This window comes from Mytilus californianus, unplaced genomic scaffold (assembly GCF_021869535.1).
Source record: "Mytilus californianus isolate M0D057914Y unplaced genomic scaffold, xbMytCali1.0.p SCAF_10, whole genome shotgun sequence".
NCBI classification, from domain to species: domain Eukaryota; kingdom Metazoa; phylum Mollusca; class Bivalvia; order Mytilida; family Mytilidae; genus Mytilus; species Mytilus californianus.
The window spans coordinates 10243796-10315884 of record NW_026262582.1 but is presented as its reverse complement, the minus strand read 5'-3'; the positions used below and the strand labels follow the sequence as shown (position 1 = coordinate 10315884).

Below are 72089 nucleotides of genomic sequence, written 5' to 3'. Positions count from 1 at the left end.
CTGAACCCGATGAACATTTTAACTTATGTCAAATTACTCTAAATGCTTTAGTTTCAGAGATATTAGCCAAAAACTGTATTTTACCCCCTATGTTCTATTTGTAGCCATGGCGGCCATGTTGGTTGGCAAGCGGGGTCGTCGGACACATTTTTCAAACTAGATACCCCTCTAATGATTGTGGCAAAGTTTGGTTAAATTTGGCCGAGTAGTTTCAGAGGAGAAGATTTTTGTAAAAGTTAACGGACGACGGACGACTACGACGGACGACGGACGACTACGACGGACGACGGACGCCAAGTGATGAGGAAAGCTCACTTGGCCCATTAGGCCAGGTGAGCTAAAAAGAGGAAAAATAAAAACACAAACTACAATCTGCAATCTTCAACACAACACACACCTCTTAAGATTGTCAAAAAAAATGAGGAATAAAACAAGAGTTAGATGATTACTTAAACTTGTTTCCAAAAAGTAAAATCACAAAAATACTGAATTCCGAGGAAAATTCAATCGGAAAGTCCCTAATCACATGGCAAAATCAAATGACAAAACACATCAAACGAATGGACAACAACTGTCATATTCCTGACTTGGTACAGGCATTTTCAAATGTAGAAAATGGTGGATTGAACCTGGTTTTATAGCGCTAAACCTCTCACTTGTACGACAGTCTTATCAAATTCCGTTATATTTACAACGATGCGTGAACAAAACAGACATTATAAATAAAATAGTCAAAATATGGGTACAGCAGTCATCACTGTGTTACAATATCAAAACAAACAATTATTGGTGTAAAAATTGAGGAAAGAGGGAATGAATGTGACTACTAGGAAGGAACATATCTGTTGTACATTGTGTCCTAGATATTTCATATCGATTAACAAAATCATAATAACGTCTTCATACAATGATCAACTTTAGAAAAAAAAGAAAGGGGAAAACCATACATTAGATGTATTGGTTGTTAATAACTTTGTCCTGACAAAAATGACTGTCAGACGAACTGCTGTATAACAGTTTGTAAAACAGTTCTCTTGAAACCTTTATAATAGTTTTTGAAAGAAGCGACTAAACAAAAGCAGTTTTGGACAGTTCTGATCTGAACATATTATGAAATTTCTACCCTAGCACAGTTTTGGACGGTTCTAACTTACAACTGTTTTTAACTGATCTACTCTAGAATAGATTTTAAAATTTCTACTCTAGAATTGATCTTGACACTTCCACTTAGACTGACAGTTCTATCTTTAGTTAATTTATGTTATTTATGTAATTAATCTTATTAATTTTTATCTATTTATTTTCCGATTTTCTCTTTTTCTTTCGTGCTTTATTTATTCATTTTCTCTATGTTTGCCTGTTCAATTTATTTATTTATTTCTGTTTTATCTGTATTTCTTCGAAAAAAAATCTTTTGAGGAATATATGTATTAAGTTTTTGCTCTTTTTTAAATTGTTATTTTATTCTTCTATTTTTATGAATTGTTAATATTAGCGAAAGCCAAAATGTTAATGATTATATTAACCCACAGTACTATCATTACATAATTTGGTATACTGTCAGGTAAACTCGGTTATAAAACAAACCCCGACAAAATAATATGGTCACTTTGTTATCCAATAACATTATCGCTACCATTTTTTTCTACACCAGATGCGCATTTCTACATTTAATGTCTCTACAGTGATGCTCGAAAAATATCTGAAAACCCAAAAACTTATTATAAACAATGAAGAGCTTAAAAACCAAAAAGGACACGCAGCACAACCAAAGCCAGGTAAGATCTCACAGCAAGCATTTTGATCTATGATAGAAAGAAGCCAATATATTTCCAAAGATAAGTGTCCTCGGTTTATATGATTGTCTTTCTAAAGAGAACTTATTACTTGTATTTGTGATCATAATTATTGAAATATTGAAATGTGTTTTTTAACTGCTTTTAAAGCAGTGTTTTATACCAATACAACATATCTTAGATTAAGAGTAAATCTTAGATGATGAGAAAAAACACTATTTAATCATTTTGTTTTCTAAAATATGATTTACAGGAAAATTTAGCTCACCGCCCCTGTTTAAAGTCACAGTTAGAGAACTGCTCTAATATAGGTTATTTAAAACCTAGAACGGATTCTGAAAGTTGTAGCCTGGAACAGATTTGGACAGTTCTACCCTAAAACTGATTTTGACTGTTGTTCTACCCTAGAACTGATTCTGACGGTTCTAACCTAGAACTGATTCTGACGGTTCTAACCTAGAACTGATTCTGACGGTTCTAACCTAGAACTGATTCTGACGGTTCTAACATATAACTGATTCTGACAGTTCTAACACAGAACTGCTTCTACCCTTGAACATTAAAAAATGTACTAGAAATATTTTGATCAGTTCTTTGACAAATTATTCTGACAGTTCTATAGAGAGGTTAAAACGTATCCGAAGAGTATGTTAACTGATTATGTCAAAACATTTCCAGTGAAAATATCAACAAATGACTCCAGTATATTTGTTTTTAAGTATTTTATTCTTCAAATAGGCTTTCCTCGATCTACAGTGTATTCTATAGTTTTGCACATTAAAAAGCTTATATATTTCACGCGACAAACGAATGATTTCTGAACCACAGCTCGTTTCAGATAGTATAATGACAATCGATAAACGTATACCGTTGGATAACGTTTAATTCATAGTAACACATGGTGGCTATCCCTTAAACATTCTTTGTTTGTTAAATTTAGTTTTACGAGGTGCAATCGCGATACGTAGGAGTTATTCTTCACTAAGTGAAAGTGCTGGGTCAAGCCATTTGAATACAGTACATGTGTTTGGCTCTGAGTGTTGAAGGATGTTACGGCACGCATACAAAATGTAAACCGAAAAATTTACAAACAATTACACTTACTCAATTTACCTAGCGATCAATCTCCGTTGATTAATGTAGAAATTGAAAAGGTTCCAACTTTGAATCGTATGTGTATAAAAAGGGCTTTATTCTATATTTTGGAATAAAAGCTTTTTAAGGGCATGTTCAATTTTTATAACTCAAAATAATTTATGGTTCATTATATCTGTCTTTCACAAAACCAACGTATCTTATAGATCTATTTCAAGCTTCGGTTTCATGTGTTACCAGAAAAGAAGTATGTTGGACTTTTTGTTACATTTTATATATTATTCACGCGAATAAAACGTGGTCACACTCGAAAGAACGAAATTATTTCACACGAAAAAAGCACAATCCCAACCGGACAATGAACCTACCGTATATTATAGCATAGCAATTCATATTATTGTCATACAATAAGCAGTGATTTGTTATTGATGAATAACAGAAAAATGTTACTTAAGCATTTAAGATTTCATTCCTAACCCATAAAACTTCCTCAGAAAGTGTAACTGCATCTGCAACGTTATGAAAAATACTTACATCTAAACCAGCAGCCATCCTTCGCCGAGGTTGGTTGGCACAAAGTGACAAAGAAAAGGCGGGAATGAGAGTTTTGAATTTTGAAATATGAATGATCCTTCTCGGCTTTCGTCCATAAGCTATTATATCTTAGATCGAGAATAAATAAGCGCTGGCGAATTATTTATCCGACACTAATACCCATTGGAAATGTAAATGATATGAAAAATGATCCCAGTAAATTTGGCAGGGATATCTTTTTATCTGGGTTTGAAATGAATTTCCTTTAGTTATTTGATAATTTTTTACATATCATTTTCTATTAATCTCTGTGACAGTCTTGTACAACTTATAGTAATTTCAAACTTTCACTTTCGGTCAGGTTAAAGGTAGAATGATTGCTAGTTGTTTTCCCCTTATGTCCAGTTGCAAAAAATCCGATGCATATATTCAGGACGAATACAAATTAACAACTAATACATTAGGTACAATGAAGGTTTTGGAAGGTGGGACAGCCATGGTGAAGGGCGCACAATTTGACTGCCACTGGAAAAAGAACACTGAATAATGATATTAGTTTTTCTTTGCAACAAGCCACCTACGTACTCCTACAATAGCTGTTAAAAGGGTTCCTCTAATTACAGAGATCGTGGCACTCGTAACACAAGACATCGTATTCAACATCCCCATTCCGACCGCACTTGCCTGCGAATGTATGCATCCTTAAAAGCTATTAAACGAACGATGACTATAAAATTGCTCAGGTCTTAATGTTGGATTCAAGATACTAGTATTTACCAATCCAATTTAATGATAACTTTTTAAATTTTACAGGATTTAAACAACGGGTCTCAAGGGGAACAGGACTGAGAATGAGTGTTTGGTTGGTTCATACTAACCAATCTTTATATAATACATTGATAAAGCAAACCACAACTCCGAGTAATTCATTCAAACATATACTTTTATCTTAAGGATGTTCTTAGGTGAAATTAAAAAAAATCTAGAATTTAAAATTGATACTATAAGTCAGCATTAGTTAAGGAACAAAATAAGCTAAAAATATTGATAGGCTATGGAGCTCCTTTTCGAGATATATTTATTTTTTTTTAAACGGCGGGAAAAGGCTGACTCGGACTTTAACCTTATATTTGTATTGGTATTATTTTGGTCTCAAATCGAAAGAAAAGAAATCTAGAATTCTACTTGAATTTTGGTAAATGACCTTTTATGAGCTTATGAAGTCTTATATGAAGAAAAATGGGTGTTATGGGGCAAAATATGTTACCCTGTATCGTAGGAAAAAAACCAAGAAGTCCGAACATTTGACAACAATTCCTAAACCTCACCTAAGTACATCCTTAAATCAAATATATTTTCTTTCATTAATCAATTATAATTTTGAGTACCTCTGTATTCACAGCCTCAATATTTCACGGTAGTACATCTGTACAGTTTATGGGATAATACTCTTCCGTGTACTAGATCGGTACTTTTAGTCGGATTTTTAACATGTTCACAAGGTATTCACGCAGGCCGACATTCTACACAGAAACACTATTCTGACTCCGAGTCTACCGGTATTTGATTTTTGTATCCAAATGCCGAATGCTTAACGAATAAATGCAAATTAAAATCTACGGACGAGCTACCACGAACTCACTGAGACGGTAAATTGGCGATCGATATGTAAAGACAAACATAAAAAATGCAAAACTACACTATATTAGACAATTCTTCTGACTGCATCAATTGTTTTTTTTTTTTCGTATTTTGATAATAGTCTACGGCTAAAAAAGAACCGTTACATACATGTTTAGGTTAAAGTTAAGGGTAAAGTTACACAGATTTGGACCGCCAAGTTATTTCGATCAAATACTATTAACAACATCTTGTTTAACTCGCATAGCTGCAACTAAACATCAATCAAAGTGTGGATTTTTTGGTAAAGAAAAGATTTGAGCGATCTGGAAATATAAAATATCATATGCAACTTGGAGTTTCAACCTCATTTTTTTTTATTAATTCATAATCCACCAGCAGCGCTATCGACCTAGTGCCAAAATAATAAAATAACAGAATAATGAAAAAAAATAATAAAGCTTTCCAAATATATATATATTTTATGTGCATTAACATAATTAGACCTAGAACTTTTCCTTAAATAATTCAGTACAAATGACACTAGAACAGACTTAATTCCAGTGGCATAAAAGTTTCGAAAGATTAAATAATACAGATACAATAATGATAAGAAAAATCCCGTGTTGAACATTTCAGCTCCATTCTATTTTTATGATATTTGTTTGTCATGAGTTGATACTGTGTGGACTTTTGTGTGTGTCTTTTCCTCTTTGTTTTCTCTTTTGGTCATGGTGTTATTCGTCTTTCTTCTACGTATTGCTTTAAAATGTTCATTTTGAACCTCTTTTTTTCTTTTAAACAAGACTCAAATATTTTTGTTATTTTGGAATTTGAAATCGGTACCAGATTTATTGTTGGTGGATAGTTGTCTCCTTAGCAATGACACCACATATACTAAACGCACAGAACATAAAAAACAAATAACAAAATATTTATTTCATTTAGCACACATTTGATATTCAACGCTCTTAAATGATTTCGCAATTGGGATATAATTTTAATTTGATTCGAGTTTTATAAATTCCCTTGTAACGTCAGCACTAGAGCTTGAATCGTCCTCTCATTTTTTTGTATGGCTCTTTGTCTCTTTCTACAAGTACAATTAAATAATAATAATAATAATAATAATAATAATAATAATAATAATAATAATAATAATAATGACTTCATGCAAAGGATATAATCCGGTAACAGACCAAAAATGCTGGACAGGTCTGAGGCCGCAGACCTGTTCAATATTAAGACCTGTTCAATATTTTACAGAAAGAACTGTTAGAGGTTTATATCTTAAAACACACAAACTCTTGTTAAGATTTATTTTCATCAAGTGTGTAAATTGTTTTGGATAAACCTTATTCATATTATCCTACATGTTGGCCCTTTAAACAGTAACTCAACCTAAACAATAGAAAAAAAATAAAATAAAGAACTGCATTTATAGCTACATGTAAATGAAGGCACAGTGCATGTGTATCATGCTTTTTGCGTGTTCTAGGACTTCCGTGAATATCTTCACATGCATTTGGTGTCACAAAATGAATAAATACGATGAACGTATATTCTTAAAGCAAAATTCTTTCCGACAAGAAAATAGCAATGTGGAATATAGTGATTGTGTTGTTTCAAACTTGGATTAAAATCAATCAAAAATGTGATCAGACATATCCGAATTTAGTGCAGACAACGAGGAGGATTTAGTTATAGCAGCTAATAATGGCAAGTTTTATGTATATATATACATGTATATCCACCGCAGTCGATTTCATTTCAAATGCAACACTTAAATATTTCAAATTATTGTGTTGTTCGTCGGAATTTCCCCCCTCTCTAACATTATTTCAATGAATTATAAGAGAAGTATGATCCAAATATTACATCTTGTATTTGAAAAATGAATTAATATAGTTATAAAATCTAAATTCATTGCCATGAAATATCTGGCGATCAACCTATAATAAATTATACGTGAACAAAAAAATGTATTCACTATATTCCCGTATGACGAAGGCCCCATCATTCCTTCCTCGTTCATCGAAATTGACCTCGACTAGGCGGTTGTCTTGCAAGAGACAGTTATTACTTACCCAAACCGGATCATCTGAATACAACCAATCCCCCCCCCCCCTTTTCCGGTTTTTGTGGAAGGTTATTGTCGCTTTTTTTTAAGTTTATTTGCTTATTGCTGTCCTTTGTGTGTGTTTTATTATTTTTTATATTACCGAAATAGACTTTTGTCCCTCAATATCCCTTTGCAAATAACGCTTTCTTTTTTTTCTTTCAAAACAAAGCATTGTAGTGTACATATCCTTGTCTCTGTGCTTAATGTATAATTATTGTATTCAATCACTTTTGATACCTAATCTAAAGTAAAGTGTTTGTAATTGTTCATAAATACATTGGAAATTCGAAAGAAACAAATGTAATCCTTATTTTGACTATATAATTATATATAGTAAAAATACCATTATTAATTATAACTCCCCTTTTTCAATCAATTAAATGCTCGAATGGATTTTATGTTCAAATTTATATAACACAATTACAAACTGTCTAAAAACCTATTTAATAAACAAATAATTAATCTAGCACCTACGTTTAGTTAGTTTCATGAGACTTCATCGGTTTCTGAAAAAAAAATACCACAACAAACAAAGTGCGAATCGGACACACGATTGATTTCTTTAACCTGTGGTTACATGTTCCTTTTTCTGTTTCTTATATTTATCGTCGTTGATAAGCGAAGTTTGCATTATATTTCTATACAGACAATGATATCATTTTTTTAAATAAAAATCTTGCAAATCAACGCCAACACCTGAAAATTATAAAAACTTTTGTAGCCCCCTAATTCATGAAGTAAGTTCTCGATTTGCACTATGTACACTGAGTGAGCTTTAATAAAAAAAGAAAAAAATAGGATATGGGGTATCCATCCATAACACAAAATCAGTTTATGCACAGCGAAAAAAACAAAAAGCAAAGGAGCAGCGCTTTTCATCTCAAAGTCACAGAGAGGCCTTCAACACAAAGCAAAAAAACTCTCAATATTAGGTTATTAATCAACTTCTTAATTAGCTATGTTGTCCAAGGAACAATTTGTGGCTTGCAAATCAACATTTGGTAAAACATCTACTTCAGATGAACGGGTTTTCTACTAATTATGATAATAAAGTTATTTTACTTGTGGTCCTTGTATTGCGGCATGATCTATCAAGCATTAGAAGCATTATTTTATTATTTTTATTTTCATTGTAGCTGAAAATGATGTAAGGAAAAATGAGAAAAACGCAGAGACCGATTAGTATATCCAAAGACGACGAGGAAATCAAAGAGCTTGTGCAAAAAGAAAAATCTAAAAGCACCAAAAACAAAACTTACAACGAGCATTGTCAAAAAAATTGGTGCTTAAGGAGACAACCCAAAACATGAGAAAAATGGCCGTGGAATAAGTATTGACGCTGGTTGCGTTTAAATCAGTTAAATAGAAATCGTCTTGATGAGTAACGATATTATGGTATTGGAAGGTGACGTTAACAAAAAATGTTTTTTCTGTAATTGTCATTTGTTCTTTCGTTGTAAATGTTTTCAAAACGCTGAAACAAATTGTGTGAATTGATGGATTTTTTTTTTTCATCATTTACATGTAATAATCTATTATACTACTTTAGGCTGTCCAATAATTTTAAGAAAGAGGAAGGTTATTCTTTAAAATATTGTACAGTTAAAGGTAACATAATGGTTTCTTACAGGTAATGACTGAAATAACGAACGGTACAACATTAGAATGACGTCACAACAATATTTTGATTAAACTAATAATAATAAATACTTTATTTCCGTAAGCATATACAGCTTAAGGGATTTACACAATATAGATATCCAATAGACAATATGCATAATATAACATTTATACAGAAGGTGACTCAATTAGCATTCACTAATCTAAATTGGGGCCCTCATTAAAAAACATACAGAACAAGTATACAAGTATCACATTTTTTTTATCACATAAGTATTCAACTTTCACGCTAAATGATTGTCTGTAGTTCGAGAAAAACAACATTATACATTAAACACAAACATTAAAAAGACATGATAGAGCTAGAGAGTATGGCATGGTATTGGTTGCAAAAATTTGATATTTTTCATTTAAATGCAATATTTCTTATTTAATTGGTATATTTCTTCATTTAAATGCAATATTTTTTATTCAAATGGTATAATTTTTCATTCAAATGGTATAATTTTTCATTCAAATGGTATAATTTTTCATTCAAATGGTATCATTTTCATTCAAACGCAATAGTTTTTATTCAATTGGTATAAAATGTCATTTGAATGCAATATTTTTTATTCAATTGGTATAGCAGTTTTTTTTATTTATATGCAATAATTGCATTATTGGAAATTCTTTGACGTCATAAGGTCAAATTTGCAACAACGTTTGTGATTGGTCGGAAATTGTTTGGATTTCTCCCCTTTCTTTCTAAACATGGGTGACCAAGAATTAAAAAAACGCGTCAGAATATCGCCCCTCTAACTAAATCTAACGTTCGTGCGAGTCCTGCACTGGCTGTTAAAATCTTGTGGTCATAACTAGTATTTCTATTGCAAAATTTCGATGGTCAAAACGTTCGGTCCACTTTTCAAAAACCGTTTCATTGTATATGGATTTATATGCAAGTATATCGTTTTTTTTTATATAGATTAGACACCGTTGGTTTTCCCGTTTGAATGGTTTTACATATCTAATTTTTTGGGGGCCCTTTATAGCTTGCTGTTCGGTTTGAGCCAAGGCTCCGTGTTGAAGACCGTACGTTGACCTTTAATGGTTTACATTTACAAATTATGACTTGGATGGAGAGTTGTCTCATCGGCACTCATACCACATCTTCTTATATCTATATACAACGTAAACCAGACGTTTCTCAGACTGTTTTCTTTTTTTAATAAATCCTTTGCCCCGCGTTGTGTACTGATTGATAATTCAGTCTGGGAAAACAAGATTTATTTCAGTACCAGTTGTAATTAGGTTTGAGCAAACTTCCAGTAATTGCAAATACTCTTATGTCAGTGCTTTGTGTCTTTTGTCTTAATGTTAGTTTTTTTGTGTGTCTCGTACCGATCTTTTGAGTTAATTTGCTGTTAACATGTTGTTGTACTGTTACACCGCTGTCCCAGATTAGGGGGAGGATTGGGATCCCGCTAACATGTTTAACCCCGCCACATTCTGTATGTATGTGCTTGTCCCAAGTCAGGAGCCTGTAATTCAGTGGTTGCCGTTTGTTGCTTTGTTATACATATTTGTGTTTCGTTCATTTTTTTGTACATTAATTCGGCCGTTAGTTTTCTCGTTTGAATTGTTTTACATTTTTGATTTTGGGGCCCTTTATAGCTGACTATGCTGTGTAGGCTTTGCTTATTGTCGAAGGCCGTGCGGTGACTTATAGCTGTTGATTTCTGTGTCATTTGATCTCTTGTGGAGAGTTGTCTCATTTGCAATCATACCACATCTTCGTTTTTATATCTACCCTGCCATATTCTTTATTTGCCTGTCCCAGGGATGGAGCCTGTAGTTTAGTGGTTGTCGTTGGTTCCTGTCTCGACTCATATTTGATATTTTGTAAATTGTTTTGTTATGTATAATTAGGCTGTTAGTTTTTTCGTTTGAATTGTTCACACTTTTCATGTCGGGCCTTTTATAGACGACTTTACAGTATCAGGTTTTTGTCATTGTTGAAGGCCTTACGATTGTCTACAAAAAGCATTTGTCTACATGACGGCAAAAAGCTCTACAGAGCTTATGTTTGTAGTATTTCATGTAACCCGACTTAAAATAAAGTTTTCTTATCTTATCTTATCTTATCTATAATTGCTTACATCCACTTCATATTTGAACTCCGGTGGATAGTGGCCTTATTAGCAATCATATTCCATCTCTTCATTTTTATATTATATACGTGACTTCTAAACTCGTGATTTCCTGAACAAGCATGAAATAATTTTCACTGGGCGTTAAAATTAGCAACAAACAATCAATCAATTTAAACTTGTGTTAAATAAGAGGAAAACCATTTGATATTTATTTATTTGTTGCGGTGGGGGACAGAATGATTTCATATATGAATATGGTTGCCTGGTAAGAGCTGAAAAAAGGCATGATTAGCGACAGATTGAAATGAATAATAATGCCCTCTCTTCCCTTCCACATCCTTCATCTATACATTTAAACTGACCACCACGGAATAGCCCAATAGTGTTGAAAGTAGCGTTAAACACCAATCAATCAAAATCCCTTCCCTAGAATATCAAATAATCGTCCCTTAACTGTTATTGTCCGTGTAGTTCTTATATTTATCCAGCTTATCGTCCTACAGGGATGTCCTACGTGTACTAAGGCTGTCATACCATAAAAACGTTTATAAAACAGCTCACATTCTAATATATCTGCATTCATAAATTTATTAATTTCATTTAGACTAAACGACGCCATGTTTGTTATGTGCCTCTGCCGTCAACCTATCAAAAAAGAAGAGGTGGAAGAGAGCCAGAATATCTTCCCAATGCAAAAATAAGACAGAAATGGACTTCTTCTGGCTCACTTCCGAAGAACAAAAAAAAAAAAAAAACTCGCCCCATTGATATGTTTTAAAAACGCCTTGCCCCTACCCTTTTTTCCAAAAAAATGGCATTATTAAATATATAAACATATATATAATCATCAAAATTAAAATGCTATTGTATTTTTATAAGACCTACTTTATTACATGACCTGGGACTAATGACATCTATCTATAAGTCCTAGCATACATTAACTATTATAATATGACTTTGTTTCTTGTTTTAATAACCACATATGATGCTATGCATGAGTCACCATTTATCAGGACATGAATTTGGTTTACATAGAGAGGATGAGGGACGGCATCAGAAAAATCAATGAAGAATAAAAAACTTAATTCAAATAGTTTTTTTTTTTTTTTTTTTTGGGGGGGGGGTCAAGATTGCTGCAAGTTTTGTTTAATTAACATCGATTTTATATATATCCTTATTGGTAAATCTATTTTTCCCAAATTAAGTTAAGAATAGGGGGGGGGGGGGTGTAGGGGTCAGTGAAAAAAACTATATGAATTAAGTTTTTTTTATCCTACATTGAACTTTTGATGTCGTCCCTTATGTGCAAAAAAAATAGATAAGGGGCGGGACCAAACCTATAGATAACATAATACAGAAATGATGAAATATACACAATACGCTGATTGACTTTTGGTTGCCTTATGTCCAGTGGCAAATATGTCACGCATGTTTAGGACAAATATAATAGAGATCAAAGGATAAAGAATAGAGTGAAATGGTAAAAACTAAAAGATATAGAATTATAGAAACGATCTTTGATCTGAAACCCCTACCCTCACACACACACGATAACCATTACTGCCAATACTCGCATATATACATCTCTATACAAATATCTAAATTTGAACCTACTCCCCCCCTCCCCCCCCCCCCCCCCTCTAGACACCGAGGTTTTAGCTAAACGTACAATCATATAATTTGTTGGATACCTAGTTATATTATATTATATAATGTGTCACAAAATAAACTTGTATACCCCCCTTCCCAATGCAGTACTGAAAAGTAAATCATTTAAAAGTCCTGAAGATAAAATATGTTTTGAAATATGCCCTGTATACTTATTTATGCAAAGACATAAAGTAATTATTGAACTAATGTGGGACTTGAAAAAAAAACCCTATTTAAGGGATTTGGAGACGAGAACAGTAAAAAAATGCTCAGCAACGAATCCTAAATGTAAAATGATTTGCAGCATAAGACATGAGAGTACATATTATAGATAGTATTAAATATGAAGTTCACGCCTCATATAGTGAAGTCCTATGTCATAGGACTATTGTTGTAACATGGGTTAGTAACTGGTTCCAATTTATCCTGAATTGTCTTTATTAAAGAATTAGTTCCGGAGTATAACAGCTTATGTCTCTACTTGCGGGTTTCTGGTTCTGCTGTCGTAATTAGGTGATTTTTTTTCTACATGTAGTAAAAAAGAGGGGCTTAGTCCAAATAATTGTAACGTCCTGGATGCTTTTTATTCTATTTTCATGTGTGCCTTCCTGCAACGTCTCTGAGGATCAAGAAAAGTAAAAAATGATATAGCACTAAAGAACGTCATGATTACATGTATCTGGACTTAGAAGGGGAGGGGGGCTAGCTATGTATTTTTTTTTATTTCAATGTGTAGACTGTAGGAGAGTTTCTTCAGAAAAGGTTTTCATTGGAGGTGTTTTTGCCATGCACGCAGGCATCTGTAACTATCCATGAACAAGTTGTGTGTCAAATTAATTATTATTACTTGTCACTCGCATTTTTTGCTCCTCCTGGCCATTATTGGCATTAACAGCCACTGCACGAACTCGCACGAACGCCAAATTTAGTAAGAGGGGCGATATTCTGACGCGTTTTTAATTCTTGGTCACTCAAGTTTAGAAAGAAAGTGGAGAAATCCAAACAATTACCGACCAATCACAAACGTTGTTGCAAATTTGACCTTATGACGTCAAAGAATTTCCCATAGTGCAATTATTGCATATAAATAAAAAAACTACTATACCAATTGAATAAAAAATATTGCATTTGAATGAAAAATTATACCATTTGAATGAAAAATTATACCATCTGAATAAAAAATATTGCATTTAAATGAAAAAATATACAATTCAAATAAAAAATATTGCATTAAAATGAAGAAATATACCAATTAAATAAGAAATATTGCATTTAAATGAAAAAAAATCAAATTTTTGCAACCAATACCATGCCATAAGAGAGATGTTACATATCATTTATATTCTAAAAATCTACACATTTTCCATTAAAAGTTACCAAGATTTTCACATAGTTTTATTTCATTTGGTAGTTTATTCCAAAGTATTGAGAAGCTATATGTGAATGTTTTTTCATCGAATTTGTATAAGGCCTCACTACAGCTAGATTATTGTTTGCAGAAGATCTCAAATTTCTGCTGTGTAGGTTTATAATTGGACAAAATATCTCTTTAAAGTAACGAGGTGCTTTGTTATTGAGAATCTTATGAACAAGAATCAATTTATGATAAGAAATCCTAGATTTGAAATTTAACCATTCTAGCTCTTTAAATAAATTTACAGTAGGTTTAAGTATTGGTGCATCCAGTATGATTCAAGCAATCTTTGAATTCCATCTGCATCACAATTTACCTATATTAAGCAACAAAAATCAAATATAGGCAGAATATAAGCGTTATAAAAAAATCTATATTTTTCCAAATTCTGATAATAGTACAATACGATAACTTATGCTTTTACATACATGATCAATTAGAAATTTCCAGTCTAAATTTTTGTCAATATATATACTAGTACCTAGAAGCTTTTGTGTTTCAGCTGATGTAATTGGGATATCTTGTAATGATAAACTAAGTTTATGACCTACCAAAGCTCGTTTTTGATTCGTTCCAAGCAGCATAGAAGTTGTTTTTAAAGGATATGTTATCACTTTGCTGTTTAAACACCAATTATGTATAGTGTTGGCATCATGGTTTAGTTTTCTCTCTATTTCTTCCTTATCTATACCATGGGCAAGAAGAGTTGTATCATCATCATACATGTCAATGACTGAATTTGATGCCTCTTAAGTCTAAAGTCATATCATTTATGAATAAAACGAACAGAAGGGGACCTAAAATGGATCCCTGAGGAACCCCATATTTAATATAATTATAATCTGAATCTATAAGCACGCTTTTTGTGGTCTATTAGAGAGATACGACTTGAACCATTTCACTGAATGATCCGAGACTTTGTAAAAATGTAATTTATAGCAAAGAACGAGAAGATTAAGATGATCAAATGCTTTTTTCAGATATAAAAAGACTGTTTCTACAACATTGTCGTCGTCCATATATTTAACCATATATCTATCAACTTGGTAAGGGCTGTTTGGCGTATGTGATTTGATCAAAATCCAGATTGTGCCTCATGTAATACATGTAGTTTATATTTTGTCAGATAAAGATAAAAATGTTTTGCAACATGCAATAACCAAAAGGTGGAACACAAATAACTTATTTATATTACCTGAGTACTGAGGGGGAGATCTTTTTTGAAAACCAACAAAATCAAAAACAAATGTGTTTTCGTTTTTGATATCATAATACAGAAAAAAATTGCGACATTTTGAATTTAAGTTTTCTGTCAATTCTGAAGAAGTTGTCAATGTCTTATCTAGTTTCGTTGCCATCGAAAGAAAAATTTGTCAGCAAAGTTTGGTTTTTTTCATTTGATAAAATTTTATTTATATAATCGATATATATTTACAATGAAAAGTGAAAGGGACAAACCCCGCATTTACTCAAATTAAATTTTGTTCATATCCATTATTTGTTTATAGAATAGTAAAATATATTATCAGTAATTCTGTTCAAATATAACATGTGTTCCTGACACACACCAGAATTGAAAATCTAGAGTTACCTCTCTTATTATCACAATACAATGAGCATCGGCATGTGGTTAAAGTTTCTATTTCCTCTCAAAAGCAATATTTTCCTTTGGGATCCATTACCTTGAAAAATAGGATTTCTAATTTCTCAAAAAGATGGAAGCTGTTTTTCCTGGTATAATGAAAAGCGCATATTACGTGTACTTTTGTAATGTATATTTAAAAAAGCCTTATGGAATGAACACGACTTCAGCATCTACTTGTTTAGCTTTGTATGTTGATAGTCTTGCCTCACATGACATACAGTATACCAATAGAAAGGTTGATGATATGTATTCTTATTTAGTAAAGAGTCAATTTAATATTATATTAACTACTACTAGAGGGTGTATGAGAATCTCGCACGGTCGCAGAGTTTGTTAACGCCGGGATGAAGTGTCAAGATATGGTGATTTTCAAATTATTTTATTTCCACAAATAATAAGGAATAATATTGTTAAATTTTAGTAATAAAGGAATAATAAATTCAAAGTATTCAACTAAACATATTAAAACGAAATTGGTTGAATCGTGTATATTTTATTACACGAACGATTGCTACTGATAAGAACACTATTGGATCAGTTATCAGATCAATACTAATAGAATCAAAGGTAAATGGAATCCTATAATCTTTACGAAATAGGTATAAGATTTTGGTATGGTGGAATTCTAAGATTATAAAGATTGACGACTAAAGCACAGAAGCCAATGGTACCCCCATATTCAGAACGATAAAACAGATTGTTCTATAGATGAATTACACATTTACTCCGCAAGTTGACACTTAAAGTCGGAGTTATTCAGACTATCTTATGAGGAAAATAAAGCGATGTGGTTTGATTGCCAACGAGACAACTTATTTCACTAGAGACTTATTGACGTGAATTAAAGCAACTAAAGGTCATCGTACAATCTTCAACAATGAGCAAAAGCCATAACGTACTTTAAGCTTTAAAAAAACCCGACAAAAATATGTATCTACTCTCATCCCTCCTTAAAAAAAAACCACCAAAACACCCCCAAAACGGTTATGTAACGACACTTCATTTCCTACTAAAAATTTGTTTACACTTGTAAGCACGTGAAAAGATGGCAAAAAGAACATTTTTTTTTTATCGGAATAATTAATCTTGAAGGTTTAAAACATTAAAACATTGAAAATACAGACAATATTCATGCCTTTACTACAATGTTGATAAACTAAATTCATAATGGAATGGTCATTGAATAGTTGCATGAGTGAGTAGGTGAGTAGTCCGTTTGTTTGATTGTTCTTTCGTTCGTCAGTTCATGCATTTTTCGTTCGTTATGTATCGGTAACTGCTCCTAAACCAATTGACAGAATTTTATGAAGCTTCCTTTCATCTTACACATGTACTCGTACACCTCATTTTTTATTTATTCATATCATAGTTTAAGCCATTTTGCACCTCTTAAATTGTTTTTGATCCCAAGTAAGTTTGGGATCTCACTTACCATGGACTGTGCCGTTGTTTTATTTTTTTTTCTGCAACTCCTTCTTAACCCCTTTTTTAAACATACAATCTTAACCATATATTATAACTATTTTGTTTTTTAATCAATATAATTGTTGGGTTCGATTACTAAAAAAAAATGGTCTTTGCTATTGCTTGCTTCATGTTATGGGAGAGGGAGAGGGGGAGGATGAAGGTGCCCATTTTGTTTCAGCAGCTCGTACTAGACTTCGTATTGCAATTTTATGTAACTTGCTCACTACCTTGGCGAGAGGTATATATATATATATATTAAGCTTATGTGCAGTACCTCTAGTTTGTATTTTTACTTTTTTTTAATGATTCTGTCCTCTCAATTTTCCAGAGATAATTTTACCAAACCTTATGAAACTGCAGAAATGTGCAAACTCTGCTAGGAATTTCCACAAGAGTGACTGGGAATAGAAATATGGTCATTTTGGTTTCTTACATATGGAATAAAAGTGCGTGCTACCTAAAAAAAAAGTATTCTTTTTAAAAAAATATTGAAACACCCGTACACTAGGCTTTAACATAAAACTTCCTTCTTTGTGTCGGATTTTTCATTAACATGTTGTCATTCGAATAATGTTGTCATTCGAATAAGGTTGTTATTGAGTAATTCAACTAGTAGTAAAACAATTACTAAAATAATTTTTATTTACTTACATGTATAAAATTCAGCTGCAACATCTGTTAGTTTCTACCATAATACATGTGCAATAACCATACTTAGAAAAACCATGGCATATACTACAGTGGTAACCACTGCAATGTCCTTGCTAGACGGCTCTAAAGCGAACAAGAAATATATACTTATTCAGCTAGACCTGTATAGACCTTTTGAGATCGAATACATGGTCGATGCCATTATTGTATTCTGATTGTGCTAGAAAACTGCCTTTAGGGTTTTATTGTAATTTATCGTTAATTAGAAGAGTAATTGATGTTGATAATTCCATGTTACAGAGTATTGTATATGTGATACCGCATAATCTACATAGACCTCATGAATGGCGACAGATAATTTATACTTATTGACTGGGTATGAGTGGAATAGTAAGTTTATTGTCCCCGAGGTGCAACTATTGCCCTGAGGCGTAGCAGAGGGCAATAGTTGTATCCGAGGGGACAATTAACTTACTATTTCACAAATATCCAGTCAGTAAGTGTTTTATTATACCGAAAGAGACAACAGACAATAAATGTCGGGGCTAAATCAACTATCGTAATATAAAAAAACAGAAACACAACCATACTGTTTAACGTTTACTTGATATATGTATTGAATGCTAAGGCTATGTCCTGTACAGACGTCAACCCTATATACAATAGTTAAAACGTGACGTCGCAAATTCCACGGTATTCTCAACATCCTCCAATCCCGTAGCTGCATTTGAAATTCCGCGAAAATTAATGACGCTTGCGGTCAAATAGTTTCATCGAGGTCCAATAGTTTGAAACTATTGACCGGTCAAATAGTTCAACGCTTGCAATTTGAAAAATAGTCAAAATATTGTGTACTTATCTTATAAAGAAAATGATAACTGAGGTATAATAAACATTATTATCTTACCTCCTATACATTTCTAGGAATATGATTGGTTAAAACCGACCGCGTGGAGACCGTGTATATTTCATATGGGGTAAGCGCGGTTTATTTTAATACACGGTTAGTGTGGTCTTACGTCCCTTTATAAAAACAACACGGCGTTGAGGAATAATCAGAAATGTTTCGCTCAGACAACAGATGAAGAAATTGATGATGAACGATTGAAATAAATGCAGAAAACACATTAAAAGCTAACAAGTTGTTATTGTTGGCATTTGTTTTTGTATAGACCAATGGAAGTAGTTTCTTTAGTATATTGAAAACTTGATCACTTTGATAGGCCACAATCTAAATGCCACATGTAAAGATAGTCGGTAAGATAAATTCAAACCGGGTATCCCATCCAAATTTTGATCGTGATGTTGTTTATAGAGCCCGTTAATTTAGATACAACCCGTGCAAACTAATCGATCCTTGAATAAACTTACCCTTAACAATTGTCAAAAGAACACCGTAATATGATCTTTGAATATTGGTTTTAACGATAATAACATTGCTTTTACTATTATCAAATCAAAACAATTGTCAAAAGAACACCGTAATATGATCTTTGAATATTGGTTTTAACGATAATAACATTGCTTTTACTATTATCAAATCAAAACATAACTAAATTTGTAATTCTATTCAAATATGAATACTTATTATTTTATAGTGTGTCTTTCTATGTTGTGATGTTACACTATTGTTTCAGGTTCGGTTGAAGGTTGGCACCTATTAAAGCGTTTAAACCCGCTGCATTTGTTTGCACCTGTCCTAAGTCAGGAACCTGATGTTCAGTGGTTGTCGTTTGTTGAAGTGTCCTCAGTCAGGAACCTGATGTTCAGTGGTTGTCGTTTGTTGATGTGGTTCATAAGTGTTTCTCGTTTCACGTTTTTTATATAGATTAGACCGTTGTATTTCCTGTTTGAATGGTTTTACACTAGTCATTTTTTGGGCCCTTTATAGCTTGCTGTTCGGTGTGAGCCAAGGCTCCGTGTTGAAGGCCGTACTTTGACCTATATAATGGTTTACTTTTACAAATTGTGACTTGGATAGGAGTTGTCTCATTGGCACTTATACCACATCTTCTTATATCTATCTACTAACTGTCCTACATTCTTGTTGATACTTTTAATTTCGTATAGCGAAAGGTCAGGTTTTCCTCAGACTTTTTATGACGTCTTCACCTTAAATCTATATATTCTGGGAAACATGATTGATGCATTAGACGTAATTGCACCCCCCCCCCCCCCCCAACCCCCTACCCCCGCGTAGACTATTTGGTTTGATCATGTGTCGTCATATTTTCTTTACCATGTTATATGGTTAGTTTCATTTAAACATTTTTCAGGATTTATTGAACTTATATTTATTTATTGCATTTTAGTATTTTTACAATGACACCATCTGAATTTAACTCATTCATATGTAGTTGAGCATATTGTCCCGAAATTTTGATTCGACCTTTTAAATGGCGTTGTGGTACTTTTACTTTTTATTATTTTGACAATACCACCTTGTGAACCACTTTTGTGAACATTTAACAATTAAAAATTCTCATACTTGGTACTATTGTTTTGTCATAATTTTGAGTAACCTATTTAACTGCCAATTTGAAAAGACAATGTTTACGGTGAGTTGTGAGTATTATAATAATAGCAACTTGTGAATGCAACTTCTCTGACACCGTTTACAAAAACCAGTCATATTTGTTGGTTTTGTTTCCCTCATGATTTATTGTATATATTATACTGTCCATTTTAATGAGAATTATGGGACTTTTCCCTTTTTTGGGGTTTATTGTAATGTTTCAGGGTTAGGCAATTTCACATGACCGATGGATTAGAATTTGGTAATGTCTCAGGGTTAGATAAGAGTCTATTACTAATCCGCTATTGCGTGATGTGTGATCACTTGATATAACTTATTAACGTATTTTATAAGAGTAACACGACGGGTGTCACACGTGGAGCAGGATCTGATTACCCTTCCGGAGCACCTGAGTTCACCTCTAGTTTTTGGAGGGGATCGTGTTGCTTAGTCTTTAGTTTGTCTATGTTGTGTTTTGTGTACTATAATTGTTTGTCTGTCAGTCTTTTTCTTTTTTAGCCATGGCGTTGTCAGTTTTTTTTTCGACTTATGAGTTTGAATGTCCCTCTTGTATCTTTCGCCTCTTTTTGAAATGTTGTCGGCTTATAAATGCAACTTCTCTGAAACCATTTGACAGAAATTTATCATACTTAATAGGATTGTTTTCAATCATGTGTGGTTGACCAAATTGTACAATCATTTTGATTAATAACAATAAGAAGATGTAGTATGATTGCAAATGAGACAACTCTCCACTACAGTTCAAATGACGTAGAAGGTTAGTCTATTTATAGGGCAGTTATGGGTCTTAATATTTATATTTATATCCTTATTCTATCAAGTAGAGTTTACTCATCTTCTTTTCTCAATAAAGTGACATTATAATGGCCATAAGTACCTGATTTTGTTGACCTTCAGATTTTCAAACAAAGAAAGTACCGTTAGGTTTATATCTTAGAAAAACACTTTTTTTATTTTGTCTTGTTTGACATTTGTCTTAGATTATAAAAGAAAAAATAATAGATTATAGATAGTTCAATCTTACCATTTACAGCTGAAATACAGCAATTTCTCAGATCAATCCGATCTGTGTAAAGTATTTCATTGACGGAGTCTTCATATACACATGTATAAACAAGTTTGTCATCCAAAGAAAAGTTTTTAATTTCAAATAGTATGGTGTTCGCTGATAATATCGTCAGATTGTACTTTTCAAGGCTGTAATTATCAATTATGGCTTCGTCTGAAAACAAATGTTCAACCGAACTACCGTTTAATTTCGCAATCAACCAGTATCCGCGCCCAATATTAACACTACATTTCGTTATCACAGATTTGCCAATCACAGGGTCCTTTTCTAGTTTGAAGCTGACTGAAATTTAATGTATCTTTTTAATGTTTCAGATTGTCTATGCTTACATGTAAAACTGTAGTATATGTGAGATCACCCCCCAGTTTTTGGTCGGGTTCGTATTGCTTAGTCTTTAGTTTTCTATGTTGTGTCTTGTGTACTATTATTTGTCTGTTTGTCTTTTTATTTTTTAGCCATGGCGTTGTCGGTTTGTTTTCGATCTGTGAGTTTGACTGTCCCTCTGCTATCTTTCGCTCCTCTTCTTACGTCTAGTATCTCATGAAATCATGATCGAATGAGAAATGGTAATACATAGAGTTTCGTGTAAATAAACACTGACTGGAAACTAAATATTCTATTTCAAAAGTAAAATTAAATAAGTATAACGGCACATTATGTGAAATATTCTTTCTAAGAAGTTAATTTAATATGATGATAACGCTGTGTAAAATATCTACAAAGTGCTCGGAAGATGTCAACAGACGAAACCATTTACAGTTACCATGTTTGTTCGACCAATGACAAAATATGACCTGATCATAGATAACAGGCTTATAATTTTGTTCACCAGACGCAGGTTTCGTCTGCAATCGACTCATCAGTGACGCTCGAACAAAAAAGGCAATATAAATATGATAAAGGAGTACGAAGTTGAAGAGCATAAGTATATGAAAAAAGGTAAGAAGATTCTAACAGAACTAACTAGGCATAATTGTATGTAAATGAATTTCTAGACATGACAATCAAATCACCGAAAAAGACATTTTAATTCTATTAAAACAATACACAGTAACGTAAGATTGAGCACAAAAAACGAGAGAAACACCAGTGGAGACTACAGCACAAGTACGTATTCGAGTAATGATAGTCGGTTATTATCCTACAAAAACATTCATTTCTTGGGGTCGTGAACAATCTTACTTTGTGAAAAACCAAAATGATTCCTACAACAAATACTTCAAAGACGAAAATATCAAAATATCATCGACAACATATTTGTTTAGTTTTGTCGATTGAAATTAGAACAAACTTTTACAGACGGACATGCAATTGTAGGAATATGAAGTAGAATTCATGCAAAACCTCCTCAAAAACTAAAATAAACAAAGTATCAACAATTTATCTAGTTTCACTTTAAGATATATTAGAATTTAATGCGACTGTCATACAAGTGAGAGGTTTAGCTAGCTTTAAAACCAGGTTTAATCCACCATTTTCTCCATAAGAAAATGCCTGTACCAAGTCAGGAATATGACAGTTTAACTTATCCATTCGTTTGATGTGTTTGGTTTTTTTTTATTTTGCCATTTGATTAGGGACTTTCCTTTTTGAATTTTCCTCGGAGTTCAGTATTTTTGTGATTTTACTCTTGATTATTCAATGTCATTCAATAGCCCATACACCAATGAGTGCTTGTATCTCCAAAATATTACCACAGTCAACTTCAAATGAACGATAATACCAAAACTAGAAACTGTGTTTAATATCTTAATATTTTTCTCGATATCGACACATATGTATTACTCCAAACTAAGATATAGAACAAACGTGACGAATTCAGTTTTTCGATTGTCAATTTTCCTTTTCTATTTTTTTCTAATTATGTCTATTCCCAAGTGTGAATTTTGACTAAGTGTATTTGTATGGTGGCTGAAGCATCGATTTCTCTCTGTTTGAAGGTCGTGCTATTTTCTTTGGTAAATACATATCTGAATGAAGTACTGATATGCTCTTTTAAATTAGTGGTTATAAGGTAAATAAATCCCTGAACATTTGACATTTTATATACTGAAAATCATAAAGTACATAATGTTCTATCTGCTTGACAATAGATCCATTCGCGTCATAAACTTAATACAAACATATATATTAATTTGCCAGAATTGAACATCATTTATGTTTTGTGCTTGCTATTAACGGAATTCGATTAAAAATAGATTTATTTGGCTAAACATTACGATGTGCATCTATTGATAGGTATTATAGCTATTTTTGTCAGAAAATGTAATATCCTTCCGGGTTCTTAATTAAAAAATATATAAATTTTTCCATGTTCGTATATATCTTGTTGGGTGTCCCGAAATAAGTATTTGGTTCTTCGAAATTGTTCGGGTTTGAAACGATCATTGAGGTATCAAATATACTTTGGTGTTCACTATTTATTTGTCAAGGAAATAACAAAAGGTTGATCGAAAATTTCTTTCATCAAGAAAGAGTTATTCCTGAGATGACAACTTTCATTGTAATCCGTCGACATTTTTAACCTGAGATCTATCCCAAAAACACTTGATTGTAAGCATTATCGAGTAACATAGTTTTGTAAGTTGTTCCGTATAAAACACAGCTGATAACAAAAACATTTCAAAATACATTAAATGGTATGTTAATTTTAGTTAATTACCAGTAGTAATATCCTGTAGGCTTCGTCTATTCCTGGAAACTGAAATTATATAAGAGCAAACGATTTATTATTAAAGAATAAGAGCATAGATTTGATTAACAATTAGAATACAGCTAAAGGATAAAACTGAAATTCACGTAAAAAACATGTTAAATTAATATTGAACTTTATATAGGGTGTTCTTCAGACCTCTTACACTTTAAAGTGGTTACTTAAATTCCAGCAAATCACTTAAGCTATAAGACCATTAGAGTGTTATTCAATATAGCATTTGAATATTAAAAAATGCAAAGAAAAACTTACAATAAAAAATAAACTGTAACCTAAATATGTGCAAAATTTAAATGAATTCAGAGTGCGATGACTGAGGGCACATATTTCCCTTGGATTTAATCTCCCCACTGTACACACAGCTATATTGATAGCATTCGATAAACGAAATCGTGTGACCCATAACAATACGTTAGTTGTTAGTTTGAGAAATGGTCACAAATATTTTAAGGCTGAGGTTTGAGGTCAACTTTAGCAATCTGTGAATATTTTTAAGGATGTCAATTTTGGTAAATTTTCCATTTCCAAACGTTTTCTAACGACACCAATGTTTGTTTTTATACTTGAAACTCCATCATAGATTTTGGTCTCAAACACGTAACTGTACAAATGCAGTATTCAATCCATAAATTGATATCACCTTGACCTTACACATTATCCAGCATCGTAATTTCCGTCAACCGCCACAGGACGTGTATTAATTTTACCACATAGTTTAATTGCCTGCCGTGGACAAATGGTTGTACATTAAAGGTTTTGCTCAAAGCAAGCACATCATTTTGAGCACAAGTATTTACCTTCTAAGTATAGACAAGGTCTTATAGAAAGACAGAAGACATTTGACCAATGCCAAATATTGCTGATGTGTAGTCATATTCTAAAATTGCATGTACGGCTGTCGTGATCTCTGTCAAAGACATCAACAACACTGAACGCATTTGAAAACACCTGACATAGGACGACATCTATTCCAAGGTCACCAAATGTTTTTAAAATTTTAGCATCCATTCTCTAAGAAAGAACCACTCAATACCTATCAAAACGGGAAAGCGATTTATCGAACTTTGAGATAGAGCAACAATACGATGCTTCGTTCTCGAGTAGATGGCAAATATCCGTTTTATATGATTTTCACATTGTTGAATGAAAAAGGGTCCTAGGAATTGGCTAATCGGAATTGACAAAACATTTTCCACAGTGATGTCATTGCCTCCATCGCCGCTGACACCAATGCTCGACGAAACAGGAATTCAGGATAGATATGACGATTTTAATTTTCACGAGTTCCACAATTTAGTTTTTATGCTTCCTCAGGCCCTCAAATATTTTCAATTGAGACCAAGAGATAGAGAAAAAAATTCGAGTCTTGCATTTAAATTTAGAGTTTGCGACCATACTAAATGTTTTGTTGCGGCAAAATATACAAGAGCTCCAGTTGAAATCTGACTTCTTGAAAGTGTACAAATAGCCGAAAATTATAGACAACTATATAATGATTATCTTTACTAAATAGGTATATACAAATAACAAAACACCATCGTTACTATAAGTGTTATTTTGAATTTAACGATTGTTCGATTTGTCAGGGTTAGAGTAGAGAATGTGGCTTGCTGAGAAGACAATTTCCTTATGTTGACGTTTACACAATTTCGTCCGGTTTAAGTTTCAAGCGATTCCTCCAGGGTTCTTATCTTAGTTTGTGTCTTGAAATTGTATTTTGATCACCGATACATTACTCGAAAATTAAAAAAAAAAAGTTTTTCAAACCTTTGTCCAACAGACACTGCAATAATTGTACTGCAACTGTTTTAAATGTTTCGATAGTCTTTTTTAATGCTGTCTTGGTACTTATAACGCTCAAAAGAGATTCAGTACTGAAATTTAAAAACTGCCTCGGTCCTAGTTTTGTCGATAAGGTACTGCACTTATACAGTCGTGCTTCAGTTCTGATGTTTAAGACATTGTTTTTAATCATTTTTGTCAGTCACTATATCCTGGAATGAGTTGCTGCTTAATATCTCAGTAATTATGTAACAACAATGTCCGGAATAATTTAAACTATCCTTAAACTCCGTTTTCAACTTTATAATAGTTTGATATAAAAATTTTACTTTTTTAAATGGTGCGTCTATAACGTGTTTTTTTTTTCAATCTACCTCAATCAGGTTAGCTCAAAGTAAACACAATTTGGATGCCGCGAATGTATAAATTCTTAGGGTTATATGACCAAGAGGGACTTAAATGAATAAAAAATCCATTTAAGGAGTTTAAACCTTAGTTTAATAATAATTTCTAAATATATCAACTGAAAATTTAAGAAATGTATGTTATATAAACTCTAACATTGGCAACGCTGTGACTACTAAACTGATGATACCCTCGAGGATTATTAGTCCACAAGCAGCTGTAGACATCATTATAAGCGTCAACAGTTCTAAATGCGTTACATGTGTTGTGAAATATTGAATTCATAAACATGATTCTGTCAGCCTATTTACTAGTATGTTAGATTCGACAAGCAAAATATAATTTCAAAAGAAATAAAACCATTAGTTATTGAATTAATGTAATGATAAAACGATTTTATGTAATAAATAAAGTGGTAAGATACCGAGGGGAATAGACTCCATAGGTCGACGAGAACAGAAAATACAATGGCCAAAAAAAGACAAAAAGACAAATATGTCAACCAAACAATACACTCGAAATTAAAGATTAAATAAAACCATTAAAGATAAAGGATAACGTAAACCCATACAAAAACAGGGGTGAATTTGTGTGTTCTTACTAGACTAGTGGCATTCGTTTTGTTGATCAACAGGCAAGTTAATACATTTGTAGTTGGCGATCAGTCGTATTCGTTTTTGTAACAATTGACGAAAAAGAGGATTGCATTTTTGACAACGACAAGTGGAACATATTCATGGTCTCCCACAATATAGATAATCCAAAATGGTCAACATCGTCATAACTGTTTGCAAACATTTTTCCTGAAAGGATGAGTTAAACTTTTTAATCTGGAACCCTCTTTTTAAAAGTGCCTATTAATAATCGACCCTTTTTCAAGCAAATAAGACAGGAAACGCAATCCCTTGTAATCGTATGAACTTTGAGATGTATACCCCCAAAAATAACTGTGAGAAGACTTCAACGGAACCCTCCTTTAAAAAGTGTTTATAATATGCAACCTCATATCAAGAAATGCAAACCCTTTTTACCGTATGAACTTCGAGATTAATACACCATATATCATTGCAAGGAGCTACTGCTACTAGAATGTGGTTCAGAGAAATGGAAGGTCGAAACGGGGAAATTTATGTCTCCTATTTTGTCGCAAATCACAATTTTCAACATACTTTTATTGTCAAATTCGTATTGAATTATAAAATGAAGATATCTAATCATGTCTGGTCAAAATTCAATGGGATATACGCTATCAATAAAGTCCCAAAATTAAAATTTATTGAGATAAACTATATAGCAGAAGGTGACGTTAAAGATTTATGCAAGCACTTATTATTCATGAGCATCTTATGTATGAATTCAGTCTTGGAAAATGCAACAAAATGAGAGAAACAGGTTGTTTTTGTATGAATGTCGATATTCTGTTGAAATGCACATTCCTCAAGCTTAACAAAAATATGTTGAATTAATAAGAAAGCATAAAATCTTAGACGCTCATCTTTAGCAATAATATAAAATAATGACTTCTCTACCTTTAAAACTAGTTTTCATTTTAAACTTAAACACAAATTAAAAAAAAAGATATTGATTTTTGTTCCATATAAACATGATACACGAATGGCGAACGCAGGTAGAACTATCTTTTTTAAAGGGACAAATTATAAGAATAATGCATATTATTTAGCGTAAAGAGAAGATATGTTAGATATTTGTTTACAATTACACGAGAAATAAGAATTGTTCGTATTTAAACATATTTCCGAACGCTTAAATATTAACATCTGATTTACAATGTCGTTCTGGAAAAATAATTCCATAGTAGCTCTGACGCCTAGGTTTGATTGCTGATTTTATAACTGATAATGATAATATAATATTTCCGAAAGGAGTTCCGTGTAGCATTTGACAAGAAGGACTTTTATTGTAAACAAAACTTTTACCTACTACTCAAGTCCTAATTTTTAGCGATTATCTACACAGATTTATATCAACCTATGGTTATGCACACATACAATTAAAAGTTTTAGTAATTTCTTTCCTAGCATGATTCCAATATATTATCGATACTTTAAGAAAGGTGATATTCAAATTATACTAGAAGATTATCTGTCCAAATCCAATCTTATTTAACATCATGACTGTACTATAACAAATATAAGGAATGTGTCAATAATAACCATCCATTTCAACTCACTGCAAAGTCACAGGATTCTGAAATTACTATGATTGGCTGATTTTGTCTGAATTCTATCATCACATTCTTTAAAAATACTGTATTAATTTTTCGCCAATGATTTTTAACATCGTATTACATTTCTCATATAGCTGTGATTCCTCTGCACTTTGCGTCTTAACATATTTAACGTTGCCTGAATCTTTCTAAACACAAGCAGTCGTAACTCTGCCTGAAAGACTCTGCAACTGCACTTTATTCATTTCTTTAATGCTCATTTAATATTTCTTTGACTTATACTTTACTCAATGTTTATATCCTCTTCCGTCACTCCCGTTTAAATTACAAATTTTTCACTTTTTGAAAACTTTAATTTTTCACTTCGTTTATATTTCATTTCATAGTTTACACGTTTTTCTAACTTTTGAGTAAATAAATAAGAAATATCGAAAGGAGATTAGTGTCATGTTTTGGTAACTCCCGTTTTTACTAAGGATTTGACAGAACAATATTCATCCATAATGGACTGGCATGTATATACTAATGGTGGGGTGTGTTAAGAAAGGGAATGAGGGTTAAACTTGTTTCATGAGTTCTTCAACTTTCTCCTTAAATATGTTACATCAAAAACTTATAAGAACCTTCATAATCAAATACATTTCTCTGAACCTTCTTTGAATAAGATAGTAAGAATACATTAGGTGACTGGTATGTCAATGTTTGTTTATATATTGCGATTGAATAACTTTTTCCTAATTTATAGACAAACTTTTGTCATGTACATGTAATTATCATATTTTCAAAACAGAAATCTTAACCTTTCAAAAATCAAAAATCAAAATTTTAATGCCATTTTTTAACAAATATATAATTAAATTCTTTTGTGAAATTAACTGTTGTATTTTTTAAAGGTTTACTTACATTCGACATCATTTGAGAATATTACACTTGCAGGTTGTGTCTACGTTAATCACTTTAAAATCTCCTTTGTACACTTTACATTTTAGATGTATTGAACAATTTCAGACAAATCTTAATTACTTTAGAACTTTAAGAATCTGGTGAAACAAGCATAGAACTTTAAGACATATTCGAAACGTTAATAACCCTTTAAAACAAATAAGGTATATATAGAATCTGGAAACAAAAACAATTTGTTCAGAAATTAAATAATAAAATGAATGTTAAGAATATGTTCAAAAAATTGAATAATGATTAAGAATGTTCAGAATATGCTAAGAAAATAAAATAGTAATTAAGAATGTTCAGAATATGTTCAATGGTAAATGACCAAAAATAAACTGACAACGTCATGACAAAAAAGAAAAAAGAACAAAACACAAACAACAGTATACAAAACACAACATTGAAAACTAAGGAGGGGGAAACACGAACCCGACATAAAATTGTTGGTGATCTAAGGTGCTGAATTGTAAGAGACCTGGCACCCGTCAGTAAATATTTTAGTCATTGTAATTTGATGTTTCTCATTTCTCATTTCTTCCGTCTAACTCATAATAACACTCAGACTCAAACGTATTTGACAAGGCAAACTATCATTATCTCTCCTCGGTATTGCTTGGTTATATATTCTAAGTAGGATATCTGTTATTAAAAGAGAGTCGAAAGATACTAAAGGGACATTCAAACTCACAAGTCGAAAACCAACTGAAAAAGACTTGGTAAAAAAAAAAAGAAAAAAAAAGACCAAGGGTTTCTGTTTTTAGTGTTTAGTATGAGAGAATAAAACTGCGGTTTTTTTTTTAGATCCCCGTATATCACAAATCTGTTCTTTCTACCTAAACAAAAGAGTTAGAATATAAACGATCATATATTTTGTATTTAACAGCATACATGTTGTTTCTGCATTTTGAAATTGTGATTACATTTATTTGATATCTAAACATTTAATCCAAAATTTTCGTCAAATCAACATCACTGGTATTTAATGAAACAAAATTGAGAATGGAAATGGGGAATGTGTCAAAGAGACAACAACCCGACCATAGAGCAGACAACAGCCGAAGGCTACCAATGGGTCTTCAATGCAGCGAGAAACTCCCGCACCCGGAGGCGTCTTTTAGCTGGCCCCTAAATAAATATGTATACTAGTTCAGTGATAATGGACGTCATACTAAACTCCAAATTATACACAAGAAACTAAAATAAAAAATGATACAAGACTAACAAAGGCCAGAGGCTCCTGACTTGGGACAGGCGCAAAAATGCGGCTGGGTTAAACATGTTTTTTGAGATCACAACCCTCCCCCTATACCTCTAGCCAATGTAGAAAAAACAAACGCACAACAGTACGCACAGTAAAACTCAGTTTAAGAGAAGTCCGAGACCGATGTCAGAATAGGAAACAAAAGAAAATAAACAAAATGACAATAATACATAAATAACAACAGACTACTAGCAGTTACTGACAAGCCAGCTCCAGACCTCAATTAAACTTATTGAAAGACTATATCTTCGTCATATGAATATCAGGCACAATCCCTCCTGTTAGGGATTTAGTATTATACCATCATAAAATATATGAGAAGAACATAAACCATGTCATGCCAACAACTGGTTTTAGAATAAATATGTTTAATTCCGATACAAAGACCCTATAAGTGAATCAATATTAAAGCCAAAATATGCAATCTTTAATGACCTGACAACAGTATCTTAACTATATTCCTTCTTAATAAGTCTGTTTAAAGGTTTTGTTAGCTATTGTGGTGAATACTGACATTTTTGTGCTTTGTAAATAATATTACCATAAAAGATTGGATGTGAAATACCCGAACGTATAAGATGTCTGCATGTTGAGTTATATTTACGAATGATGTTCTTATACCGATGATAAAATTTAGTAAATATTTTGACTAGTTTATATCAAAAACCCTGGTGTAATAATGTTTCAGTAATACATAAATTTTTCTCGCTAAAATCTAATACGTTGTTACATACACGAGCGAATCGTACAAGTTGAGATATATATAAAACACCATAAGATGGTGACAAGGGAACGTCACCATCTAAAAATGAATAATTAACGATTGGAAATGAAAAATCATCTCTTGTATCATAAATTTTTGTATTAAGCTTCCCGTTAATGATATAGATATCAAGATCGAGGAAAGGACAGTGGTCATTGTTAGTATTAGCTTTATTTAAAGTAAGTTCAACAGGATAAATTTCTTTAGTATACATACTGAAGTCGTCATTATTGAGAGCCAATATATCATCCAAATATCTAAAAGTATTGTTAAATTTTTGTATCAGATGTTGTTTCGATGGGTCTTTGCTGATTTTAGTCATAAATTGTAACTCATAACAATACAAAAAAAGGTCCGCAATAAGTGGTGCACAGTTAGTCCCCATTGGAATTCCGATAACTTGACGATATACGGAATCTCCAAAAAATGACCTAAAAGAGTTTGAACATATGTATTCGCATTCCGACTTTTTAAATGACCATTTAATAAGGTGTGTGAATATTTTCTTAATAAGAATATGAGGCAAAGTGGATAAGAGGGTAGAAAAATCAAAACTTTGAACAGATTCAAAATCACCAATATATGCATGCAATTTATCAAGTACTTCCAACGAGTTTTTGACGAGTTTTCCAACGAGGCTATGACTGAGAACTAACTTGGCATATCTATATTAGAACAAATAAACTAAGAACACTTCTTTCATATGAGCAAATTATTGTTTATGAAGGATACTAAAAACCCACACTTGTCAATGTCATATGTAGTTTATCCACCTGAAAGGAATTTTTAAGAATTCGATGATATCGAAATACGTATGCAATTAAAATTTAATTCACTTTCGAAAAAAAATCTTTCATTAAGTAAACGTGTAGAATCTTTATTCAGAGAAAAAGTAAAACGAAAAGTGGTAACGGAAAAAATGAGGTTGCGTAGCTAGGATAACAAGAACAATCAAAAACTTTCGCTTTTGAAAAAAAGGAAACTATACTTTGGTATTGTTGAAAAATGAAAGCAAATTATCGTTTTAGTTAGAGTGCATACACATGTGTTATTTGTTTTTCAATTTTAGATACAAATTTAGTGTATACCAACATGCCTTTAATTTATGAAATTAATCCAAAGTAAGGTGTTAAATAATGCAAAAACAAGGATCAAAAACATATCGTGATTAACGGGTTAATGTTTTATTATAGTTCAGATTAAATAAACTTGATTTAATTCAAGAAGTTTTTTTTTTCAAGAACTGAAACATGCCTTCTTTGTACAAAGAAGTAACATGCTAAATCAACAAAACCTTCTTTCAACAATAGATATTTTTCAAACAAGTTCATGTCATGTTCTTGGTAAAGGTTGTGAAAAACTAGTGCACAACACAAAAATCACACATTTAAGCAAACTGAACTATAATCAAACACATAATGGTTCTTAAGGTAAATGCACACAAATGTATTGGTAATATATAATAGTTATCAAAGGTTCCAGGATCATAATTCAATACGCCAGACGTGCGTTTCGTCTACATAAGATTCATCAGTGACGCTCTGAATTAAGTCTTAATTCAAATTAAGTCAAATTTGAAGACCTTTATAGAATGCAAAACTGCCTGAAAGTAAATACTTAACACTTGAACACTTCATATGATGTATTTTGTTATTTGAATGTCAAAAATGTCATTTTTTTTTAGCAATTTTATGACACAAATAAAAGACAAAATGACAATATTTTCTTTGTACACTTTATTATGCTATATGATGAAAGTCCTAATCAATTCAAATTAAATATACTGTTTTGCGAAACAGTTTAATTATAAAGAGCAATATTGCATATTATTTGAATAAACGATAATAATTTATTTTAAACAAACTGTGTACAGACTTTTTAATGAAAATAAAACTTGATAACCCTTTTTTTCATTAATTTAAGTCATCATGCTACACTGCAACAGTTATTTAAAACCAAAAAAACCCACTTCCATGAACACCATTCACTGAAACTTAGTAATATGCGTCTCCCAAAGAGTTGAAATTCCACCCTGATCGTCCATAATCTGCAATTATCATGTTTCCGCTTTTAACTCACGCCACTACTTTTAAATTCGTCATTTGAATCTGAAAAGGAAAACAATTACTGTTACTTTTCTTTGTCCAAATTGTGATATCTTTATTTTATTTAAATTACTCTCATACGTTAATGTGTATCTAAGCCGAGGCGTATTTCAGTGTTTGACATTTTAGAGTATAAGTTTTATCTTGTCTCATAACTGATTATATGGAAAACTGTCTTTTTATTCGTAGTTTCATTCATTCAAATTGTCCTTTGCATATACAATGTATTGGGGTTACGCACCTTAGGAGAGGTCGATTTAAGGGGTTTAGCATTTTCTATGTTGGGGTAATGCATAAACACTTGAAAGGAGTTAGTTCTCAACCAACTACGCTTTCACCTTTTTCTTACTTCGATAAAGACTTATCGGTTTTCTATGGATTATTTTGTTCATCAGAAACTCATTCTTTTTTCAGTTTTTTTTTTGTATGATTGTGTTAGAAAAGTATGTGCATTTTATTTTTTGTTTCATTCATCGAGTCTATATCAGAAAGTTGGTGGAAATACTCATCATAGATACTAGGATTTAAATTGTGTACGCCAGACTCGCTTTTCGTTTATAAAAGACTCACCAGTGACGCTCGAATCAACAATTTAAAAAGCCGAATTACAGTACGTAGTTTAAGACCGTTGAAGACAAAACATCTGACAGGTTTTGCCAAATAAAGCTAACGGTTTGTAAACAGTTAGTTTATAAGTATGACCATACCAATGATAATTCATGTCAACACCGAAGTGCTGACTACTGGACTGGTGATTCACTCAGGGAGCTAACCTCCAGCAGCAGTGACATCGACTCAGTAGTAGTAAATAAACTCGTCATAGATACCAGGGTTGAAACTGTGTACGCTCGAAAAGGCAAAATACAGTAAGAATATGAAAAGGGTTGAAGAACCAAAATTCCGTAAGGTTTGCCAACTAAAGCTAAGGTAATCTATATATTCTTGTGGTAGAAAATCCTTAGTATTTCGAAGATATTCGACGTTTTGCAAACGGTTAATTTATATTAAATAAAACTTTAAAAGTTAAAATGACATATTTTAAGTTGAAAACATATCCCTAAAGACCGGGTCTGGGGAATAAATAGCAGCCAGTAAGAAAAATGAAGGGATATTCGTATATCTTTGCAGGCTTGATGATTAAGAAGCATTTTTATATTTTACTAAATAAATTATATAAATTTTAAATAATATTGTTCTCATAAGTGCAGAACGAACTACATGCAAAAATATAGGTTAAACAGAATAATTTAATAGATTAGTTTTTATATAATTTTCAGATAAAATTCCGAAGGTGGTCAATGTTTTGAATTTCAAATTGTTGACTCACTTGAGGCAGAGCCTCCTTATTTTTTTGGCAAAGATAACAGGATGCTCATGCTACAGCCTAAAAATATGTTAAAAACCCTACCTTTTTTGCTGATTACAGACAAGATACAGTCCTCACATAGATCCAAGAATATTTGCAACTAGATTAAGTCCTTTAGAAGTGCAATGGACCTCCTCAGAATATTTGTATTATAAAGAAATTTTTAAAAGATGTTGGAAAATGTGTTAATTGACTTAATGGTAAAGTTCACTGATTCAATTTGTATAGTAGAAACTATTCACACATGTGGCCGATGTACGGTACATTTGATAAATAGGGGAACCAAGATCTCACTAATTCAATGATACATTTTGGCACCAAGTCTCGCCTATGATAAACATAGTTCCTTCTTCTTGGATCTTGACGGATCTATATATCTAGGATTCTACCATACATTTCTAAGGAAACGATGTCTATTAAACATGCATTGTACTGTTTGTTACAAAACGCAATACGTTTATCCTGATATATATTTATAACGTTGTTGAAATTTTACAACAAGAAATGGGTCTTTTCCTAAAACATTATCCGGATGATACTGAAAAATGTTGGTATTTTAAAGTACTCAAAGTAATAGTTTTTTAGCCACATGATCAATCAAAACTATCCTTGATGGTTCATAATGTTTTTCATATCTACATCTAGAGGAAGGATCACACGATGAATGCCTGTTTTTGTAATGGTCAATTTCATACGGAATTATTGATGACTTTAATTTCTCAGGATCATTGTTCCATTTTCTGATTGCCCATTGAATAGGTTCCACTTTATTACTTAGTTTAAAGGATCACGTTTCAGATTCCAGAAGCAACTTTTTCAGAGCTGTTTTTACTACTTTAACACAATGCCATGAATCGTTTGATTAATTGCATCAGTTTCTTCCCGAATGCATTTGTTAGTATCTAAATTCTATGGACACCTACGGAAACATCCTTTTCAGCTAAATATGTATACACCCCATCGGTAACGATACGTTCATGCCTTTGAGACACAACATCGTCAATGGAATAAAAAATGTTAACAGGGACTTCACTTTAATTTCAAATTCGCGAAATCCTAGAACGCCTTGAAGCGTGATAGGCATAAAAGTTTTGACAATACTGCATTTTCAAGGAAACAAACAAGAGGAAATATTAGAAATCGCACATTTAATGTTTGAATTTCTTTTCTTTTTTTCTTTTTCTTTTAATAACTTGAAGATTTTAAGTGTTTATTTATACCTATTGTCAGTGTGGATTTAAGAAATAGAACTGTATTGAGTGAATGGTTAGTATTAATCTCGTTCCCACTTGATTGATTAGCCATGTGCTCTAACCATAAACAAACTATTTTAACACAGATTATGATTAAACACTGGCAAGCTCTGGCTCATTTTTCCACATTGGCTTAATCACTTAACACCTGGTAAATTAAAAGATCAGACTAAGTCTTTAAATTCGGTCTATATTGTGAATGAAAGCGTAACTAGAGAATATATAATAATAAGGGGATGTGGCATGATTGCCATTGAGACAACTCTCCACCTGAGACAACATGACATAGAAGTTAACAATTATAGGTCAGCACACGGCCCTCAAAAATGATCAAAACCAATCTTTGATTTTGGTGTGTAGCTGACTTCTTTTTCTTTATCGAAAATAATATAATGGACATAGCGAGATAGTTTTTTAGAAAAGCTCGTTTTATTGACTGATAGTTGATATACCTTTCGTTTTTCGACTTATAGAACGAGGTTGAGAAAAAGAATAATTCAAGATTGCTATAATGATGGCACACTTTTAGTATAAGTACTAACACCATACATAATATAAAAGTTCTACTCATATAAATTGTGAACCCTATGGTGAACGGGCGGACGGACGGGCGAATGGGGTACATAAAATGCCTCCGATATTTGTTTAGGTAGCATAAAAACATATTTCACTATATCATAATGTTCTATTTTATAAGGCACTTTTTTTCCCTGAAATGAATGCAAGAAGTTTAAAGGTTTAAATTAATACTTGTACGTACTAAAAGACTGAAATGTGTTACTGTTAACATCTGACTACTAGTAATGGTCTGATTAGGTGATATTTATATTTGATATATACTTGTTTCATATATACTTATAATACTTACTAACTTTCTGATTTTAGGGACCACCCAATCGTAACTAAAACTACAAATTAGCAGTTAAAAATTATTTGTCCTTCTTGCATCAGTCAGGCGGTATCTTAATGTTTTTGTATTTTTTTTGTCGTTTATAAACCAGTTACTTTCACATTTATGTATACTCTATATCTACTTTTATTCGCATATAGACATTTAGCAACGCTTTAGATGTGTTAACATGCATGTATATTTGCCATACAAAATCTTTGTATGACGGCAAATTACTCCCAAAGAACCTATTTAGACGCGCATATGAGAAGCATACCTCTCCGAATTATATGCACATGTGTTAATTCCTTATGAGTCGATTTTGTCTCCCCCTTTGGAAATGGTGTTTGTTTCTTCATTTGTACTTGTACATCATGTCCACCCCAAAACATGAAAATAAACCTTTCCTGAAGACCCAAGTGTAAAATAACATAATTCAAAACAAAAATGTTTAGATATCCGTTTCTTCTGCCCATATTTTGTCCGTTTCCCATCTTATTCGGTGTTCAAGACCTTGCAGCTCCTACTCAGACTTTGTAAAACGTCACCAGTGTCTGAGCACAAAGTTCATGAACCAGGCGTATGTCAAAGAACGTCTCGTCCTATTTCTAAAAAAAGTTATTTGGAAGGTACCAAGACCTTGTTGATAAATATTCCGTATCAACTTCACAAATAATACACGATGGTCTTGAAGTATTGATTCTGCGTACAGACGTTGTTTATCATCTTAATATTCTTTTATTTGTCTTTATGAATATTATTTTAACGGTTAAAAATCCGTTTTTGTTGATATCCATTTGACGTGACTATGTACTTATGTATCCCGTCATACTTTGAACGACAAAATTATTTTATATCTACCTGTGTGACGTAAAACGCGCGATTCAACGCCAGTACTTAAAACCTTCCATCCTTTATGGATGGCTTTTACATAGATAAATAAAATCGTATAATAAAAAAGCAAAATGAGGATGTTAAATTTCTTTGTTACATTTATTTTTTTTTTATAGTGATTAAGATGATAACACAATGTAGACTGCTGTACCCCTATTTTTGACATTTTTACCTATTGTGTCTGTTTGTTTTGTTCATGCATCGTTGTCAATATAATGGAATTTGATGCTGCGACTGTCATACAAGTGAGAGTTTAGCTAGCTATAAAACCAGGTTCAACCCACCATTTTCTACATAAGAAAATGCCTGTACTAAGTCAGGAATATGACATTTGTTATCCATTCGTTTGATGTGTTTGAGGTTTTGATTTTGCCATTTGATTAGGGACTTTCCTTTTTAAATTTTCCTTGTAGTTCAGTATTTTTGTGATTTTACTTTTTCCTAGATTTACATTAGTCAAAGCACTAAATGTCCATTCATTTAGACAAAAAAAAAATGAAAGATTCGTACATGATAATGACAAATGACAAACCATTTTTGATTAGATAGAAGAATCATCGATGAACAATAACTGTTTGAAATTATGTAACATTGATTGAACACTTTACTGTTAATGTATTACCTCCTAGTATAATGCAACGGAATTGCTTACACATGCTATCGGTATAGAATTATTTACTGATGTAAGAAAATGGCTGAATCCGTTGCGGTAAAGCCATTTTCCACCAGGAACAGATCTATTAACTATTGTTACATTTATGTATGATTAATTTCTATGTATTCCTTCTACCATTGTGGACGGTAATAGCATATACCACGTATGAATAATCAATTGTAATCGTTAAAGCTCAAGGTAAAGTTGATTAGAAACTGTCCAGAATTTGTTAAACTTTGCTTACAACTTGTAAATGTATACGTTAGTCAGATGAAAAAATACAAAAATAGTCGAAATAACCGTAACGTCGTCGCATAGTAGAGCCATTAAACGTCTGTTTGTAGACGTTTTTTTACCAATAGATTGGTTAAAAATAAGATATGAAGTCGGTAAACCTATCATTATTGTATGTCAATAAAACGTTAATGAACAAAACAATAACATATCAATTTTAAAAAAAATCTATATATTGGTTTAGAGATTTGATGAGTCTTATTTTTGTGGCACTTTATTCATGCATGTAACGTGGCATCATCATTGATCAATCTATTTCATAAACTTTTATGAATATTTGATTTCAACTTCGTATTTGATTTGGCCTTCCAACGCTTTTAATTGGGTATACCGCTATCATGGATTGTGAAATAGCAGTACACAATCAGTCTAGTCTTTGCTTATAAATGAAAATGTTTAAACAGTTTAACAATGTTCCCATTTTTTCACTAAGGTAAGGGGGGTGTTTTGAATAAAACACTTGCAACCGGGTGTTTTTGAACATTTCTAACCGGGTTTGTTTACTGTGGGTGGGACTGGGGGTCACAAATAGAAAGATTTGTATTGTATTCACATTTATTTGAATTGAACAAAAATAAATAGAGGTATTCATAAAAACTGTCAAATATTCTTTTTTTATTTGATTTTTTTTCAATTATTTATCTCTTTTTTTCTCTTCCTAAAATCACTATTTTATGCATCAGCATTGCCGGTTTTGTGCATCACGGATAGCAGATGGCTTTTGCAGGACTACCTCCTCTTGCGAATGCATGGCCTTTCGATCCAAGTTTCTGTCCTGTTCTTCGCTTTAGTGCTGTATTTTTGGCACACAGAACAGTAATATCCTTCTTCTGTGACGATTAATCATTTTAAGTCTTGTTGTCCATATTTGTATTCGCTTGCGTGCCTTTTCCCGTTGTTTTGATGCTTTTTTTCAATTTCAACAATTTCAACACAACTATCCGTTTTATCTGACTTATTTGGCATAGAATTTTCTTTATCACCATCGTCATCTGCCTTTCTCTTCCTCCAATTGATAAAAGAAAACATTGAAATTTGACGGTCGGCCATATTTGTCAATGAAAACAAATCAGGGAGGGGCGATAAGTATTCACACTTTTACGGTGCGGAACCGAAAAAAATCCGGAATTTGAAAAAAAGCGGACCACTTCCTAATATGGACAGGTAGTCGGCTTTCAAAAGAAGGTGGTCGGCACACCCGGCTTAAATGCCGAATGGAAAACACTGAATTGTTTGTCAATTTGTAGGACTATTTATTTGAAAACTATGGGATTTTTTTGGCATTATTTGTACTGTTTTAGCAAAGACAGAATACTTGTTTTTGTTCTAATCAATTTTTCAACTTCACCATATAAGGGGATAACCCTAACATCATAATTTTTTATAAAGGATGTTATTGAAATTTTCATTTTTTACTTGTACCACGAAAGCAAGCTGGGTGACACCGTTTTTTCTTTTTATTTTCTTAAAGTATATTATATAACCTGTCTTCTCATATTTTTTTTTTAAAATCTATTGCATTTATTTCGGTTTATAAGAAAAAAAAAGTTGTTTTTTTTCATTAATAATCTAAAAAATTAATAAATTCGGCAAATTTGCACGACTTGTCACTTGAAAAATTTCTAGGTGATCCATACTTTATATTATATTTTTGAAAAAAAAACATGGTAAAATTTACATTTTGGAAACGAATATGAAAATTATATCTGACGAAATATATGCAGGTGATGTACCTTAATGTGGACCAATGCACTAAGTAGGTACCAAATTTTCAGCCTGGTATCTTTGATCAATTTTAGCATGCTACAGTTGTATGCAAAATCTTATACAAACTTCTTTGACTTGTCCTATTTACTGTTACTTGACCAACAGATAAGAACGTGAACTCTTGCTATCTTATTTGCTGAATTTGCCTTTCCATCAGCAACACGTTTATATTCCAATCGGTGTGTTATGACTTACTAACTTTTGTCAACAGAAAATTGGTAAGCGTCAAGCTAATTTGATAGTTAAAGAAAATCATTACCATTTTGGACTTTCTATCTTTCAAATTGGCCACATCAGTATGGGTGTACTTTCGTTGACATATTCACCTGTCACAATTTTACACGATTTGTTTTAGGAGGTCTTGCATATGTTTCCATTAATATATGGAACCCACTTTACCTTACCTGACTTCTGCATATGGACCACAGCTATTGTATTGCATAATATTATTTATTTATTTCCCTAACATAAAGGTTATTCAATTTTGTTTCTCAAAGGAATAATATAAATGCAACATGATGGCCATTAAAATAATTAAGAATATACCGAAAAGTTATGTGACCTAACTATTATCTATATTATGCCAGGTATCAAGAGGTTTGAATAAGAATGACTTTAATGTATCGAATTTATTACCAAAAGCAAGAGCTCAAAAGCATTGTGTAATACTCAATTAGAGCTATTTTCCTGATGCTAGTAGTTTAAAGGTATGGTTGGTATGCTGGCTTTGTTTGTATAAATGTTTGCTCCAGCATTGTAATTAAGATTGAGGAAAATAGCTCTAAATCGTAAATATCAATTGATAGCTGAAATATATAAGTGTCTAATAAACATTTCAAGGATGTTATTGGTAGATCTATTTGCACCTTTTACTTCAGGATACACAAAGATACGTTATCATACCTTCTCTTTCGATATTTGTCTAAAATTAAAATTTGATCTAAATAATTCAAAATGTTAAAATTATATAGCAATTATTTTTGAAAGTTTGATACACCATGTAAACGCAATTCTCATTTAAAGAAGACAGAAACAAAATGGGCTCTGAGATCAAATTGTTCAACATAAGAGTTCGAGTTAAAAGTAGTAAAGTAGAATAAAAAAAAATATTCTCCTTTAGAAAATATTGTCAATTTGACAAAGAAATGTAATAATTGGTATACATATTATCACCGTGCTTGTTTTAGGCTATATTATTTGAGAAGTTGTTATGTTTTAAAACGACTATAGACTATAAATGCTACATCATCTAAAAGAACAACTAAAAACTAGATATTGAATGTGTATAGAAGGTTCTTATATTGCTTTCTGAAAATTAATAGAAAAAAAATTTGGTCACCAGATCCTCCTCTTACGAAACATTATAGATACATTACTATACAATGATTTCTAGAGATAAATCGCTAGACTTACTTTTGTATTATTAAGAACGTTTTAACAAAAGTATACAGTACAATTATAAAACAAAAATTCGATTGGATATCAATTGCATGTATGAAGTCCTTTGCTATTGTACTATCATACTGATATGTGTCTTATTGATTGGTAAAATGGCTGATGATATATTTATTTGTTCCAGTAGCAACCTAAATTCGACTGCATTATGATCCTTTTGATTAGATTATTTCAAGAATATTGCAATTCATCACTTCGTTATAAGGTCTGGTACGACGATTCGGGACTGTCCTGACCGATAAATGATCAACATATTTGATGACTAACTTTCAATTTATACATTTATGTTTCCAGTTCAATATGTTCGAAAGAAACAAACAACAACAATGGTTGTAAGGAAAACGACGTCGATAAAAAATAGCAGTACTGAAACTATTAAATATTCACATGTTAAATGTAATTTAAAGTACCCTCAAAAATAAGTTTTTATAATATCTTAATTAACAATTTTATATTATTTAAGATGTTTAACTCATTCAATACGACACATTTGCGTCACATATGCTTTAGATACATTGTTTGAGGATGTGAAATACCAATCTGAAATGTATGCGATATCACGATGCATTTACAGATGTGCTTGTATAATCAATGTAATTCTTCAAAATAGGCACTAAACTCAAGATAATGACGTAGTTTACTACACTTATAACATAAATGTCCTTTCAAAAACTATGATGTCACATGGTCTGCCAAACGCTCACTTATTAAAAACCTGGCTACAATATTACTTTGAAACAACTTAATCAAGAGACGGTATGTATTACACTAAATTAGTGTGATGGCTTTCGTTGTTATGTTCTCCTTTTTTTATTTTGACTTTGGTCTTGCCGGGTCATCTTTTTCATTTTGTAGCTATCTTTTGCATGCAAAATGTATTGAAACTTTATTAGTAAACTATTAAATGAACCATGAAGTCAATGAATCTATAGTACGGTAACGTATTCTGTTAAATTAAATTATTCATCTACTCGTCATAAAGTAAGGACAGCTTAAATATGATAACTGACAAAAGTTAAATACGTTTGGGACTGAAATAATGAAAAACATAGGAAAAACTTACTCAGTAGAACTGTGTAAGATTCAATGTATCCGTACATGTTTTGAATTCGAACACATATGGTACATCCTGCATACTCTGGGTATATACTAGATAATATTATGAAACTTCTGGTAGCGGATGTAATATGGTTGAATAATCGTACAGGTTTTGCAGTTGAGCAAGCTTTGTACCAAATCACTACTGGGGATGGGTACGCAATGAAGTGAACGTCAAATCTGCGAAAAACGAAAAAAGAATTATTAAAGATTATACTCAAGAAAAACAAATCTATCCAACGTCAATACTAAATTGTTTGTCATACATCAATTATCTAAAATAGTATTTAGTCATTTGACTGGCGACACACAGTATTTCATATATTGTGTTTTACTGTCCTTTCGCAGTTGTTTATCAAATTAATTTTTTTATAATTGTCTCTTTAATCTATACCATATTCATTGTAACCAATCTCACCATGTGGTAACAACTCATCAAAGATACCAGGCTTATAATTTGATCTGAAATCTATGTACTTAAAGCATTCCTTCGAAAAATTTTGGGATATTTTGAAGACGATACCCCACAAAGGGCAAAAGCATTACAGCAACAGCTGATTTCAAAGGACTAGAAGTCTATAACAGTGATTATATAATTTGGAAACGATATGATTACAAAACGTCGACACAATGACCAACGGACAAAACAGAAAATTAGTCTTCTTTTTTTTTTAAACTTCAGAGCAATTTGTCTGATAGAGTTCCGCTATATTGAACAAATTGTATGAACAGCCCAAACAGATAATATTGGTTAACATGACAATGATAAGGACAACGTAACCAAACTGTGTAAACATACATCTTAAAATTAAACATACATCATGAGATATCACATAATTAAACAAAACAATCCAACACACATAGGATTATATCGAACAAAAACATAACGAAAAGAAAGTTTTGTTGTTGATAGTTATTAGATAATCAGGTTAAATATGACAAACCTAATGTAATAAACACTCTCTCCCGATAAAGTACTAAACTTGTTAAATAACAAATACAAGGGTATACAAAATGAAAATTACAATATAACAATTGCATTCTTCCGAAGCGCCTTTCTGGTCTCATCTGATACTAAAGAAGATAAAGTTGTGTGTGTGATTTTTTTAATATCAATTCAGAGTTCTTTTGTCAGTCATTTTCAAATAATTATTGTTGCATATAAAAATATATCGTTAGAGGCATTCTAGTCACAAACAACAATATATTTATTACGAAGGGAGAATGAACCAGACACAATGTCGGACTCCTTATTCTTTTTTTTTTTTGTAGTGCAATCACAATAAAAAAAGAATTTGTAATGTGTGTTTTTTAATTGAACTCTTCTGTATATACAAAGACCTACACTTGTATTAAAAGCAAGAACACCACAATATGAAATTTAAAAAATAACAAATAACTAGTTAGCAAGCATTGAACCCTGTCAAATATAAAAGAAATAATTTAAGGTACGTTTAAAAAGACTGAATTCTTAATCTTGTAATAATATGCCATATCGATATTAGCAAGTCATAAAAATCCGGAACAAGTAAAAGTTACAAACTTTTCAATTATTTCTTATACATTTTTTCTTGATGATACTTGTGATGTTTAAAGCTTTTATCTTTCTGTAAACATTTTAAAAGTATATTTTCTTTTCTATTGTAAGAAGAAAAGATTCAGAATGAGTTGATAAATGGTTGCAGTCATTTTAGCATTCTATTAGATTTTGAATTGTTCATAATTTTTGCTGTTGATTTAATATCTGTCAGTTTATAACAGTTTAAAAAAAATGATATCAGACAACTACTGCCATGTTTGTTAAAGGAGTAGGACAACATTAGGGTTAAATGGTTTATATAACATAAGGGTCAATCAGTGAGTTTTATTGAAAATTGTTATGTAGTTTCAGTGAATTTCGTTTTCTTCTAAGAGTCAATTACTATACAAGACATTTTGTAAGATCAGTATATTACTTTCCCTCTCTAATCTATATCTTAAAATGTGTATGTAGTTAAATGGAGTTGTCTGTACTACAAAAAGATCAGTAATATATTGCTTTGATATTAATTAAAATGTCAGCGCCTAAAATTAAATGTTGTAGATTTCGATAAAATTGTTTGGCTTAACCCTATTGTTAGACTCGTGAATCATCATCACTGGGAACCATTATTACTGCAAAATATGTTTTTCATAAACATTTTTTGGTGTTTTTTTAGCTTATCAAATATAAAACAATGTTATTTACCTCTCTCTATATTTCTATAATTACCTCTTTGAGAAATTTGCAAATTAAATGAGAACTTTATACCATGATGAACAAATGTTCCTTATATCTACATATAAAGGACAAAATCCATATTTGAGGCTATGTGTCAGTGTCATGACAGAAGTAACAGTTTTGCACTTCATTTATAAAGTTTGGATCCCTAATGCTCATATGTAAGACGAAATGTATGAATTTAAATACATCTGGCCGACCAATATCTGATAAACATTAAGAGGTTGTTATTCCAATGTATTTTGTTAGATTCGTGATACTTTTTAGTTTTCGAATTTAAGGTGCAAAAAAGTAGCCGCATCACACATACTCCTTTGTACAATAAGTATCAAAAGTTATTTTCTATTGATATGATTTTTGCAGATATATTGGTATCTCTGATATTTTACCTTTGGAACAGAATCCGTTCCCATATGAAAAACAAAATAATTGTCAATGAACTATATGTTCCCACGCGGGGAGAGAATACTATCGGAATAAATATTTTGAAATGTATCCATTCTCATGTACAAGGTCTAGATACGATCAGAACCATTATTTTGCCTGTAAAATGACGAAACTTGTAAAATAAGTCAACCCTTTCAACATTTTGTAAATCATATTCATAAATCAGCGGGTTGATATAATCTGAACAATCCCCTCCCCCTTTAAGGTCACTTATGATGTCGTTATGACGTCTTGAAAATGTCGAAATTGACATTAATGACCTTAAATGTCCATTTTAGTGTTTGGTCAAAATAGATATAAGCAACAGCCTAACCCAAATAATATTTAATATGCTTTTGCATATTTTGAAAATACATCTTGTAATAAATACCATTGTGTGTAAAGCTGTTGCACATATCTAAATATTAATGACAAGCAGTCACAATGATATTATATGTCAGTTTTTACAGTTTAACAGCAAATGCAAGAAGTTTGATGGTCGGTGGGCTTTATGCTACCACAAAATTGGTCATCTGGTTCAAATAACATAAACGGTACCAATTTTTCTGCACCAGATGGGCATTTCGACAATCAATGTCTCGTCAGAATCCTATTATTTACCTGGAAGACGTAGGGATGCTTAAACTTGTATATCACTATATATCATTGTAGTGAACACATTTCCAAAAAAAAAATAATAATCCGTTTTCCCAGATTTTTAGCTTTACCTGGACCTTAAATCGGAAATAATCTTTACCTTAATGTAATCAAAAAAATAAACACATTTATTATTATTAGTTATATGTCTTCGGGTTTATTCTGTTTTTCGAAATTTTAGGACTTTGTGGAAGGAAAAACCAACTCCTCCAGAAAAAAAACCAAAACAGTTTTATCCGATTTTAATTCTCAAAGTTCGTTTTTGTACTTAAGCTGCACCTTAAACCGGGGGAAAAATTGCAACAAATAGCCTTAGGTTGAGGGAACATGCATAAATTTTGACAAAAACATATCATTTAGTTTACCTCTTAAAGTATGAAGAACCATTGGAGCCAAAATATGTATTGTTGGTAAAGACCATAATATTACGGCCTCCGCATGGTAAGGGCAAATGTACATGGGATCTTCTTAGGTGTCATTGATCATAACTGCTATTTGATTTTTTTTGTTCGGATCCTGTATTAATGAAAAAGTCTTTTGGAATATCTTATACTGCTTAAAATCTGATATGCCGATTCCGGAATCACACATTTGCACCGCACACTGTTATTTGTACTATTAATATTGTGTTTGTCAATTGGTCGCTATCTCATTTACGTTTATCGATATTGGCATCTATGTTTATATGTATTTTCAGACATGATCAATCATTTAATGAAAAAAAAAACATATATGATATTCATCATATTCTAAACAACAGCAAAATACCCTTACTGTTTAGGTTTGTTAGAAATTGATATAAATGGAATGAGCTGTTTTGTGATTCTCGGTTGAGTTCCTTTCGTTGTAGTTACAGTATCGTAAGTCATATCTGATTTGTCCGGGAAGACATGTAACTGTATTGATGACTCTGTAATATTTTCCTCCCCAGGACTATCATGTATCATCTCTTGATGTGCTTGAAATTCATATTGTTCTATCAACCTGTCCCCTTTTTTTCGTTCTGTAAAATAGTAGTGAATGGTTATACAGTAAAGTTATAAACCGAATTTTATAAATCGTAAGAATCATTTCGTCGACAATTTAATTTGTTTTCAAAAATACGTGATATGGGAGGTGGATAATATACCAGCGTAATGTGTAAATTAAGATATGTATATCTCATACACAAAAGATAGGGACAACTGCTGAGAAAAAGGAATTTACAATTGGAAAGTTGGTCATAGTTGGAAATTGCCAATTTGTGCTAATATAAAATAAAGTAATTTATAAAATAGATACAAAAACAAAAATCTGCTATGATTACCATTGAATAATATTTTGTATTTTCTTTTTTTTTTTATAATATCAATATTATTCTTATTTAATAATTTCTATATTTCTTTTTGTAACACGTTTTTTTTTTGCAGTTGCCGCACTGAAATGCATTCTAAAATACGTATGTGCATTTTGTTCGTAGATTAACATGCCTGATAGAGTTTAGCAGACACCAAATGAAAATATTTTGAATAAAATAATAGCAATTTGTCTAATTAAGTATGATGACGTAACTGAAACCCCTATTGTACCTTGAATTTACATTATCATTTGTACAGATAATCATGTTTTTTTTCAAACGATAACGGTAAAACATTTTTTCTCAAGCAGATTGGAATTAAAATTAGGTTCTTTGATTCTTTTTAACATGTTAAATTAGTACTATTTAACTTTTTCGTGTGATATAAGTTCTGTAATAACAATATTACAAGGTAAAATGAATATTTTTAAATGTACCCTTTTGTATGTTCAAATTATATTCCCCGAATCCTGACTTCATTATTAGTCAACTTTCGTTCATTGAAATCTAAAACGTCGATACAGACACTAAAATAAAGAACGAGTTGAGAAATGATATCTCATTTACATAAACTCTTTTTTCTTCTTTTCTTCTAAAATCAAGTTTATTGCACTATATGCTGTTATAAAAATACCATGTCTACAGCATTTTACAGAGTACCCCTGTTAAGTTAGTTTTGCTGAACAAACAGGGAGGTTGTTTAGTAAATGATAAACAATTGTTAGATTTATATTCTATGTCTACGACAGATTTCTATAGAATTTATTTCCCGGAAAAATTACATTCATGGACCAATTTGACACTGTATATGTTAGTTTACCTGGCCATGACCCTGTTGATCAACGATCACACCATGTAGGCAAATTGACAAAGCTATTTTCATTGTAAGTATATGTACTTGGGTGTGAATTGAAGTGTTAACATGATTTTTGTTAATATTAATTATAAGTTTAAAGGAAATTAGCTGTTAAGATAAGTAGGATTTAAAATTTTATCATCGAACATGATCATGACAAAGCCAAAGTCAACAATACGTGGTCAATGGATCAATAAGAGTGGATAAGCCATAGTAAATTAATCCACATATATTTGCCCTACAAATGTAACATAATAACATAAATGCATAAAATAATGATTATATATACAGGCTTCTTTATTTTCATTATCATTTCTGCATAACTCTTAATCTCTTTTTGCCTTAACCGTTTGAAAGGTGTGTTCAAACATTGATAAAATACAATTCTTCAGGTTTATTTTCTAGAAATTGCTCAATATATGTCAAAGGTAGTCTCTTTGGCGATTAAAATTACATCTACACAACAGTAGCAAATTATAAAGACGAGTTTCAAAAAATGAGTTCAATTTGTAACTGTTGATGAATCACATTATTATGTGTTTAATATTTTCATTTGACCATACCTGTTGATTCTGCAAATATGCCCAATTGTCTTATTTGCAAAATATCGTGGTCAGAATTATACAGTACACATTGAAGAAAACCAAAATCACCATCAAGTTCTGGAATATAAACTAACTATGTATTATCTAAATTAAGTAGAAATAAAAAAAAAACTCACCCTTTCAGGGTTTACTAAATAAACCACACAGTTAAAAAATATATAAATCATTAAACAGCATAAACTACAGACAGAAATACACGTTTACATATTCAAGCACATAATCCTTTAAAACCACATGAACGTTTGCTTTGATCATTTTCATAAAAATAAACTCAAAGCCAAAGCGCCAACGGAAAATATATACTACTTCAATTATGTTTCGTACAAGTATTTACAGCAACGAAAGAGCTTGATATGGTACCGACAAATTACCGTTTAAAGAATGATATCTGTAAATTCGAGTGTACTCCTTAAAAAATATTCAAAAGATATTTTATTATCTTATTTTGACGCAAACAGAGTTAAAATGTGGAAAAAAGGATTATGTACAGGACGATGTACTCCTGCAGTGTATTTGTTTTTTCTTAACATGTCAATGTTCTACAATTAATGCTCCCTTCACTCAATTCTCTTCAACTTCGTTATTTGTGGTGGCTATTTAACTTTTGATATTCGAGCGTCACTGATGAGTCTCTTTTAGACGAAACGCGCGTCTGGCGTACAAAATTTCAATCCTGGTATATATGATTAGTTAAATGACATGCACGGATGTTTCTCACGAGTCCTTACGATTTCACCACTTTTACGACCGATTTAAGAGTTGCTACGAGTTTCAACGAAACGGCAAAATTCCATGATTTGTTTTGTCACGGACAACTACGAGCAACTTACCGTCATTTTACGAGCTTTTACTAATTGTTACGAGTATATTACGGAATGCTACTTTTCCTCGTAGCTTTTGTGTGTAAGTTACGACCTGTTTACGTGTTGTTACGAATAGCAAGTTGAGAGTATTTACGAGTGCTAACGTTTTTTTGCCGAAAAATAGATAAATCCTGCAAATCTCAATATATCATCATTCGACAAATGACATCAAGAGAAACACCATATGAAAGAAACAGATTGCAGTTATATCAACAATTTTACAATTCCTCATTCAGTTAGCCTAAATCGTAAATAATACGTAAAGTATACGTTTCTATTCCTAAAGTAACTACAATTTGAGTACTTGTAATATATCGTTTAAATCCGCAAAACTATCGTAACACGACCCGAATGAAATAGTAAACAACATGTAAAAAGTAAAATAACAAAAATACCGAACTCCGAGGAAAATTCAAAACGGAAAGTCTCTAATTAAATGGCAAAATCAAAAGCTCAAACACATCATACGAATGGATAATATCTGTCATATATCTGACTTGTTACAGGCATATTCTTGTGTAGAAAATGGTGGATTAAACCTGGTTTTATAGCTAACTAAACCTCTCACTTGTATGACAGTCGCATAAAATTCCATTATATTGACAACGTTGTGTGAACAAAACAAACAGACATAATTGTTTAAAATGACAAAAATAGGGGCACAGCAGTCAACATTGTGATATAATCTTAATCACCATAACAACAAACAAATATGTCAACAAAGAAAAACAAGAAACTAGAAAAAAAAAAACAAACACAAGAATATAAAAATTTACCATAGCACAATAACATAATGACGGCATGTATAAGTACCAAGCCACGTCAAATGAATAAGCACGTGTAATAATCCTTTTATTATCTGCAAACAAATCGTACGCTTACCATAACAAATCGTTAAATAAAAGGTTATGCGAAATGTTCGAATTCTAGCGAGCAGTTATGGATGGCTACGTTTTGTTGCAACGATTTAATTACGGTTTATTACGAGCTATTTACGGGAAAATCAATCCATCGCCAATCGTGAAAAAATTTTTGACATGTCTAAAAATTTGCCTCCCCTTCTACGGTTCCTTAAGAGTTTCAGCGAGTTGTTGAGAGTTGCAACGAGTTATCTATGGATACCACCGAGGTATTCACGGATGCTTATGAATGACTACAAGTTGGAGATCGATCCGTGTACGTGAAGGGAAATTGATATAAATGGAATGAGCTGTTTTGTGATTCTCGGTTGAGTTCCTTTCGTTGTAGTTACAGTATCGTAAGTCATATCTGATTTGTCCGGGAAGACATGTAACTGTATTGATGACTCTGTAATATTTTCCTCCCCAGGACTATCATGTATCATCTCTTGATGTGCTTGAAATTCATATTGTTCTATCAACCTGTCCCCTTTTTTTCGTTCTGTAAAATAGTAGTGAATGGTTATACAGTAAAGTTATAAACCGAATTTTATAAATCGTAAGAATCATTTCGTCGACAATTTAATTTGTTTTCAAAAATACGTGATATGGGAGGTGGATAATATACCAGCGTAATGTGTAAATTAAGATATGTATATCTCATACACAAAAGATAGGGACAACTGCTGAGAAAAAGGAATTTACAATTGGAAAGTTGGTCATAGTTGGAAATTGCCAATTTGTGCTAATATAAAATAAAGTAATTTATAAAATAGATACAAAAACAAAAATCTGCTATGATTACCATTGAATAATATTTTGTATTTTCTTTTTTTTTTTATAATATCAATATTATTCTTATTTAATAATTTCTATATTTCTTTTTGTAACACGTTTTTTTTTTGCAGTTGCCGCACTGAAATGCATTCTAAAATACGTATGTGCATTTTGTTCGTAGATTAACATGCCTGATAGAGTTTAGCAGACACCAAATGAAAATATTTTGAATAAAATAATAGCAATTTGTCTAATTAAGTATGATGACGTAACTGAAACCCCTATTGTACCTTGAATTTACATTATCATTTGTACAGATAATCATGTTTTTTTTCAAACGATAACGGTAAAACATTTTTTCTCAAGCAGATTGGAATTAAAATTAGGTTCTTTGATTCTTTTTAACATGTTAAATTAGTACTATTTAACTTTTTCGTGTGATATAAGTTCTGTAATAACAATATTACAAGGTAAAATGAATATTTTTAAATGTACCCTTTTGTATGTTCAAATTATATTCCCCGAATCCTGACTTCATTATTAGTCAACTTTCGTTCATTGAAATCTAAAACGTCGATACAGACACTAAAATAAAGAACGAGTTGAGAAATGATATCTCATTTACATAAACTCTTTTTTCTTCTTTTCTTCTAAAATCAAGTTTATTGCACTATATGCTGTTATAAAAATACCATGTCTACAGCATTTTACAGAGTACCCCTGTTAAGTTAGTTTTGCTGAACAAACAGGGAGGTTGTTTAGTAAATGATAAACAATTGTTAGATTTATATTCTATGTCTACGACAGATTTCTATAGAATTTATTTCCCGGAAAAATTACATTCATGGACCAATTTGACACTGTATATGTTAGTTTACCTGGCCATGACCCTGTTGATCAACGATCACACCATGTAGGCAAATTGACAAAGCTATTTTCATTGTAAGTATATGTACTTGGGTGTGAATTGAAGTGTTAACATGATTTTTGTTAATATTAATTATAAGTTTAAAGGAAATTAGCTGTTAAGATAAGTAGGATTTAAAATTTTATCATCGAACATGATCATGACAAAGCCAAAGTCAACAATACGTGGTCAATGGATCAATAAGAGTGGATAAGCCATAGTAAATTAATCCACATATATTTGCCCTACAAATGTAACATAATAACATAAATGCATAAAATAATGATTATATATACAGGCTTCTTTATTTTCATTATCATTTCTGCATAACTCTTAATCTCTTTTTGCCTTAACCGTTTGAAAGGTGTGTTCAAACATTGATAAAATACAATTCTTCAGGTTTATTTTCTAGAAATTGCTCAATATATGTCAAAGGTAGTCTCTTTGGCGATTAAAATTACATCTACACAACAGTAGCAAATTATAAAGACGAGTTTCAAAAAATGAGTTCAATTTGTAACTGTTGATGAATCACATTATTATGTGTTTAATATTTTCATTTGACCATACCTGTTGATTCTGCAAATATGCCCAATTGTCTTATTTGCAAAATATCGTGGTCAGAATTATACAGTACACATTGAAGAAAACCAAAATCACCATCAAGTTCTGGAATATAAACTAACTATGTATTATCTAAATTAAGTAGAAATAAAAAAAAAACTCACCCTTTCAGGGTTTACTAAATAAACCACACAGTTAAAAAATATATAAATCATTAAACAGCATAAACTACAGACAGAAATACACGTTTACATATTCAAGCACATAATCCTTTAAAACCACATGAACGTTTGCTTTGATCATTTTCATAAAAATAAACTCAAAGCCAAAGCGCCAACGGAAAATATATACTACTTCAATTATGTTTCGTACAAGTATTTACAGCAACGAAAGAGCTTGATATGGTACCGACAAATTACCGTTTAAAGAATGATATCTGTAAATTCGAGTGTACTCCTTAAAAAATATTCAAAAGATATTTTATTATCTTATTTTGACGCAAACAGAGCTAAAATGTGGAAAAAAGGATTATGTACAGGACGATGTACTCCTGCAGTGTATTTGTTTTTTCTTAACATGTCAATGTTCTACAATTAATGCTCCCTTCACTCAATTCTCTTCAACTTCGTTATTTGTGGTGGCTATTTAACTTTTGATATTCGAGCGTCACTGATGAGTCTCTTTTAGACGAAACGCGCGTCTGGCGTACAAAATTTCAATCCTGGTATATATGATTAGTTAAATGACATGCACGGATGTTTCTCACGAGTCCTTACGATTTCACCACTTTTACGACCGATTTAAGAGTTGCTACGAGTTTCAACGAAACGGCAAAATTCCATGATTTGTTTTGTCACGGACAACTACGAGCAACTTACCGTCATTTTACGAGCTTTTACTAATTGTTACGAGTATATTACGGAATGCTACTTTTCCTCGTAGCTTTTGTGTGTAAGTTACGACCTGTTTACGTGTTGTTACGAATAGCAAGTTGAGAGTATTTACGAGTGCTAACGTTTTTTTGCCGAAAAATAGATAAATCCTGCAAATCTCAATATATCATCATTCGACAAATGACATCAAGAGAAACACCATATGAAAGAAACAGATTGCAGTTATATCAACAATTTTACAATTCCTCATTCAGTTAGCCTAAATCGTAAATAATACGTAAAGTATACGTTTCTATTCCTAAAGTAACTACAATTTGAGTACTTGTAATATATCGTTTAAATCCGCAAAACTATCGTAACACGACCCGAATGAAATAGTAAACAACATGTAAAAAGTAAAATAACAAAAATACCGAACTCCGAGGAAAATTCAAAACGGAAAGTCTCTAATTAAATGGCAAAATCAAAAGCTCAAACACATCATACGAATGGATAATATATGTCATATATCTGACTTGTTACAGGCATATTCTTGTGTAGAAAATGGTGGATTAAACCTGGTTTTATAGCTAACTAAACCTCTCACTTGTATGACAGTCGCATAAAATTCCATTATATTGACAACGTTGTGTGAACAAAACAAACAGACATAATTGTTTAAAATGACAAAAATAGGGGCACAGCAGTCAACATTGTGATATAATCTTAATCACCATAACAACAAACAAATATGTCAACAAAGAAAAACAAGAAACTAGAAAAAAAAAAACAAACACAAGAATATAAAAATTTACCATAGCACAATAACATAATGACGGCATGTATAAGTACCAAGCCACGTCAAATGAATAAGCACGTGTAATAATCCTTTTATTATCTGCAAACAAATCGTACGCTTACCATAACAAATCGTTAAATAAAAGGTTATGCGAAATGTTCGAATTCTAGCGAGCAGTTATGGATGGCTACGTTTTGTTGCAACGATTTAATTACGGTTTATTACGAGCTATTTACGGGAAAATCAATCCATCGCCAATCGTGAAAAAATTTTTGACATGTCTAAAAATTTGCCTCCCCTTCTACGGTTCCTTAAGAGTTTCAGCGAGTTGTTGAGAGTTGCAACGAGTTATCTATGGATACCACCGAGGTATTCACGGATGCTTATGAATGACTACAAGTTGGAGATCGATCCGTGTACGTGAAGGGGGCAAACATATAAAATTTCATTAAGTAGTCAGAAACCAATATTTCGTAAAATTTAAATGCTACGCAACTCTGTTTGGAATGTCACTGACTTCTCACTGGTATTATATGAATCAAATATTTTACATACACAGTATTTATAAATAAAATGTTAATAATTTCTTGTACAACACAACTGATCAAGTAGAGTGCACATATCACATGTTTTTCATACTCTTTGTTGAAGGCCGTACTTTGACCTATAATGGTTTACTTTTACAAATTGTGACTTGGATGGAGAGTTGTCTCATTGGCACTCGTACCACATCTTCTTATATCTATCTTTACTTTACATTATTCTTGGTTAATATGGGGATAAACATATGTCATTGGACATGCGTGTATTCATACCATACAAGTCAACATAATAAAGTAAGGGATTTATGTTTGAGTTGTTTAAATCGAATTGTGATCTGGTGTGTAATTGTACAACAAAATATTCCAAGAAAATAAAACATCGGTATATTGTCCAAAGCGTGGTCTTATAAATGATTATGCTGAAAAGAATAGTATTCAGTTGTAAGGTAGATAAAGTGTAGTTGTTGAAGAATAAGCGAAGGCATTCAATAGGTAACCACACAGTTCTTACGTTATTTGAAATAAGACGTATAAAGTATATGTACAGCAAAATCATGTCGTTAATTCGTATTCTTCTTGTAATATATTCCTGTGATGTGTGTTTTAACTATACGCTCAGAACGTATTGTTCTTCATTTTGATAGGAGTATATCCTTTTTTTTATTATTAATTTCCTATGTTATATTGCATATTCAATCAATAACGCTATGTTTGTATATTTTTAACTAAGTTATACTAACAAATTGCTACTTTGAAATGTTTCTTCGGATAGTAATTTGTGATTCTTGTTGAGCGATTTGACCAAATTGAACCAGAGGGAAAACGTTTTGTTTAGTTTTGAAAGACCAACTGTGTATTAAAGGTTAAGAACAGTCAATGACAAACTATACAATATCTGTATCAGTGAGTTCAGTTTTATCAAGTGCATGTTGGAATTATGTGTCTTGAATTTTAACACAAAAATAAGGTTTACCTTGAAGAAATTTAAGATGAAATTGAACACCACTTCTGGAACTCTGTATATCCACACTGTAATTTGTTTCTAGTTCATTTGGTACATTTGCTAGTGTTGACAGTACTTCTCGTTTACTGTTCATAGAAATGCGCTCCCATTTTATATGATTTCGCAGCAGGTAATTTGCATCTTGATTAATTTCGCAAATAAATTTCGGTTTTTGTCCCTTCGTAAAAACCACTTGAATAAACTTGTATTCATTTTCTTTGCAGACAGTATACAACACTATCAAAATAAAAAAAAATATGGATGAAAATATGTGTAAATTGTTAGAGTTTTAAGATTTTCAACAAAGTCGGTTACGATTAACCTATCTCGTAAAGTTATTAGAAGGATTTATTTCATCGTTGTAAAAGATCGGGCGTTATAGCAATTTTAATGTATTATTCATACTAACTCTAGTGGATTTGCACTGATTGTTTATTTTGAACATAAAACAAATTGTCTATTATTACTGCAAAAGGAAAACGAATCCTTTGTTAAAGAACTTTCCGTTTTGAATTTTCCTTGACGTTCGCTATTTTTGTTATCTCACTTTTTACCACCGGGATCAAAGGGATTGTATTACTAATTTTCCGTTTGCATTTCAAAGAAAAAAGACTTGAACGATTAGTTGGATAAGACTTTAAATTGCCTATTAAGTGATATAAATGAAGACTTGATTTTTCACAAAAAAACGACCACATAAGTTCCATTTATATATATCAGAAATATACTTGGCTTTAGGTAATTCTATATTTTTCATGTCGGGGCCTTTAAAGATATGCAGTGTAAACCATCGCCACAACTTCTGTTGAAAGTAAAATGAGGAGAAAAACCTTTCATCATGTTCATAGGAAATAATGTGTAAGCATCAAAGTAAAATTGCTGAAGCTTATCGATTAATTTAAAACAAAAAGAATTACACACATTAAAGAAAAAATTAATCAATAATATTTTGTATGCCGGACTAGCGTTTCGTCTTCAAGACTAATCCTTGATGCTCGAATAAAAATGTAAATGGCATATAAAGTACGACTTTGAATAGAATTCAGGACTAACAATCAGAAAGATTTTGACTGATATGTCTACGGTAATATATTCCTAAGGGTAAAAAATCACTTTTCAACAAGACAGTATTATAAGGAACGCAATGTTCAAAGATATAAGTTTAGTGATATTCAAGGTTAACAACAAAAGCGTAACCCTTTTCTATAAGATATCATGTTCCCCATAATATTTAGAGAATTAAGGAAAAAACTATATTAAAGCAAAGAAAAGAAAAAAAAAACAATTAGTCTGTTCATTTGTAAAGATGGAAATCCTTAATAACCAAAGCAGCACCATGGAAAGACTAAACAAAAATGAAGTAGATTATGCCTTCAAACTTTGTTGGTTCAATTACATTTGATGAATATTATGCAGAAGAAACGTACGTTAGGTGTACTAAATGACAATGTATGCATTAATTTCTATGATGACCCAACAAGATTGAAATGTTCTCAAAGATAAACATCGTCAAGGTAAAATAAACGTCAAAGAATTCTTTCAGAAAAATAATGATAAAAATATTAATATTTTCGAAATACAAAATTAATATTATAATAGGGGATGATTACTTTAAAATCAACAGATAAAATACGATCATTTGTAATCAATATGACTTATTTCTTTGTACATGTTGTAAGACAACTTTGAAACTACTTGACAATACAAATAGCGACCCCATATCACTAATCCTATTCAAAAGAAAAAGTTTAACATATTACTGTATGTAATTAATATTTCTCTGTATAAGGTCACTCAGCATAGTATTTTGATATATACTGTGCATTTAAACACAATTCATTTTAATTGAAGATCAATCTTGCAATAAGAATAACAAAACAATAGGGGTGGAATAGTCTTCACTTTTGTGCTGACGTGACATTTCAATTCATGAGGTATTTTTTTTCTAAATGTACTTTTCATTAAGGATGTACTTAGGTGAGGTTTAGGAATTTTTGTCAGATGTTCGGACTCCTTGGTTTTTTTCCTACGATACAGGGTAAAATAGTTTTCCCCATAACACCCATTTTTCTTTTCACATAGGACTTCAATAGCTCCTAAAAGGTCATTTACCAATATTTAAGCAAATTCTTGATTTCTTTTCTTTCGATTTGAGACCTAATCAATACCAATGCAATAATAAGGTAAAGGTCCGAACCAGTCTTTTACCGACAGTTTTTAAATATTAAATACCTCGAAAAGGAGCTCCATAACTGATTAATATTGTTAGCTGTTTTTGTTCCTTAACTATTGCTCTTTTGACTTCTAGTATCAATTGTGAGTTCTAGATTCTTTTAATTTCACCTAAGTACAACCTAAATTGTTAATAATTAAAACGATAATGTTTTCTATTCCAGCCATTACCGCATTTGTTTTTCAATCTTCATTTTTTATTGTTTTTCGAACTGTTTTGACTGTTGCAGCACTGTTTGGGTATTATGAAGATGAAACTTGCGTTCGGTCTAATTCAAATGTCAACACCTTTTTACACGGAGGAACACGTTTATTACAAATCAAGCTTCATTTTACTTATTATAATTTCCCTCTGATTCCCATAATGTTATGATATATTTTATCTTTATAGTTCAAGTGTTCTCCTCCCCCCACCCCCCTCTCCCCCAAGTGCACGCATAAAGCCCATTTTTCTTATTTCACATACAGACCAGTCGCTGAAAGAGTCCATATTTATTTTGTATTTAATTAATTTGTTCTTTGTTCTTTTAAAGTATCATCTTTAGTGAAAGTAAAAGTATCAACATTACATTACAATGATATTACAGAAGTGGTTTACATTTGCTAGTTATGTTGACAGGTTAAGCTATGCATCTGAATCTCTTTATATTGATTTTAAACTTTGATTTCAAACAGAAAAGTAAAATAAAAGTTACTTACCATTAAATACAAAATAAAAGCATATTACACTCAAAACCCCCATGTTCAATCGTCACCGAACTCAATGTACACTTTAGGATTGGAATACTATTGTCCAAATGTATGACAAAGACATTATTTTTAAAATTAAATCTAGAAGCCTCAATTCCAATTTGTGTCGTTGCCAAATACCAAGACAAGCCGGGCTTAGTATATTATATTAAACAAAACGAAAAGTTAAAACGACTTAATCAGAGTAAAAAAAGGATCATACATGTTCAGCGTCCGGAGCACATGTGGCAGCGATTATAGTATCTTTCTTGTGTTTTACTTTGTATTTTTGTGGCTTAACTAGTTATCTATTTCAGCAAACTATTTCAATCAACTATGAAAATATCTAATTTGATTTAAAATTGTTAAATAATTTGATAAAAATTTCCAGAATTCATTACGCTATAGCTTTCAGTATTCCAAATTTAGTCCCCGCTATGGTCTGTTGTATAATTGAATATTGAAGCATATGAATATCCAGTATTAAACCACATGCAGTGCAGGTACATGTATGCCGTTTCAACATACTTTTGGTTAGTATAGCGAGCAGATTTGACATTTGCTGCAATTTGGATAAAACTTCATTGGACAGTTCGTTTGATTTGTCTGAGCTTATAATTTAGTCATTTGATCAGGGACTTTCCGTTTTGAATTTTCCTTGAAGTTCGGTATTTTTGTTACTTTACTTTCTTTTTTGTTTGTGTACAATATTTTCTATTGGCTTTGTTATGCTATTTTCACCGCGGTTTTTATAGTGAGACACATATTATTTGGAGCTTTCTTTTGTTAATTTGTACCAAGAGTGCCTGATTATGATTTTGGACCTCTTTGGAAATTGTTTAAAAGTAAGCTTTAAACATTTTGTAAAGTATTGCTATTTTCGATAATTTATTTTAAAATAAGTTGATCTTAAACTTTGTACTTGTTTGGCTTTCTAAATATTTTGATCTGAGCGTCACTGATGAGTCTTATCTAGACGAAACGCGCGTCTGGCGTTTTAAATTATAAGCATGGTATCTTTGATAACTATTTGGTTAAAATTTCTCACATTTGCGTAACAGAATGGTAATATATTCCTGGGGTAGAATTTCCTGAGTATGTCGGACAATTCAATTATTTTCAACAAGACAGTATTATAAGGAACGCAATGTTCAAAGATAAAAGTTTAGTGATATTCAAGGTTAACAACAAAAGCGTAACACCTTTCTATTAGATATCATGTTCCCCATAATATTTAGAGAATTAAGGAAAAAACTATATTAAAACAAAGAAAAGAAAAAAATTCAACTAGTCTGTTCATTTTTAAAAATGGAAATACTTAATAATCAAAGCAGCACCATGGAAAGACTAAACAAAAATGAAGTAGATTCTGCCTTCAAACTGTGTTGGTTCAATTACATTTGATGAATATTATGCAGACGAAACGTACGTTAGGTGTACTAAATGACAATGTATGCATTAATTTCTATGATGACCCAACAAGATTGAAATGTTCCCAAAGATAAACATCGTCAAGGTAAAATAAACGTCAAAGAATTCTTTCAGAAAAATAATGATAAAAATATTCATATTTTCGAAATACCAAATTTATATTATAATAGGGGATGATTACTTTAAAATCAACAGATAAAATACGATCATTTGTAATCAATATGACTTATTTCTTTGTACATGTTGTAAGACAACTTTAAAACTACTTGACAATACAAATAGCGACCCATATCACTAATCCTATTCAAAAGAAAAAGTTTAACATATTACTGTCTGTAATTAATTTTTCTCTGTATAAGGTCACTCAGCATAATATTTGGATATATACTGTGCATTTAAACACAATTTATTTTAAATGAATAATAAGAATAACAAAACAGTAGGGGTGGAATAGTCTTCACTTTTGTGCTGACGTGACATTTCAATTCAAAAGGTTTATTTTTTAAATTTACTGTTCATTAAGGATGTACTAAGGTGAGGTTTAGGAATTTTTGTCAGATGTTCGGACTCCTTGGTTTTTTTCCTACGAATTAGGGTAAAATAGTTTTCCCCATAACACCCATTTTTCTTTTCACAGAGGACTTCAATAGCTCATACAAGATCATTTACCAATATTGAAGCAGATTCTACATTTCTTTTCTTTCGATTTGAGACCTAAATAATACCAATGCAAAAATAAGGTAAAGGTCCGAATCAGCCTTTTCCCGACAGTTTTGAAATATTAAATATCTCGAAAAGGAGCTCCATAACTTATTAGTATTGTTAGCTTATTTTGTTCCTTAACTAATGTGATTTTGATTTATAGTATCAATTGTGAATTCTAGATTCTTTTAATTTCACCTATGTACATCCTTAATTGTTAATAATTGAAACGATAATGTTTTCTATCCCAGCCATTACCGCATTTGTTTTCCAATCTTCATTTTTATTTGGTTTTCTAAAAGAGGGACGAAAGATACCAGAGGGACAGTCAAACTCATAGATCGAAAACAAACTGACAAAGCCATGGCCAAAAATAAAAAGACAAATAGACAAATAGTAGTACATATACTAACTGTTTTGACTGTTGCAGCACTGTTGGGTTTAATGAAGATGAAACGTGCGTCCGGTCTTATTCAAATGTCAACACTTTTTTACACGGAGGAACACGTTTATTATAAATCGAACTTCATTTTACTTCTTATAATTTCCCTCTGATTCCTATAATGTTATGATATATTTTATCTTTATAGTTCAAGTGTTCTCCTCCCCCCCCCCCCCCCCCCCCCCCCCCCCCCCCCTCTCCCCAAAGTGCTCGCATAAAGCCCATTTTTCTTATTTCACATACAGACCAGTCGCTGAAAGAGTCCATATTAATTTGGTATTTATATTGATTTTAAACTTTGATTTCAAACAGAAAAGTAAAATAAAAGTTACTTACCATTAAATACAAAATAAAAGCACATTACACTCAAAACCCCCATGTTCAATCGTCACCGAACTCAAAGTACACTTTAGGATTGGAATAATATTGTCCAAATGTATGACAAAGACATTATTTTTAAAATTAAATCTAGAAGTCTCAATTCCAATTTGTGTCCAAATACCAAGACAAGCCGGGCTTAGTATATTTAACAAAAACTATTACAATATATCATTTTACCATACCATGGCGCGCGGAAGTAGTCAAGGAGACAGTATTATTTTTTTCAGGGGTTGACAGGATACGTGTAATCGTTTTTAGTTTCAACTTCAATGTTCTTATGCAAGAAAATTTTATAAACAATGATTTTATATATGTTTTTATTTGGTTTTCACTTTACATAGGGCTTTATCTCTGATCTTATTTCAGTGTGCACTATTCTTATTCTACGTATTTCACCTTTATCGATATTAGGAAAATCTGTTTGGTCGATTGCATATACCATTTTATTTTAGGGGTGTTCAGATTCAATGTCGAGTTTATGTATATTATTTAGCGTTGTCTGCGAGAAACAAATAATTTCTCTGATAAAGTATCTAAATTCAAATCCAATATAAATATAGTTAACATATATATTTTATTGAACTGTGTAAATTGATCGGAATGCCAATGCTAACATACACCTACAATTCTTTTTTAGTGTATTCCGTTTAACACATGACATTTGCGCGGGAACTTCTTCCATTGACATCGTAAAGACGTAATATAATTGAATTTGGGGATTATTGTAATCATGGTAATGTGAAGTAACAGTAATTGACATTTGGATGTAATGTGATATTATTTATTTCTTCTATAGTACATAATTTGACGTCAGGTTTGTACACATTAAGACAGTGGCGGATCCAGGGGACAGGGGATTCCGGAGGTTGAAACCCTCTTTTTTTTATTGACGATCAATGCATTTTAATGGGGATATTTAGTTGGAACTGACCCTTTATCCTGGGTAAGGTTTCTCTTTTTAAAAATAGCTGTATCCGACCCTGCTAGTCTAGTCAGAACCGAATAGCCCGGATAACATTCTTCCCCTAGGTCCGTTCGTCAAGATTACATGGTCGCCCTAGGTTCGTTCGCCCTGATAGTCCGTTCGCCCTATTTTATTTTAAATATATGTATATATGTTACATTCATGAACGGGAGGGGGAGGAGGGGAAAGGTTTTCATCTGTCTCTGGTCATATAATTTATTTAGGATATATGTATATGTTTCATTTATGAACGGGAAAAGGGGGGAAGGGAAGGTCTTCGTCTGTCTCTGGTCATATGAATTCGTACTACATGCTATGCTATGCTTTGCATGCTTTTTCAGTGGAAAATATAACGTCACTGCATTCTTAATAGTACATAAACCCAAGAGACGAGTGTAACGTGCAACCGGACAGGACGTTTTAATATGTTTATGATGAATACCAGTTTCCTGGGATTTGAAGAGCAATGCAAAATTTCTAAAGTCAATTAAATACTATATTAAGTGAATTTCAACACCTATCAACTTAACCCGTACCTGGCAAATCAAAACTGTTTAAAACCCTTTCAGTCTGATATTCGTTCAAACCAAATGTTTGGAAATAGGCTGAAACATTAATGTATGGAACCTATTAAAACAAATGTATGGAAACTATTTGAAGTGGTATGAAACTTTATTTAAATAAATGTCTATATTACTGTCGGAACAACAGGTTAGCACAAAGGTATGGTTTAACAGCAAACACTTAATTTAATAGTGAGAGATGTGTAACGTAAAACCCTAGCACCAGCCCTGTTTGGAAATTTGTACCGAACCAACTGTTTCAGCCTTTCTATATCCTGTCCGCAGGTTTCAAACACTTTACTATTTAACTAATCCTGCTTTAACTCTTCACTCTCCTGCTTCCCTGATCTTCTTCCTTCAACGTCTTCGGTACAAATGACAACTTTAATGACAATGGAAACTATTAACGACCTGGACTGGCTTTACAGCCCAGTGGCGGATCCAGAAATTTTCATAAGTGGGGGCCCACTGACTGCCTTAGAGGGAACCCGCTCCGGTCATGCTTTAGTGATTCTTTATATAATCAACCAAATTTTTCCCAGAAAAGGGGGGGCCTGGGCCCCCTCTAAATCCGCCTCTGCAGCCCTTGCAAGGTCGGTACCAACTTTAAATGTATAGCTACTACGAACACAGACCTCGAAGAGAGCACCCTTTCAACAACTGTACAGGTAAAGCGTCTAATAGCAACCAAGGATAAAGGGATGATTTTGTATGCTGTTTTCAATAATAAAAAGATCAGTATTATCTATAATTTATATAGAAATATTATTACATATATAAACTTTAAATTTGTTACATGAGGTTAATACAATAATGTATTGTATGTCTGTATCAACCAACAAATAAAACTGATTTGCTGTTTACACTACAACTGTCTAATAAACCTTTGTGTATGTATATTTAATCTCATTTCTGACCATTCAACTGATAAAATCAACGGAATCTGTGTAAATGTCGTGAATTCTATATGTCTTTCACCTTAAAAGGCTTTATAAAAATCGCTAAAGAGGATTTTATATACATTATCCTCGTCTTATGAGTTTTTGTTATATTAAGAATGCATTATGCCGTCACGATTTCCATTGAAAATGCATGCATAGTACGAAAACACATGACAAAAGTAAACATGATCTGACCATATATTTTAGGGATTGTTTACATTCCTAGTCTAGTTATTAAGTAACATAATGTACAATTAAGGTATGTTACTTAGTGTTTTTTTGCAAAAAAACAACTTTATTTATTGATAAACTTCCTTAATAAAGAAACATTATATAAAGTAAACATGTTCTTTACATTTTGCTGTGTGAAATTGGCCTAAATATGAAGGACAGTACAGCCCTATAAATGGTATATCCCATTTTACACATGAAATGTACGCAGGAAAGACCCACTTGGTTGTATCACCTTTGCGACAATTAATTCGTCTCTGCATTGTAATTTACTGACCATGCTGACTGTCTTTTAATTTGATATCCTATCATAGAACATTATCAGCATTTGATGTTGGGTTTGTCCACAATTTGGAATCTATATATTACAGAGATACTGTTCCCAGATGGACTTCAATCTGAATTATTATTGTCAATATTGAAAATAAGTTGATCCATCCTTTAGAAAAGTTGTTTTGAATATAATGAATCCCCCGTCCTCTACACCGCGCACCTCTCTTAGTTAAAAAGGCTACATTTTCTTTTTTTCCTTTTTCCGAACAGCAAATTAAGGGATATTCCTCATTGGGCTGGGGGGGGGGGGGATTCCCAACCTGTTGTTTAAATTAATTATAAATCAGGCCATTGATTTTCTCATTTGAATTGTTGTTTACTTTTCCAGTAGGGACTGTTGACAGCCAACAAGGGTTTTCCTCTTTTGAAGGCTGTATTTGCTTTTGTCATTTGAATTTCAGTGGATAGTTGTCTCATTGGTAATCATACCAAACATTCTGATTTTTATACATGTATTGATTGCAGACCTGAAAAAGATGTACAAAGTTACATATGCTGCTAACTTCAAACAACCTACTACAAATGATTTACCATAAAACAGTTGAGCCGAACTATATATATTTGATCTCATTTGTGTCTTTGTACCACTACCAATCAACAGAACAAATGCAAATAATTATGATGTCTTGAAAGGTTTTTGTATTAATCTTATCAATATAAACTGTATCACAATAAAAACGTGTTGGGCTCTGTTAAAGCTTTTTAAAGTCATTTTTTAGTAGCAACAAATAAAAGAACTATGTCAATTGGACATGCTTTGATACTATATATGCCCTTGAATTTTTACTTGATAACATTTTTGTTCGCTTTGGAGATTCCGTATATCGTCAAGTTATCGGAATTCCAATGGGGACTAACTGTGCACCACTTATTGCGGACCTGTTTTTGTATTGTTATGAGTTACAATTTATGACTAAAATCAGCATGACCCATCGAAACAACATCTGATACAAACATTTAACAATACTTTTAGATATTTGGATGATATATTGGCTCTCAATAATGACGACTTCAGTATGTATACTAAAGAAATTTATCCTGTTGAACTTACTTTAAATAAAGCTAATACTAACAATGACCACTGTCCTTTCCTCGATCTTGATATCTATATCATTAACGGGAAGCTTAATAAAAAAAATTATGATAAAAGAGATGATTTTGCATTTCCTATCGTTAATTATCCATTTTTAGATGATGACGTTCCCTTGTCACCATCTTATGGTGTTTATATATCTCAACTTGTACGATTCGCTCGTGTATGTAACAACGTTTTAGATTTTAGCGAGAAAAATTTATGTATTACTGAAAAATTATTACACCAGGGTTTTCGATACCATAAACTAGTCAAAACATTTACTAAATTTTATCATCGGTATAAGAACATCATTCGTAAATATAACTCAACATGCAGATATCGTATACGTTCGGGTATTTCACATCCAATCGTTTATGATAATATCCTTTACAAAGCACAAAAATGTCAATATTCACCTCAAAAGCTAACAAAACCTTTAAACAGACTTATTAAGAAGGGATATAGTTACGATACTGTTGTCAGGTCATTAAAGATTGCATATTTTGGCTTTAATATTAATTCACTTATAGGGTCTTTGCATCGGAATTAAACACATTTATTCTAAAACCAGTTGTTGGCATGACACGGGTTATGTTCTTCTCATATATTTTATGACGGTATAATACAAAACCCCTAACAGGAGGGATTGTGCCTGATATTCATATGATGAAGACATAATATTTTAATCAGTTTGATTGAGGTCTGGAGCTGGCATGTCAGTAACTGCTAGTAGTCTGTTGTTATTTATGTATTATTGTCATTTTGTTTATTTTCTTTTGTTTCCTATTCTGACATCGGACTTGGACTTCTCGTATACTGAGTTTTACTGTACGTACTGTTGTGCGTTTGTTTTTTCTATATTGGCTAGAGGTATAGGGGGAGGGTTGAGATCTCAAAAAACATGTTTAACCCAGCCGCATTTTTGCGCCTGTCCCAAGTCAGGAGCCTCTGGTCTTTGTTGGTCTTGTATCATTTTTAATTTTAGTTTCCTGTGTATAACTTGGAGTTTAGTATGACGTCCATTATCACTGAACTAGTATACATATTTGTTTAGGGGCCAGCTGAAGGTCGCCATTGGGTGCGGGAGTTACTCGCTGCATTGAAGACCCATTGGTGGCCTTCTGCTGTTGTCTGCTCTATGGTCGGGTTGTTGTCTCTTTGACACATTCCCCATTTCCATTCTCAATTTTATTTTTATACAGTATGGGGTTTTCTCATTTTTGAAGGCCTTATGATTGCCTAATTAATTGAGAACTTTGGCGAATATTTTATTATATGAATAAATCCCACGTCAATTTTACATGTACTACAATCAGACAAAGCCAAACTGAATGTTAAGTTGCGGTCACACCTTAACGAATAGCTCGAAGGGACACCAAACGGATGAAAAAAAGGTTTTCCGTTGACAAAATGTGTATCCATTGGGAGTCCGTTGGTGTACTGACCATATAAAGCGGACGCGTAACCAATGGCTAATGGACACACGCAGGATATGTAACGTACGAGAAACCGAAACATGCTGGACAGAACGGATGTCGAACGTACATCCAACGGACAAGTACCGCATAAAACTGACACCTAACGGACGCGAACCGGATAAAACGGGTGAACAAGATAAGCGGAAAATTAAAGGCGGCAATAGTAATACTTGTAATTCACATAAACGTGACTTTAAAATAATTAAAAAGTTTCTGTGTAACTGGTTTTAGTTTATAGTCTAGAAGGTTTATATTTGCAACATTTAAGTTCAGTCTGGGCTAAATAAGAGCTGCTTGATAGTGAAGACGTGCTCTTACTCAACAATCCATCATGAATAATAAACATTTATAACATTCAAGAAATCTGACAAACTAATAATTGGTATTTCTAACGCGAATATTTCAATTGACATTTATTCGTTTTACATTCGGTACGTATTCGTTTTATCTGTTATCCTTCCGTTCATGTCCGTTTCACATCCGTTCATCATCCGTTTTATCCGTTATACGTCCGTTAGTGAATTGATCTACCGGACCTGCAACGGATACAAAACGGAAAGGAAACGAACGAGATCCGTTAAAAAGGGACAACTACCTCACGTTAAACTGACACTTCATCCGTTGGACGTCCCTTCAAAGTTTTGAACATGCTCAAAATTTTCCACCGGACAGAACGGACGTCGACGGATAAAACGGAAGCTGAACAGATATGAACGGACGTCTAACGGATATGAACGGATTGAAAAAAAGTTATCCGTTCGGCGTCCGTTCGCGTTATCCGGTAAGGTGTGACCGGGGCTTAATTGAAAGACATCTAGAGGTTAATATACATGTACAGTATAACAAAAGACAAAATGTTAAAAAAATAGTGAATTATTGAAAAGAATTGTACTAATAAAAGTATGTAGTTACATGTATTTGCAAAGTTTAAAATGTAACATTTCAAAATTTTGAGTTTTAGGTTCCACCTACCATTTAAGAAAACTGATTTCATTGGGCTTGTCTGTAAAAAGGATGTCAATTAGAGAAGCCAATATTTTTGGGCATTGATTTGAAAACATCAAATAGCTGTCCATTAGCATAATTAGAGGGGTATTTAATTGGTGGTAGATTAGGAATCTCATTTCATTTGGACATTAGAGAGGGAGGTCAACCTGAGTCTTATATTATTGATTTAGTTTTGATGGTAAATAGCTATAGACACTGATAAGTGACAGTCTAATAACATTTTATAGTTTTGAATGTTTGTTTTTCAGTTTACTATGATTAGGTGGAGGTATGATCTTATTTTAAACAGAGGGGTACTCAGCCTATATCAATTTGTGCATGAAGCAATTTAGGTACCCAATGATTTTACCACAACTATGTGAAAGTTTTAACCGGTGTTCCCCATTTATATCGTACATGTACAATGTATACTGAAAATATGATATAGAATTTAAGGTTGGTTTTTTTTTCAGGACTACAGATCCATCCATGTACATGTAGTATGACATTTTTGTGAGAAGTGAATATTCATGAAGGACCTGTAGTACAAAGTAAATCACTGGATTGAGCTCTTTGTCTAAGTGTATTATTTAAGTGCTTTGCTTTGAGCTCAGTTTATTGTTATGCAATTATTCTTTGTGAAATAAAGATTTGAAAAACAACTCTAATCTGCACAAGGAATTGTAGAAGTATCCATTCTATGTAAGTAATAATGGGGAGAAACATATTAAAGCATTTTATTTACGTTTGAACCAAAAATGTTGTGTCCAGAAGCAAAATAAAAAAAAACACAAATTACCAAACAATACTTCTCGTGCTACTAGCAATATCATTAACCATGTTAACATGAATATGATGCTAGGTGATTTTGTTACCCTTTTTTAAACTTATGCACTGCCTGCTGATAACACAGTCCTGAATAGATGTAAATGTCATTAAGTATTGTAAAAAAAGGACCAAATTCATAGGGCCTATCTTCCCTTATTGATTTCTAAAATTATATTTCATTGTTCAACATCTATCATTCATTTGTCAATTTGTCAAATTGTGTGAATTAACAGTAAATGTTTTTAACTGGCACTTTCATACCACAACAAAACTAGCTTAATACTGTACTGGCTTCACAAATATTTGTATTCATATAACAATAAAATCGTGGAACAAGAATATTTTTGCAATACCTTTTCATTTTAAATTCTATAACTTTTTAGATAAATAGAACATATTACGACAATTAAATATCTTCTAATCTGAGAAACATTTAAACGAAATATTTTACTGATGGTACTGGGAAGATTCACCACAAAGAAACATAAATATAACCATACAAATAGTACATGCATGCATGTTCTCCACTACCATCTCCCATATAAAAAATCGCATCATGAAGAACTGAACTTTGTGTTCCCCTCCTAGCTTCAAATGTATCCAAAATCATACATTCAAAGGTGTAGAACATATTTTATCATAATCATTTGGTAATCAATGCAATTAGTGTCTCCATGACAGTCTTGAACATTACAACAAAGTATTGAATAAACGATACTGCTAACGTTAAGTGTTCGGCTCAGTAAAGCTGTCATTGTGCAACACAGTTTAATATATATTATAGAACTCTATATGTCAACATGAAACACTGTCAAACATTCATACATACTATCCACACTGATCTGTGTCCACACTTGTACCAGTATTACAAAATGTTACTTATATGGATAGAGGTTCTTATAATCATCGGCCATGTTGGATCTTCTCCATTCGGTCCTGTCTATCCAATTACTGCAGCCGTTTTTCATAACAAATATTCTAATGTCGAATGGAATGAAACTCTCGACCGATTTAAGAATGTAGGTGGGGATACCATTATTTTCCGAGCACCTGCTTTGAAAGTTCGGACAAAATCTAGCCTTGACAACGACCTGGATTATGCTTCGTGTGGGTCTTCGTTGGGAGAGTCTAGTTGTTACGACACTGCTACAAAAGATTTGACAGAAAAAGGACTAAACGTAACTACCGTTGTAACCTACAGTAACGACGAAAACTACGACACGTCCATTCTCAGTTGTCCTGAATATGACAAGCGCCTGAACAGTGCGACTAACAAACTATATTACAGAATAGTTCTACCTGTACTTCCAATAAGGTACGCATTGCTCATTTAACATAAAATCTCTATCTTATTTCCAGGTTTTCAATAGAAAAACAATTAAAAAATATATCTTACTATGATCTTATTTCAAAGATTGCAGTAGAAGCTTAAGAATATATTTCAAAAATATATCTATCGTATTTCCAGGTAAGCAAGAGAAGAATATTCTAAACATATCTATCTATCTATCTATCTATCCATATGATACTAGGAGAGCTTAAAAGCAGTATCATATGCTTTAGAATATAGTAATTAAATATGCCAAATATCAAAATTTCGGTTATAACACGGGTATTATCCCAATTTTATCGTTTGGCTCCGAGCTTTATCCTTATTTGGTCTCCGGGCCCTTTGAACAATATTTGAGGGCTCTGACAAACACTAATCGGACTCCCGCTTCAGCCGATAGGCGAGCTCCGGTCTCCAACTGAACTGCGGAGCCCTTGTTATTACAAGTTCAATAAATTGTGTTCAATCTTAAATGATGCTCATGGATTGATATCCCGAAGACGTACATTCTACCACTTGTAATACCGAAGCACTGTTATTAACTAAAATTTACATTATATTAATTGTTTTCGTGTTATATTTTAAGGTCGATTGGCCAGATCGGGACGGCAAGCAACACCAGGACCACGTAAATGGATACTATTTTGAATTAGACTATGGTGAGCAGCATGGACTGATTCTGTCTCTGGAATATACACAGCTATATGACCCGTATGACGTGATTTCATTGGCTGACCACGGCTACGTTAAAGTTCAAGCAATTGGAAGTTACCATGGTTGCAGTTTTGTTTTTGACTATCGACAAAACAGACTGAGTTACAATGACACTTGAGAAATACTATGAAAATAAATTTATTCTTTTAACACTTTGTAAAGCGTAGCAGGT

At 32.0% G+C, this 72089-nt stretch overlaps 1 protein-coding gene across 3 annotated transcripts; it reads right to left on the bottom strand.

The window, feature by feature from the left end:
- Positions 1 to 33154: 33154 nt before the first annotated feature.
- On the bottom strand, positions 33155 to 62639 carry LOC127717590 (uncharacterized). 3 transcript variants are annotated; one of them, XM_052223298.1, is made up of 6 exons: positions 62429 to 62639; positions 56527 to 56793; positions 53347 to 53445; positions 47308 to 47536; positions 43156 to 43370; positions 33155 to 33522 (listed from the first exon to the last, which is right to left on the bottom strand). In XM_052223298.1, exons 1-6 carry the CDS (start codon positions 62469 to 62471, stop codon positions 33485 to 33487), a joined length of 891 nt encoding a protein of 296 aa, XP_052079258.1. In that variant the 5' UTR covers positions 62472 to 62639; the 3' UTR covers positions 33155 to 33484. The 3 variants fall into 3 exon arrangements, with proteins under 3 accessions (XP_052079258.1, XP_052079259.1, XP_052079260.1); XM_052223299.1 differs by lacking the exon at positions 53347 to 53445 and adding an exon at positions 49289 to 49387; XM_052223300.1 differs by lacking the exon at positions 53347 to 53445.
- Between the last annotated feature and the right edge of the window lie 9450 nt (positions 62640 to 72089).

Bases quoted from the DNA above. Each gene is read 5' to 3' on its own strand.
- LOC127717590 (XM_052223298.1), bottom strand. From the start codon at position 62,471: ATGGGGGTTTTGAGTGTAATGTGCTTTTATTTTGTATTTAATG. The intron at 47,537-53,346 runs GTATGGTCAAAT...ACTATTTTACAG, and splicing joins CATATTTGCAGAATCAACAG to AACGAAAAAAAGGGGACAGG. The intron at 43,371-47,307 runs GTAAGGGTATTT...CGTTTTTCGCAG, and splicing joins ATTTCTAACAAACCTAAACA to ATTTGACGTTCACTTCATTG.